Source organism: Macrotis lagotis, chromosome 1 (assembly GCF_037893015.1).
Source record: "Macrotis lagotis isolate mMagLag1 chromosome 1, bilby.v1.9.chrom.fasta, whole genome shotgun sequence".
NCBI classification, from domain to species: Eukaryota; Metazoa; Chordata; class Mammalia; order Peramelemorphia; family Peramelidae; genus Macrotis; species Macrotis lagotis.
The window spans coordinates 834,331,951-834,392,898 of record NC_133658.1 but is presented as its reverse complement, the minus strand read 5'-3'; the positions used below and the strand labels follow the sequence as shown (position 1 = coordinate 834,392,898).

Sequence of the window (60,948 nt, the reverse complement as noted above, 5' to 3'; positions counted from 1 at the left end):
CCTGCCCCCCAGGTGGCTTTTATTCCATCAGAAGAGACAACACAAAAAAGAGGAATGATGTTCAGGAAGAGGAGTTATGGTTTGGGGAGTGGAACAGCAGGGCAGTCCATTGACATACTTTCCCCAGAGTCAATGGTCAGTGTTGATTGCATTTCATTGCTCAGAGCAAGAAGTGGAAAGGTGAAGAGAAGAATGTTTGAGGGTGGCTCTGTGGGGAGTTGATGCACCCACTGAATCAGAGTGGAAAATGAACAACAGAAGGAATCTGAAAGAGATGGGGAAGGACCTGCCTGCAGTCATACAGGAAGGTAATGGCACATCCAGGGTCAGAAGTCAAATATTTCAGCTCTCATAGATTTTCTGTTCATTACAACTCTAAGAATGTCCTTTCAAAGTCTAGAAAGTTCTGGTGGAACTGGAAAATTAGGACTTTTCTCCCCATGATTCTTAGCAAGAACAAGTGGATCAGATACTTGCCAATGCTAGACAAGGAAGATCTAGAGTAGGATACCAGACAGATCTTTCCTTCCATCCAGATGACCAGACTCCCTGACTCCCCAGTAAATTGAGCTCTTCTCATAGAAACCTCACTTGGCTCTCTGGTCCACTCTCCTTCTCACTCAGCTGTATAGCTAATAAAGGATCAGATAAACACCAGTCCAGGACTCTGGGTTCCTTCTGCTCTTGCAAGTAACCTATGGGCAGTGGCAGAACAGAGGCTAATGCAATGCTTCCCTTAAGATCATTGAAGCTAGTGCCTAACTGTCCCCATCCCTAACCCCCTAAGCTACAAACATTTCCCTCCTTTTCTGCCAGTGCAGAGTATTCAAGACAGAGAATGTCTAATCCACAAAAGTATCACAGAAAGGAAAGTGATTTGCTCAGAAGTCAGTCTACAGCAGAGCAGCAGCTGATCCAGAAGTGAGCCCCCACAACTACACAAATACTTATTCCTTGGCCTACACTGTCCTCTGATTTTCTTCTATTCTTTCTAGAGCCACCATTTTCAGTGACTGCTCCTTCTCAGCCCATTCAGGCTAAGCAGGGGGAAGACATCATACTTTCCTGTGAACTCTCCCCCCAAGATGGATTGGAGGGGAATGGGATGGGAGGGTAGAAGGAAATTGTGTAACTTAAAAATATACATGTGCATATGGATGAAAATAAATTTAAAAAACAAAAAAGTTCTTACATAAATATAGTGGTATTTATGGAAACTTTTTTTTCTTTTTAATCAGTGATCTCACTTAGAAATGGGCTTAATAGCAGTTTTGTTAAAGGCTATAGACATGATTGAGAGTCTTTCATCATTGCAAATTGCTTTACAAAATTGTTATACAAATTCATAGCATTAATTTATTATTAAACTATTTTCTCATAACACTTGTAACAAGAAATATTTCCATGGTTTTTCATCTTTGCCAATTATCCAGGAATAAGGTAAAATGAACTCATTATTATTATTTTGGGACATTCATTCATATAGTTATTAGTAGTTTGCAGATATTTCAAAAACTGTTTATTTCTTATGATATAATTATCTTTGGGAGATGGCTCTGATTCTTTTTCATTTGTTAGCTTTCAATATATCGTGAATATTGATTGAACCTATATTTGAGAAATTTGCTAGATTGTTTTTTTCACCATTTGATCCCTTCCCTTATACTAGACCATTAATTTAATTTAATTTTTTATACTTTTTTTTGCAAGGAAAATGGGGTTAAGTGGCTTGCCCAAGGCCACACAGCTAGGTAATTATTAAGTGTCTGAGACTGGATTTGAACCCAGGTACTCCTGACTCCAGGGCTGGTGCTTTATCCACTGTGCCACCTAGACACCCCCATTAATTTTATTTTGCAAAAATCTTTCTATTTTATATAATCAAAATAAACTACTTTATCCTTTGTGATTATTTCTATGCTTTGTTTGATTAAAATATATTTACTATTCATAACTATAAAAAGTCCATATGTACAAAATATTTATTTAAGTCCTTTTTGCAATGGAAAAGAATTAGAAATTGAGGGCATTTCCATCAATTGGGAAATGGCTGAATAAACTGTGGTATATGAATGTGATGAAGTACTATTGTTCTGTAGGAAATCAAGGGGGGTGGGACTTCAGAAAAGCCTAGAAAGGCTAACATAAATCGATGCTGAGTGAGTTGAGCAGAACCAGAAAAGCATTGTACACAATAACAAGAACAATATATGATAATCAACTATGATGGACTTGCTCTTCTCAACAATACAATAATCAAGGACAATTCTAAAGATCTTGGGATGAAAAATGCCATCCACATCCAGAGGGAAAAAACTTTGAGATCTGAATGCAGACCTAAGGATACTATTTTCAGTTTTTTAAAATTTGTCTCATGTATTTTTCCTCTTTTATAGTTTCTTTCTCAAGAAGATTAATATAAATATATGTTTCACATAATCATTATATATGTGCGGGGGTCCAGCCTCTGCAGGGTCTTTGGAACCTGATAGAAGGGATAGAGTCAGCGAAATGAGTTTAGTCAACACAGGGGTTAAAGGCAGGAGCAGGTTGACTGACTGTCAGCTGCTTGGATTTATTTTTATAGTCTCAGAATCATGTATGCATCAAGCAAGCAAGCTAAGATCATTTCCTTGGTTAAAAAAGTGTACAATTTTCATCATCAATCATATAATTCATGTGGTTACAAGTTTAATCATGTGATTACAAGTTTAATTAACAATCATATAGTTAATTTACTTTTTATCCATACTCAGACCATGATGACCTCAACCTGTTACCTTGTTTATTACTACATTGTATAATTGTTAATTCATTTAAAGTTATTAATTAAGCAATTCTTTTAATGGAAAGTTTTTTATATTTTATCTGTAAGTAGTGTTTTTCAATACACTTCCTTAACAATCTAGGTCTTTATTCTTGTCCACCCATCCGTTAACTCTTACAATAACCAATTATTCTTTCAGGCCTTGTTGGTAGAAACCACGGTTTCTGTGACTATTTTATTCTTTCCCACGAAAATAAGGCTGTTAGAGTTCACATATCAGTCACGTATACTAACTATTTTCTCACCATCTTTTTCATATATTCCTATGTATGGTAAAGGGGGGGGGCAAAACTATCAATTTCCCTGGAATTCTATCTGACCCATCTTGTATCTGTTTTCCCTGTATATATCCTGACATCTCCTTGGAATTCCCAGTGTTGGGTTTTCCAGAGATTTCATAATGTTGAAGCCTTTTGTATGCCTCAGGGAGAGGCAGTCCTGTTAAATTTGGACAGTTTACAACCTGTTTTATTCAAGGAATTTCTTTGAAATCCTTCCTTTGTACTCATTCCACTATTAGGGTGAGTAAGTATTGCAATCAATAATAGACCTATAAATATTGGTATGCATAGAATCCCTATATATATTGAAGAAGGAAATATTGTTCCATCAGGCAGTGTGACCTCCTTGAGTCTTCTTGCCACAACTGCGTCATATAAACTTATATAAAATTATTCTCTTTCCAGAGGAGAAGAAAGGGCAGGCAGGTAGGGATTGAATTGTATAACTCAAAACCTTAACCCCCCAAAAAGGTTGTTTAAAATTATCTTTACATATGATTAGAAAAACAAACAAACAAATAAACAAATGAATGAATGAATAAGTAAATAAATAAATGAGTGAATACATTTATTTAAAAAAATAAAATTCCCCATGATAAGGAGTTGGTATAGGTCATTGCCATCCTTGGTACTTACTGAGTAATGAGCAAAACCAGGGTCAATTAGAATCTGCTCCTACCAAGGTTTCTAGGTGTTTGTCTGGGCATGGCCCAAATTGGTCTAGGACCTCCTTTTGTCTTGATGCAGTCTCTTCCTTGGTCAGAGTATTCTATATGTGATGGACTCTTGGGCAGACCCCATCCCCAGTTTCCATAGGTCTGTCTCCCTCTGCTGATCTTGGTTGGAAAAAAATGATTCTCTATTACTGTTTCTGGGATTTACCCATTAGGATTTTATCTGGAGCATTTTGCAGGTCACTTTGGAGGAGTCTGATTGGTGGTGGGAGATGAGAAGAGGATATATTTCTGATATACTGCCATCTTAGTTCCACTTCTCTGGTACTCACTATTCTTTCTTAAGTAATATTTTATTTTACTCCAATTATAGTACCTACTATTCATAATGTAGCACCCTAATAAATATACATTTCTAAAAGCTATTCAAGCCTTCAATTTTTCAACTGATAAAATCTGGGAAAGTAAGTGGTGGTGGTTGAACCAGTGGCATTAGAGAATCACACCCAACTCCTGGGGAATTCCTCCAGAGCTCTGAGGGGAAATGGGTTCTTGTTCTGGCAATTGAGATTCATTTGTGAGGTAACAATCTTACAACTTATATGAACTGCTTTATGATTCTTTTGCAATATCCATTGCACATACCATTACTTATGATAATTGTAATTAATATATCATTTGATTTTATTGTTTTTTCTTTAGTCATTTTCAGTTGTATCTGACTGTGACCCCTTTTGCAGTTTCATAGGGAAAGATGCTGGAGTACTTTGTCATTTCTTTATTCAGTTCGTATTATAGATGAAGAAATTGGGGCAATCAGGGTGATGTGAATTTCCCTAGGTCCCACAGCTAGTAAGTGTTTGAGGCTGGATTTGAACTCAGGTCTTGTTGACTCTGGGCCTGACATCCTATCCACTGCACCACCTAGCTGACTATATTGCTTGATACTATAATTATGAGGAGAGGACCTCAATATGAAATCATTTCCCCTAAGGAGTCCTAAGTCTTATAAAGTATATAGGTGTTTACTTACATATGCAAAGATTGGCAGATTTTTTTTATATTGGATTATACTCCTAACAGACTGTTGCACCAGCCCTTGAGCTCTTCCTCTCCAGCTAGCCCAATTAGCCAATCCCTTCTTCTTTACCTGTTTTCAGTACAGCATCATAATAAAACTCATTTTTCTTCACTGAACCTGATCTTTACTTCTTAGCCATGAGTCAAACAGATCAGTATGCTCTATTAGCTTTCAATTTGACTGTGCTGGCTTCTTAACTTCCTTTGAAACTCTTCTTATTCATATTTTATTCTTGGCTTTGGTCATTCTGTTTCATTTTTAGGTAATTATATGCTAAGAAAGGAGGTAAATAAGGTAACTGATTTCACTTTCTTTATCTATTTTTCTCTGAGCGGATTCATCTTTGTCTTATTTGTCCTCTTTCTCCCGCTCCTTTTTTTCTCCATCTCTTCTACTTCTGCTGTGGTTTTACACTTATCCAATCTTTTTACTCCACTAGAACTGTTTCCCTTATAAGTGAATAAATATGTGTATACACATCTCTCTATATGTTTGACAAATGAACCCCTTCTAGCTTCTGCTCAGTTGACTGAATTTTTTCCCTAAATTTTGTGGCTCTCTGGGGAAAAAAAAAAAAAGTTTGAGGCTCACCATCCTCAGACTCCTTGGACTTCCCAGGTATGGAGCTAGAGAATAAGAAAGAAATTAATTCAAGAAGCATTGGACAAAGTCTCAAGGAGCAGTAATTTGAGGTAAGGAGATAATGATTCCCTGAAAACTTCAAATAGTAACTATTTTGCTGTCTAGAAATGGGAGCTGTTGTCATTTGGAAAAGGGAGAGAGGAGATGTGTGTGTGTGTGTGTGTGTGTGTGTGTGTGTGTGTGTGTGTGTTCTTTTCCCAATACCTTGCAAAACCAGGGACTTTAAAAGGGCTTCTTTATCAAGATGCTGGGGAAAATTCTATGAACCTCCCATTTCTAGGAGGGGAAAGTAGGTAAAGAAGTTAAAGAGAGCAGCTATCAGTCACTTAGAAATTCTGCTTTCTTTCTCATTGAGTGAGGAATTTCTGCCGATGCTGGTGCTGAGACTAAGGTGGAAAATGGTCTCAGACAAGTAAACAATCTATTTTTTTCTGACCAAATTCATCCTGGCATATTTCCATCTTCCACCTTTTTTGATACTATTCACATATTCCTCCTATTTAGGTCTCCAAACTTTTTTTTTAAATCATAGTCTTCAGAAGTAAAGAAAAAAATGAACATGTATTCCATTGTTGCATTTATTTACAGTTTTACAAATTATATGCAAATATTACTGTTATATCCAAACACTGTTAAAAGCTGCAATAATTGCATAATTGTTGTCTCACACAAAGTGAGATAATAAGTTGAAAAAATGTGCTATTAGAGTTGTGAAATCATCCGAACATTCTGGAGAACAATTGGGAACTATGTCCAAAGAAGTATAAATCTGTACACACTCTTTGATCCAGCAAGACTTGATCTGTGAGATCTGTGTGAAAAAAAAGGAGAGGAGATGGGACAGGAAAAAGATGAACCACAGTTTCTATGCCTTTAATGTGTGGTTGCTGTCCAGACTTTAGACAACAGACCTGATTCATAGGACTAATGGAATGATTTCCAGACTCCTGCTCTTCACTGTTAATATCCTTTGCATGTTCTTAGCATCTCCTTGGTTGCGTTCGTGTCAGCTATGATGAGGACCAAAATGTGGAATTCCTGGCCAGCTTCCTACAATGATCTCACTCTACCTTTCTACCTGATATACCTCATCCTTATAACTTACTGTACTCTTAGCTCAGGTAAGTTTACTTTTTCCTCACATTACCTAAACATGATGTTGAACTTCAATTAAACTATTAATTTAAGAAATACTTATTTAAGCCCTAACACTATCAGTGGCACTAAGTTTAGATAAGGTGTGGTCTCTGATCTAAGGATTACTGTTCCCTGCCATGGCACCTCCATTAATATCTATCATACTTCAATCATAGGATTGTAGCATGAGAAAGATCTCATCCAGTTCAGTACCCTTATGTTACTGGTCCCAGAAGGAAGGAGACATGTTTGAAGAGAAGGCTTTCTTATAATAGGGATTCAAATTTGTTTGAAATATAGGAGACTCAGTCATTATTCAGTTCAATCCTTGAAGAAAGGAGGAAAATTTTGACATTCTTATACAAAATATAAGGAATCAATGATGTATGTCTGTCATTTTCGAAATAGACTATGATTTCAGGACGGCAAGGCCATGACAAACATATGAATTGCATTTGAGGGAGGGTCTGCTGTGCTAAGTCACCAGTCTTACTTTCTCCTCTAGAGTCATCTGGATTCAGTGACCAGATATGAATCAGGACTGGAGAGGGTCCTGGATGTGAGGCAATCAGGATTAAATAACTTGCCCAAGGTCATACAGCTAGTGAATATAAAATATCTGAGGCTGGATTTGAACTCCTATCCTCCTGACTCCAAGGCCAGTGCTCTATCCACTGTGTCATCCAGCTGAAGAGAGTATGAGAGCAATATGGAAGGCCTTTCAACTATCTGAGGATCCATGTAAAGTTTGGTACTTTAATCTTTAATGAATATTCTTTTTGTGGGGGAGGGCCACAGGGTTGGCCCTCTTTTATTTTTTTTTAATATGTGTGTTTCTGTGTGTATGTATATCTTTAGGTGTATATGTATGTATGTATGTATCCATATGTATACTCTCCACAGGATCTGTGTGGAGGATTCTTTTTTTTTATTTTAGGTTTGTTTTTTGTTATTTTTTTTTTGCTAGGCAATGGGGTTAAAGTGGCTTGCCCAAGTTCTCACAGCTAGGTAATTATTAAGTGTCTGAGGCTGGATTTGAACTCAGGTACTCCTGACTCCAGAGTTGGTGCTCTATCCACTGTGCCACCTAGCTGCCCCTGTGTGGAGGATTCTAAGACTCATCCACTAATGTGGATGCTTCCTGAGTTACTTAACTCTGTTTCTTGCTCCCTAACTTGACCTATTTGCATGTCAATCAAAGAAGGTTTGGAACATTAGTGGGACTTTGAAGCCCAGTATTCTCCACACAGGACTTGTAGAGAAAATTGGACATACCCCAAAATGGGTTTGGGAATATAAACTAACAATTAAGGAGCTGATAAGAATTCCAATGAATATTGCAACTTCAAGTGACCTCCTTCTTTGAGAACAGAGATCCTGAGTCACCATACCTAACTTAACCTAAATAATTTATTGTTTTTAATGTCTAGGTCCAATGCTTATTGGGTATGTAGGGCTCAAGATAACTATTATGAAAAGAAGAGATGAAATTTCTTGCAACTTCTGTGAAATGATTGTGTAAGAGTCTTCTCTTCTTCCTACTCCCCCAAATTTCAACAACTCTCCAAGACTTCTTTGGAGGTTAGGATACCAAAATTTAATCCTACTACCCAGATCCTCTTTGAATGGCATTGATAAAACCCTAAAAACAGAATTAATAGAAGCAGGGTCTACATAAGGGAAATCCACAAGAAACAAAAGTCTGTATTATTTATGGTCAGCAGAGATCTCCGATGGTGTCCCAATTGAACAGAGAAGAGAACCATAATGTCACAAAGCATTAGAGTTGGAATGGCCTATACACATCATCTGATTCAAGTCCCAGCCCCCATTTTAAAAGTAAGACAACTGAGGTTTGGGAAATTTAGGATTTACTTAACATGACACAGGAAAATCAGGATATAAATCTCATTGTTCTAACATTGGTTGAAAACTTCCTGGATTCTGCTTCATATGGCTTACACTTTTGCTCTATCTGAGGGGAACAATCATGTCTGAAATGCTTTGATGTTTGGGCAGATTTCCTTTAGCTGCTCCACAAAACACTTTCCAGACTCTCCCTCTCTTCCCCAACAAAGGGATCAACATGTTCTGGTATTAAAGGCAATCACTGGGCCTGAAGGAAAGTCACTGCTGAGGAAGGAGAATCAAAATTGATAGGTTCCAGCTAGAAAGATCTGCAAGGGTCCCAAGAGGCCCAGGACCAAAAGAGTCAGTGAGATGAGTGTCTGATGCAATCTGTATCCCAGCACTGACCACTCCCCACTCCTGACTCTCTTTGATGGGCAGATACCTGAAGGTGCTGGTGTCCAGACTAGGACCTGCCATCTTGACCTGTGTGTGAGGGAAGTGATGAGAAAAAATGTCCTCCACAGATGAAAGATTCCCGTAACTTTTGATTCAGACCCATTCAAGAAATTAGGAAAGGTTAGAAAGTGTCTTCAAGAGCACAGGTGTGTTCTCACTCCTAACAATAAAGCAAAAAAATTTCAACTTTTTTCCTGGAGCCTTGACCAATAAGCTGTAGAAGATTTTCTACAGTGACACATATATCCAAAGGGAATACAAAGATAGAAACATAGTTTCACAACAGGAGAAGACTAGAGATCACTGAATTCAATCATGTTATTTTACTGAATAGAGGTCCAGAGAAGTCCAGTGATTTGTCCAAGATCATTCAGCTTGTCAATAGAAGAGTTAATATTTGAACTCACATCCTTTCCTTCCAGATCCAGTCACCCAAGATACCATCACTATAGTAATGCTTGGGAAGCTCCCACATTTCCATTGTCATATCCTTGCCCCCACCCCGAGCTTCACTGCTCTGTCACATGAAGGTCTCCCACATCTCTCTGGTTCTAAACACTCAGCCACATAGTCACAGAATGAGCACAAGTTCCACACCAGCCCAGAAGCCAGGTCTTCCTCTGCTTTAGTAAGAGGCAACTCCATGGTGGGGCAGAAGCTGGTCCTTCCATGGGGGCCACTGACAGGATCAATTGTCTTCCTGCTCCCAGTCATCTGCCCTGCCTCCCTGGATATCCTGGTAGTAAAGAAGGAAAATATCTTGTCTCTATCTTATGGATCTATCACATTGTGGAAAGTGATCTACCCTCCAGGAGGATTCAAAGTAGAACACTCCCTCAGGACCATATTCAGAGCTTCATGGTCCTGGGATATCCTGACCCTGCTCTGGAGTCCATAGTGACTCCACCTCCAGTGTTCTCTGATTCTTTTCCATTTGTCCCTGGTTTTCCACAGGAACATTCACAGTACAGGGCCCTCTGGTCCAGCCCACTCTGGCCTGGGTGGGGCAGGACATCCTGCTCTCTTGTCTCCTCTCACCTAAGATGGATGCTCGAAGAATGATTGTGAAGTGGGTCAGAGGTCCAGAGGTTGTGCACCTATACCACAATGGGAAGGAGGTGGAGGATGTCCAGGCTCCAGCATTCCAAGGAAGAACAAAGATGTTAAGGCAGGACATGGCAGAGGGGAAGGTGACCGTGAGCATTCACCGGGTCCAGTTCTCTGATGTTGGTCAGTTCACCTGCTATGTCCAGTCAGGTACCTTTTACAGTGAAGCCAGCTTCGAACTTCAGGTAGAAGGTAGGTCCTACCTGGGTCATGGGTTCTCTCTAGAACTCAAGGAAATGTTCAGATTCTAAGCATCACCACAAATCTTTAGAAAATGTAAAGTATTTTCCTTACAGTGTTTTATTGGAGCCTCACAAATTCCTTGTGGCTCAGTATATCTATCACTATCTATCACTGTGATAAGAATACAAGTGACTACCCAAATATGCAGAATGTGAGCAGAAGGAGACAAGTCCTTAGCCTCTCCACAGATTCCTGAATGATGGGACAGGAGGGACAATTACAATCTCAGGTCTCTGAGATACAGGTTAGGGAGAAGATTCCCTCAGTCTGTCAGGCCTGAATGATCTCCCCATTGGGAGAGCTCCATTGGTTTAGAGCTCAAAGGAGCCTGGACTTCCTTCCAAGAGAGGTTCCAGTTTTCTACCCATACTCAATCCCTGCCATTTCCCACATGGGTTCTTCTATATTAAGTCATCTGGGCAGGAACAAATCAAATGCCCCATTGTCCCCCCCCCCCCACACACACACACCAATTTCCAATTTTTGTATCATTATTCAATAGGCAAGGTCCATTTTACCAGGTCTTCTCTCCAGTAAAGAACAATCCTCTGGAGTCCCTGGGGAGCCATGAGCCACCTCCATTCATCTCCTCCCCAGTCCTCTACAGGAGAGAATCTCAGAATTATCAATGATACAGGATCATATACAATCCCACAGGTCTGGAGGAATCCCAAGTTTCCCAAAACCCAAAGTTTTTCAGATTCAGTCAAATAAGGAACATTGAACAATGATGATAAAATAATAGAGCCTGCTTAGTATCAACATTTCAGGGTCTTTCTAAACCATCTTTCTCTTAATTAAAAACAAAAAAGAGCAAAGACTCTGTCCCTCTATGCATATCAGTTCAACCACAAGTGCTTTCTGTGTGACCAGGCCAGAGCTGTTGGGAAAATAAGAGAAGACCACATGCTCTTCATTGTTTTATTGTCTGTGGGGGGTGGTTGAGGAAAGCCTAGATGATAGCCATATTCAATTATATATTAAATAAGATAAAATGAACTGATAAACAATTATTTGGATCTTAATTCAATGAAAAGATTTGGAGATTAGAAAACCTGGGGTTGTAATTCTGTTTCAGAATTATATTAAGTAGCTCTATGATCTGGGGCAACTTTGTCAGTAAGTTTCCTCAACTGTAAAATGAGGGTAAAAGTATTTTTGTTTTATTTATTTATTTATTTATTTATTCATTCATTCATTCAGTTGGTTGGTTGGTTGGTTAGTTGGTTTTTGCAACGGGGTTAAATAACTTGCCCAAGGTCACACAGCTAACTAATTTTTAAGTGTCTGAGGCCAAATTTGAACTCAGGTCCTCCTGACTCCAGAGCCAGTGCTCTATTCACTATATCACCTAGTTGCCCCTGCAAAAATATTTTTTATCTCTCCTCCCCAAGACTGTTGTGAGATTCATACAAGTTCATATTTGTAAAGTATATTGCAAGCCTGTGGTTATTCAGTTGTATCACTCGTGTCTGACTTTCTGTGAACATATTTGGACTTTGCCTGGCAAAGATAACAGAGACTGTCATTTTTTTCTCCAACTCATTTTATAGATGATAAAATTGAGGCAACTAGGGTTAATTGATTAGCCAAGAATCACAAAGCTAGTGGGTATCTGAGTGCAGATTTGAACTCAGGTCTTCCCAACTCCAAGTCCAGGGCTCTATCCACTGTACCAGCTAGTTGTTCTTAAAACAACTATAGAAATGTGAGCTTTTATTGTTATTACTATTATTTATTAATTACTTACTGTTTTCATGGCCCTGTGCTTAGTGCTGAGGGAGATACAATGTTTATATCAAACCAGGACCCTGTCTTCAAGGAGCTTTGCCTATAATAAGGGGATAAGACACACAGATAGGTATAATAATCAAAAATAAATGCTAGGTGAATTTGCCAGGGGCAAAATTAAATGCTGTTTAATTAAATTTAGCTAACATTAAACATCTCCTTTATATGACACTATATCCTGGGTAATATTTGAGAGTCAGAACTGTTACAAAGGAGATGACCAGGATAAGCTCGCTTATGCGGAAGTGATATCTGATATGGCCTTCAGAGGGGGGTGGCCCAGTTCAATAGAAAGAGAAAAGAGAAAGGCATCCCACTTACAGGAATCATCATCATCATCATCATTGCTAGCATTTCTAGATGCTTTAATGTTGGCAAAGTGCTTCAAAAAGTATCAATTAAGCAATTACATTGTTTTAGTACCCACTATTTACTAAGCCTGAGAATAAAAAAAAGGTAGCCTCCAGTTCCTGCTCTCAAGGAGTTTACAGTCTAATGGGGGAATCAACATGCAACCAAACATCTATAAAGGACAGTACACAAAGGATATATAGTAAATAAATAAAAGGGGGAAGACACTGTGGGAATAAGAGGGGTTAGTGAAAGTTTCCTGGTTTGACTGTGGTAGCAAAGGGAGACTGGTGAATCATCAGCACGGAGATAGTTAAATCCATGGAGCTTGATGAGATGACCAAGGGAAGTCATGTAGAGGGAGAAGAGAAGAGGCCTGAGAACAGAGCTACGAGAGAATCCTATAATCAGAGGCAGGGTCTGGATGAGGGCCCAGCCAAGGAGACAGAAGGAGCAGTCAGTCAGGGCAGAGGAACTCCAGGAGGACAATGGGGATCCTCAAGCCTAAAAGGGAAGAGAGAACATCAAGGAGGGGAAAGGTATCAATAGTGTTAAAGGCTGTGAGAGAACAAGCAGAAGGAAGATGAGAAAAGGCACTGGAATGGTCAGTTGAATGACCATCAGTGACTTTGGAGAGAGCAGAGTCAGGGGAATGAGGAAGTTAGCGCCAGACTGTAAGGGGTTAATCAGAAAGGGAGAGAGGGGAGGGGGAAGCACATATTTTTGAACTGAATTTGAATTCAAATACCAGGAGCCATTGATGGTTCTTGAGCAGGGAGTGACATAGTCAGGCCTACTTTTCACAAAAAAACACTTTGTCAACTAAGAGGAAGAAGGATAGGGAGGGGGAGAGGTTTAAGATAAAGACAGTGAGAGGCTTGGCAGTTATTACAGGGAAGAGAGGATGAGGGTGAGGCTGGGGGGGAGGCTCAGAGGTAGGACATGAGGAATATTGTGGAGGCTTAAACTTCCACCTTTGACAACTGCCTATGTATATGGGATGATTGATAGACAGGGAGGAGGTGGGGACACACCACATCTGTGACCTCAATGGATGAGAAGGCTGTTGGATTTTCAATAGCAGGAATGATGTTTGGAGGAAGGTGGGTTTGGAGGGTTTTTTAGATGCAATAAATGAGATTTATAATGTCTAAAATATCCATGTGACTATGAGGACCACATGATGGGGAGATTCTGAACCTAGGCAGAATGATTGGGAGAATAATGTCAGCTACTGTTTCTAATATACCTTTAGGTTTAATAAGATGACAATGATTACTACTACTAACTACCCTACCACTACTACAACTACTACTACTACTACTACTACTACTACCATTACTATTATTACTACTACTACTACCTACTAGTAATTCCTACTACCACCACCACCAAAACTACCACTAGTATTCAGTACTGCTACTACCTCTACTACACTCCTCCTCCTCCTCCTCCTCCTCCTCCTCCTCCTATACCAGTGGGCAAAAAGGTAGCTCTGGAGAACAGCAGATTGATCTCTGAGTCCTGAGTCAGGAGATACTTGAATTCTCATACAGCCTCTGATTCCTACCACCTTTATCATGTGGTCATAACATTTAACCTTTGTTGGACTTAGTTTTCCCAACTGTAAAAAGTAGACAATAATAGCTCCTACTTCCCAGGGTGGTTGTCAGGCTCAAATGAAATAATATTGATAAAGCTCAGACCACTGAGCCTGGAATATAGGAGGTACATAAAAAATTATTATTTTCTTCCTATCATTAATGTGATGTAGGTATGATAGGATTATTATATTCATTTTACAGGCAATTTGATGCTCAAACAGATTTGGTTTTGTAGGTGTCATGGGTACAAAAAGAAGTAAATTCCATTAATCCAGACTCCTCTACCTGCCTAGGCCTTAATTCAGATCCTCTCCCATCATTATCACATTCATCCTCTAGCTCAAAGGGATATAAGCTGACATGCCTATCAAAGGATAGTATCTAGAGCCTCAGGTGCAGTAGAGACTTGCCAGGATACAGATTTTATGGTCAGCTAAAAACAAAAAAAGAAGAACCAAAATTCTCCTTCTCACAACTTTAAAATATCCCAAGCAGGCTTTAGGGGTGGCTTCAGTCAGCAACAGGGGTGTCTTTAGAGGTCTCAACCCACCAAAGATAATGTAGTGGAATAATTGGTCACAAGAGATCACAGGGGATCCTTTGCCGATACTTGTTGCAAGACAGTTGCATTGTCCAGGCTCAATTCTGAGTCCCAGTACCACTTTTAGGAAGAGCATAGCTCAGAGGGAATGGGAACCAAGATCAGAGTTTGAGGATAGAAAAGAGTGATTTTTGTTATTCATAAAAAAGATTACAGGACAAAAGACTAGTGACCAAACCTCTCCTTAGAACATATCATCTTGGAAGCAAGGAAAGCTTACAGATTCCCCTAGAACTATTTCTAAATACAGTACTATGAAAAAACCCCAGACTTTAGACAGTGCCCCTTCACCCTGGGAGCAGATTCAGTTTAACATAAAGTTACTGAAGAAAATAACACCCTAAAAGCAGAATCTGCCAATGGTAAAAGGAGCACAAATATTCACTGCAGATGATAGTTTAGTAATTAAGAAATTATCCACGGGAGTGCTCCTAGGCTTCTTAGAAGGAGTATCCTCATTTTATGAAGAAATTGTAGCCTAAAGAATAAATGAATAAGCAAGTAGTAAGGAAGCACCTAATCAACTATCTGCAGAATTAGAAATAAAATAAAAGCATCTATTTAAGTACATTATGCATTCCAAGCTTTGGATACACAAATAAAAAAGTGAGATAGTCCCTACCCTAAGGAGCCTTACATTCCAAAAGGGCAGACAATATAAAAATTGGAGTGATGACGAGGGAAAGGCGCTGTGGTTTGGGAAATTTGGGGAATGGAACAGTAGGGAAGTGCATTGACACACTTTCCCCAATCAATGGTCAGGGTTGCTTTCATTATAGTGCTCACAACAAAACATGGAAAGATGAGGAGATGAATGTTCGGGGACAGGATATGAGGAGATGATGCACTCACTGCATCAAGTAGAAAAAGTCTGAATTGGGGGGGAAGGACTTGTCTACTACAATCACACAGGAGGGTGTGGTAGAGCCAGGTCAGAAGTCAAGTCTCCCAGGTCCCATAGATTCTCTGTTCAGTCCAGTTCTGAGAGTGTCCTATCAAAGTCTAGATACTTCTTAGAGGGAATGGCAGATTAGGTCATATTTTGTCATTAAAACCTTAGCAAGAATGAGTGGATCAGATCACCTCTATAGAGACATCCCCAGGTTCTCTGGTCCATGTTCCTTCTATTGCAGCTGCTCAGCCAATAGAATATAAGGGTCAAATAAACAGCAAACCAGAAACCTGGACTCTCTCTGTACTGGAAGTTACCTATGGACAGTGGCAGAGCAGGGGCTAATGCAATGCTTCCCTTAAGAACATTGATGGCTATCCCTAACCCTCCAGTATCCAGCTTCCCTTCCTTTTTGACCATACATATTAGTCAGGAGAGGGAATGTCTGTTCTATAAGGGGGAACACAGTAAGAAAAGTGATTTCTTCAGAAGACAGCAGAATAGCTGCTGATCTGGAAGTCAGGGCTTCATCTCCTGTAGTTCCACAACCACACAAATAAATACTCTTAATTCTTGGCCTACATTGTCTTCTGATTGTTCTGTTCCAGAACCACCATTCTCAGTGACTGCTCCTGCTCAGTCTGTTCAGGCCAAGCAAGGGGAAAATGTCATACTCTCCTCTGTACTCTCTCCGAAGATGGATGCTCAGAACATGACTGTGAAGTGGTTCAGAAACCAGACTCTCGTGTACAATCATCCCAGTGGGGAGAAGCTGGGAGAATCCCAGGGAGATGAATTCCAGGGGAGAATGGAGCTGCTGAAACATGACTTGCCTGAGGGGAAGGTGACCTTGAGGATCCAGCAGGTCCAGGTCTCTGACTCCGGTTCATATACCTGTGGTGTCCACTCACTTGACTATTCTGATGAAACTCACATTGAACTGCAGGTAACAGGTAGGTTCTATGTAATTTATGGTTTTCTTCTGAAATTAAGACTGTTAGAACTAGAAAAGGTTTTAAAGAGAATTGAGTTAAACCCCCTCATTTAACAAATGAAGGAAATGGGGCACAGAACTAGGAGGGACTTTGCACAAGATCATTCACTTTGGAAAAGTCTGGGCTGGGAATCAGACTCCGCTCTTCTCACTCTAGATCTGGGCATTTTCTTCTCCTTGACATATCCCTTGGGTCCTGTATGTGTGAAACAACAGTCTTTGAGAAAGGTAAAATTCACTTTGGGACATGAACCTTGACTCATGGCTTCAATTCTCTTCCCTCCCTTTTTATCCTTCAGCCCTGGTGTCTCCCACTGAAAAATTATGGAGGTCTCCCCTCTGACCTGGAGCTGAAAATGAGGATGGTTTTATTGTCTCTTTCAAAGACTTCTGGTCTCATTTGGCCCTCAAAAGTCAAACACTGAGTGGGATACAAGATATGAAGCCTTTTTTTTTTGTTGTTACTTTAATTATTTATTTATTTAGTTTTTTGTACAAATGGTGTTTTTTGTCTTTTTAGATTTTTGCAAGGCAATGGGGTTAAGTGGCTTGCTCAAGGCCACACGGCTAGGTAATTATTAAGTGTCTCAGGCTGGATTTGAACTCAGGTACTCCTGACTCCAAGACCAGTGCTCCATCCACTGTGCCACCTAGCCACCCCACAAATGATTTTTTTTATACATTACTAAAATATTCTTGTTTAAGAGTAAACATAATACCTCCTCCTCCAAAAAATATACACCCTCATGAGAAATAAAGGAAAGAGGGAAAAAAAATGTGCTTCAGTGTTCCAACACCACCAGCTCTGCCTTATGATAAGTCCATCACAAAAGCTACTTCCATATTTTTCCACTGTTGCTGTTGCTGATCTCAACTCCCTCCATTCATAACTCCTCACAACCATATACTATATTTTCTCTCTCCTTTCATTCTGTCCCTCTTCTAAAATGTGCTGTAGGGTAGCTGAGTGGTGCAGTGGACTGATCATTGGCCCTGGGGTCAAGAGGCCCAAGCCCACATACCACCACTGAGACCCAGCAAACACCCAGCCTCATGGTCTGGAACAAGCCACCCAATCCCAGCCCCTTGCAAGAAGTAAAAAAGAAAATGTGTTATATCTGACCACTTTTCCCCATGATCCACCTTCTCCTCCATCACTCATATCCCCACCCCTTTCCCCTGTCTTCCTTCTCTCCTTTTTACTCCAGATGTCTATACCCCATTGAGTATATATGCTGTTTCCTCTCCTAACCACCTCTGATGAGTGCAAGGGTTCCCTCATTCCCCTTCACCATCCCCCCTTCCATATCATTGCAATAGCTCATTGAAATAAAAAAATATATTTTATATAAAATAAATTAGACTATTATACCTCTCCTTTATGTTACTCCCAGTACATTTCCCTTTTAGCCATTGACTCCATTTTTACATTATATTATATCTTCAAATTCAGCTCTTTCATATGCTTCATCTATAAAAACTCCTTCTACCTGCTCTATTAAATGAGAATTTTATATAAATATTATCAGTATCATTTTTCTATGCAGGAATACATGCAGTTCATCATCATTAAGTCACTCATATTTTATTCTTTTCCTCCACTCTCTATGCTTCACCTGAGTCCTGTATTTGAAGATCAAACTTTCTGTTCAGCTCTGGTTGTTTCAACAGGAACAATTGAAATTCCCCTGGTTCATTGAAAGTCCATCTTTCCCCCTGGAAGAGGATGTTCAGTTTTGCTGGGTAGTTGATTCTTGGTTGCATTCCAAGTTCTTTTGCCTTCTAGAATATAATACTCCAAACCCTATGAGCCCTTGATATAGTTGCTGCTAAGTCCTGTGTGATCCTGACTGCAGCTCCATGATATTTTAATTGTGTCCTTCTAGCTGCTTGTAATATTTTCCCTTTGACTTGGGAGTTCTGGAACTTGGCTATAATATTCCTGGTGGTTGTTTTTTCTTGGATCTCTTTCTGGAGGAGATTGGTGGATGCTCTGAATTTCTATTTTGCCCTCTGCTTCTAGGATATCTGGGCAATTTTCCTTTAAGAATTCTTTAAAAATGGGGTCAAGGCTCTTTTTCTGATCATGACTTTCAGGTATCCCAATAATTTTTAAATTAACTTTTCTGAATCTGCTTTCCAGATCAGCTGTTTTTTTCAATGAGATGTTTCACATTTTCTTCTAATTTTTCATTCTTTTGGTGTTGAAGATTGGTGTTTTGGTATGAAGATTTGGTGTTATGATTTCTCATAAAGTCATCGGCTTCCTTTAGCTCCATTCTACATCTGAAGGATTTGTTTTCCTCAGAGAACTTTCTTATCTCTTTCCATCTGGCTAATTCTGCTTTCTTAAAGCATTCTTCTCCTCAATAACATTTTGAACTGTTTTATCCATTTGACCTGGTATTTTCTTCAGCATGTTTTGAATCTCCTTGACTAAACTGCTGACTTCTTTTTCATGTTTTCCCTGCATCTTATTTCTTTGACCATTTTTTCTTCTATCTCCCTTACTTGATTTTCAAAATCTTTTTTTGAGCTCTGTCATAGCCTAAGCCCAATTTCCATTTTTCTTGGAGTCTTTAGATGCAGGAACTTGTACTTCCTCATCTTCAGATTGAGTATTTTGATCCTTCTCGGGATCTTAGATAATGTATTCCTCAATGGTGTTCCTCTTTTTTTATTTTTCATTTTATTTATTTTTTAATTTAATATTTATTTTCATTTTGTACTAATAATGTTTTTTATACATTAATAAAATACTCTTGTTTAAGAGTAAATGAAATACCCCCTCCCCCCTAAATATAGACTCAATTGAGCGATAAAGTAAAGGGGAAAGAAAAAACATTAAAATTAAAAAAAATAGTAATAATTGTAGGTATGGCCAGGTGGTGCAATGGAAGGAGCACCAGCCCTGGAGCCATGAGCACCTGAGCCAAAATCCAGCCCCATGCACCCAACAATCACCCAGCCGTGTGACATGCAAGCCACCCAAAACCCACTGCCCTGCAACCCCCCCCCCAAAAGACCCAAAATAAAGTAAAATAGTAATAATAGTAGGGGTGGCTGGGTGGCGGACAGAGCATTAGCCCTTGAGCCAGGAGCACCAGGGTCCAAATCCAGCCTCAGACAACCAACGATCACCCTGCTATGCAGCCCCAGGCAGGCCACCCAGCCCCATTTGCCCTGCACCCCCCTACAAAATAATAATAATAAAAAATGTGCTTGAGTCTTTGTTCCAACACCAACAACTCTGTCATTGGTAGATCACATTCTTTATGATAAGTCCATCACAAAAGTTACTTCCATATTTTTCCACTGTTCCCATTGCTGATTGCAACTCCCTGCTTTCGTATTTCTCTACTACCATGTACTATATTTTCTCTCTCCTTTCACTCTAACTTTGCTGTAGGGTAGCTGAGTGGCACAGCAGATAGATCCCCAGTTCTGGGGCCAAGAGGCCTCGAGCCCCCATACCACCCCTTAGGCCCAGCATCCACCTGGCCCTATGGTCTCAGACAGGCCTTCCAATCCCAGCCCCTTGCAAGAAGTAAAAAAGAAAATGTGTTATATCTGACCACTCTCCCCCCAAGGTCCATCCTCTCCTCTATCACTCACATCACCCCCCTTCCCCCTGTCCCCCCCTCCTTCTTACTCCAGATGCCTATATCCCATTGAGTATATGTGCTGTTTCCTCTCCTAACCACCTCTGATGAGAGTGAAGATTCCCTCATTCCCCCTTGTCTTCCCCCCTTCCATATCATTGCAATAGCTCATTGTAATAAAGAAAAATCTTATTATATGAAATATCTTGGCCTATTCCCCTTCTCCTTTTTCTTTCTCCCATTACATTTCCCTTTTTTCTATTGACTCCATTTTTACACCATATTTTATCTTCAAATTCAGCTTTCTCCTGTGCTTCAACTATAAAAGCTCCTTCTACCAGCTCTATTAACTGAGAAGGTTCATATGAGTATTATCAGTGTCATTTTTCTATGCAGGAATACATGCAGTTCATCATCATTAAATCCTTCATATTTCCCCCCTCTCCTCCAATCTCCATGCTTCACCTGAGTCCTGTATCTGAAGATCAAACCTTCTGTTCAGCTCTGGCCATTCCAACAGGAACATTTGAAATTCCCCTGGTTCATTGAAAGTCCATTTTTTCCCCCGAAGAGGACATTCAGCCTTCCTAAGGTAGTTGATTCTTGCCTGCATTCTAAGTTCTTTTGCCTTCCCATATACTATATTCCAAGTCCTATGAGCTTCCAATGTAGTTGCTGCTAAGTCTTGTGTGATCCTGACTGCAGCTCCACGATATTTGAAATGTGTCCTTCTAGCTGCTTGTAATATTTTCTCTTTGACTTGGGAGTTCTGGAACTTGGCTATAATATTCCTAGGGGTTGGTATTTTTGGGATCCCTTTCTCTGGGGGATCGGTGGATTCTCTCTATTTCTGTTTTGCCCTCTGCTTCTAGAATATCAGGGCAATTTTCCTGTAGTAATTCTTTGAAAATGATGTCAAGGCTCTTTTCCTGATCATGACTTTCAGGTATTCCAATAATTTTTAAATTATCTTTCCTAAGTCTGTTTTCCCATATCAGTTGTTTTTTCAATGAGATGTTTCACATTTTCATCTAATTTTTCATTTTTTTTTTTTGGTTTTGAGGTATTGAGTCCTGGTTTCTCATAAATTCATCAATCTCCCTGAGTTCTATTCTTTGTCTGAAGGATTTGTTCTCCTTGGCTTTCTTATCTCTTTTTCCATCTGGCCAGTTTTGCTTTTTAAAGCATTATTCTCCTCACTAACTTTTTGAATTGTTTTATCCATTTGACCTAAGTTGGTTTTTAGTATGCTATTTTCTTTAGCAGTTTTTTGGATTTCCTTGACTAGGTTGCTGACTTCATTTTCATGTTTTTCCTGCATCTCTCTCATTTCTTTTCCCAGTTTTTCTTCTAACTTCCTCATTTGATTTTCAAAGTCTTTTTTGAGCTCTGTCATAGCCTGAGCCAAATTTCTGTTTTTCTTGGAGTCTTTAGATGAAGGAGCTTGTGCTTCCTCATCTTCAGACTGAGTGTTTTAATCCTTGGGCTCACAGGCAAAATATTTCTCAGTGGTGTTCTTGTTTTTCTCTACTTACTCATTTTCCCAACCTGAGCCTGGTTTTGGGGTGCTTCCTGAGCTTTTTGGACACTCCCACAAGGATCTCAGTGTATGAGGCTCTGTCTTCCTGGTCTGTGGATGACCATAAACATCCCCCCTGTGCCATGGAGCTGAGGTGGAGGGGGGCCCCCTGCTGTTCTATGGGGGGGGCCTAGACTGTGATCAGGATCTGAATGTGGTCAGAGCCCCAGAGTCCTGTTCCAGGGGCAGAGCTAGGCAGTCTCTCTCTTCACTCCCCTCCCTAGGTTCAATGGGCTCATGTCCTAGGGCTCCTGTTTACAGGCTCCACCTGCTTATGTTTCCTGGAACTGGGTTGTGCTGGCCTTGCTGCTCTCTGTGTGCCCTGAGGGCTGGGTTTCACATACTTGCTCTGGCAGAGGTCCCACGCTGTTCCCCCAATTTGTGCCCAGTGCTCCCCCGGGACATAGCTCAGGAAACTCCCTGACTGCTGTGAGCCGGGGCTCCCAGTGCCGTGGGGCTGCCTCCAGGAGGCTGAAGTTCTTTCATTCTGGTGGGCCACCCCTCTGGTGGGCTGCCCCTCCAACCCCGGGGAGCAGAGCCTTTCTTTTCTTTTCCAGGTTACCTTGAGTAGGAGCACTGCCTCATTGGGTCCCTCTGTGGGTTCTGTCTCTCAAAAATTTAGTTAGAGTCCTTAGCTTATGAGTTTTATGAGACAGCGCCTAAGACATGATCCATTCTTGTCACCATCTTGGCTCCACCCCCTTTTTTTCTCTGTTTACTTATTTCTCCAGCCTGTGCCTGGTTTTGGGATGCTTCCTGAGCTTTTGAGTATGATTGTGACACCACCCCACAAGGATCTCAGTGTGTGAAATTCTGACTTCTTTCCTGGTCTGTGAATGATCACAAGTGCATCCCTCTGCCACGGGCCTGAGGTAGGGGCTCTCCTATTCTATGGGGGCCTAGACTGCGATCAGGAAATGAATGTGCTCAAGAGCCCCAGAGTCCAGAGGACAGACCTCTGAAGTCTCTCTCTACTCTCCTACCTTCAGTGGGCTGAGCAGTTAAGGCTCAGTTGCCTGGGGGCTCCTATTTTTGGACTCCACTCCTGCCTACTGGCTCCACGCCTGCTTCTATTTCCTGGATCTGAGCTGCCCATGCTGAGCTAACTGTGTTGACTGCTGCACCTGCCCTGAGGGCCTGGGTTTCACATGTTCTCTCTGGCAGAAGTCCACTCCACTGATTCTCCAATTTGTGCCCAGTGCTCCCCGGGATGTAGATCAGGAAACTGCCTGATTGCCTTGAACTGCAGCTCCCAGGCACCCTGGGGCTGCTTCCAGGAGGTTGAAGCTTCTTCACTCTGGCAGGCCACCCCCCTCTAACCCTGTGGAGCTGGAGTCTTTTCACTATTTTCCAGGTAGCCTTGGTCTGGAGAATTGCCTCACTGGATCTTTCTGTGGGTTCTGTCTCTCTCAAAAATTTAGTTAAAGTCATAGTTTTAAGATTTTTGAAATATTATGGAGAGAACACCTAAGAGAGGCTCTTTTCCTGTCACCATCTTAGGTCCACCCCCCCACCCCCCCAAGGCTTCTTGACTGTCATCTACAAGGCTTCCATCCACATTGTCCTAGACCCAATCTGGGGAAGTAGTGATGGAACAAAAATGCAGAAAATGCCACAAAATCATTCACTGCTACTTTACCAGGCACCATGGTGCCTTGCTGATACAGAAAGGAATATCTATAAGGCCAAGGACTCCAACAGCATCTGAACATCACCAGAAGTTCTGTTTCCTATCAAATCAGGACCTGGGGTGAAATGGTTCTGAAAAAGGCATTGAGAAGGACATTTTTACATAATATTCCCTTCACTATAAAAATATATTATGCAAGTCATGCCATCATTCATTTGATGTCATGGTTTTCCTAGATTATGAAGGACAATAATTAATGAAAATATACGTGATATTTCAAATAAGGAAATGATCCCAGGAGATTCCTTCCTTAAACTAATATGGATCTAATTCTCTAGAGAACTGGTAGATCATTAGGGACATCCCACCTGGGGCATTTCTTGGTTCACATTGTGAATTTATCACTTGGTTGCTATTTGAACTCAGATCACTGGGTTTTAGTCTCTGCTTCTTTAAACAGAGGAGGGAGCCTGGGCAGCCTCAAAAGACTCTTCCAAAGATTCTTAATGCCAAAAGTCTCTGGGTAGGAAGGTTAAACAGGACTCCCTACCTCTTTTAGCTGTTGTTCCAAATTCAGCCCCTGAGTTCAAAAGGAAGAAATCAAGCTCCTTCTCCAGGACAGATTCATCTGGTGGAAGTCAATATTTGGGTCTCTTACTAGGCCTGTCTGTCTGTCAACCCATTCAGGCCAAACAGGGGGGGAACATCACACTCTCCTCTGTACTCTTGCCAAAAATGGATGATCAGAACATGACTGTGAAATGATTCAAAAACCAGACACTCATGTACAATCACCCCAGTGGGGATAAGTTGGAGGATTCCCAGGGCACTGAGTTCAGGGGAGGATGTAGCTGCTAAAACATGACCTGATTGAGGGGAAGATGACCTACTATGTCATCTGGATGAGTTTCTTCCCCTCTTCCTCTCTTGTTCTCTGATCTTTGATCTAATGATGGTTTTGAGCTAGATTCCATCTAAGGTCCAATCATCCTCTGAAAGTCTCTGAATCTATAAGATCATAGCTGTGAGGTCATGGGAAGAGACCTGAATTGGTTATCAGAAGATCCAGGCTTCAGTCCTGACTCTGTGACTTACAAGCTGAAGGATGGAGGCTTCTCTCTTTTATTTTCCTTTCTATAAATGGAAGCACCTGGGCTAGGTTCTCTCTGAGCTCTCTTCCAGTTCTTAAATTTCATTTTCTAAGTCCTAGAGAAGCTTAGTTTTAGGGGATGTTTAGAGGCTGCTGGGGGAGATGAAGACAACATTATCTGTGCACAAACCAATGTCCTTGTCCAGGATTTTCTGAAACCTGATGCCCTCTGTACTCCCCCTCCCCAACCTGGGCCACAGGGATCAGGGATCAGTTTCCCCATTTGTGATTTCCACATTAATGGAGTTTGGGGGCCCTATTTTCAGAGACTCTCCACACATCCCAGAAGATATCTACTGGAACGATTATTACTGTATTCCTGGTAGTCTTGATATGTTCCCCCTTGGTGATTCATCTCTGCATTCAAAAATACAACCAGAGGTAAGAGAAGGACCCTGCCCTTAGGCCTTTAGTCCTGCCTTTATTCCCCAGACCCTCTTATTATTGCTGTGAGAGGTATCTGAGCATCCCTAGCTTGCTGGGCTAGGACCTCTCCCTTAGATCTGAAAGTTTGGTCTGGCCTGGGCTGAGGGACCTGGGCTCTGCTGGGATGACAGAGAAACTCCTGAGTGGTCCCTGTGCTAAGTGGGTTGTGTCCAAGATGATTATCCACTGGGAGTCGGGAGGATGGACTTGGGAGAAACCTCTTGGCCATGTTCTCACTTTGGCCTAATCCTCCATACACCCCCCATGCAAGAACTGGTTTCTGGGTTATTTTCTAGGTATAGGGATGAGGGTTACTAGAGCTGCCCTTTGCTAGGCAGCCTATTTTCAGAACTATTTCCTTTAACACGTGCATGTGAACATGTTCCCAGGAACCAACCCCAATCAGTTCCCTGGTCTTTTATCTCTTACTCCCTTGACCTTTACCTAGCCACCCTGGGCTCGTACCTTGTTCCTACCCCAGACCTACCCTCCTATAGGCTGACTCCAGGAATTAAATCATTTCAGCTTGAATGAATAATTTTCATCAATGATTTCTAGCTGTGGGTTGGACTTTTCCCTCATCTAAGTCTCCCTTGTCTGCTTTTTGAGGCAGCCTGGTCCCAGGTGCCAGCTCTTCTCCCCAGCCTGCTGGCAGCCCTGCTCCCTGTCACTGCCTCCCTGCCTCTGGGTCTTCAGTCCTAAATGAGGTAGCTCCCTCTCCATGCTCCTGCTCTGATAAACTGAGGCCCTGAGACTAAGGTGGGAATAGTTGTGGCTTCCAAAGGGATAAACTGAAGGCAGCAGGAACCTACTTGGAAAGCAGGCAAGGATCCGGTGCTCCCTGATTTATCATTTGTTGCCAGAGGCTTTGCCCCTTCAGTGACAGGCATTCTATCCCACCCTCTGCTGGGAAGATTATTTGTCTAGTTGAATGGGGTCTTTTCATTTCAATTTAAGGGCAGCTAGACAGTACAGTGGATTGGAGCCCTGGACCTGGAATCAGGAGGACTCATCTTCTTGAGTTCAAATCTGGTATCAAACACTTGCTGGGAAGTCACTTAACCCTATTTGTCACAGATACTCAAAATGAGCTGGAGAAGGAAATGGCAAAGAGCTCCATTATCTTGCCAAGAAAATCTCAAATGGGATTCAAATAGTTGTACATTAATGAAATGGCTAAACAACTCAATACATATTTATTGTAGAAAACAACTGATTTCTTTTGTAACCTCTATTTCCTTAATATTATGAGGTTATATAATCATTTTTTATCTTCTCTTGAAATTTAGTTCTTATGATTCCTTTTCTATTTTTATTTTTACACATGCTGGCTAGTTGACCCTGAGCTAGTCACCTATCTCTCAGAGTTCTTTAAGACTAGAAGTAACAGAGAAGGCACAGAGCAGCATTGCTATTGGAGTCCCCCTCTCCAGAATTGCCTAGACCAGTGAAGTAACAAGTTCATTCCCTTATATTTTAGATAATAAGTTATACATACTTTTAATATGTTCCATTATTGAAAAAATAATTTACTTAAATAGTTCTTGTTTTTCATTTACAATGAAAAACATCTTTATCAAATTATTAATATTTTTTGGCAAGGCAACGGAGTTAAGTAACTTGCCCAAAGTCACATAGCTAGGTAATTATTAAGTGTCTGAGGTCATATTGGAACTCAGGTCCTCCTGACTCTAGGGCCAGTGCTCTATCCATTGCACCACCTCACTGCCCCTCAAATTATTATTAATCCTTATAAAACAATTGATATTATATCATCAACAGCACATAAATTGCCTTGTTTCCAACTCAAGAAGGAAAAGGAGAGAAGAAAGGACCTGCAGGAACTTGCTAACTTCTCCTGAGAAGTTCCAACCTCCTTGAAGGTCACCAGCTAGAGAATCTTCTATAATGTATGGCAGTTCTCTTTGTAGTGGTAAAGAACTATAAATTGAGGGAATGCCCATCAACTGAAGAAAGACTGAACAAGTTGTGTTTTATAGAGATGCGATATACTTATTTCTCTATTAAGAAAAGTGAGCAGGAACTTTTTTTTAAAAAAACCTGGAAAGACTTACATGACATGATGCTGAATGAAGTGAGCAGAACCAGGAGAACATTGCACAGAATGACAGCAATACTGTATGATGACAACGTGTTGTTTTTGTTTAACCTTTGTACTCTAAAAGAATGATGACATCATGAAGATGATGACAGGACAAGCAAGTGAAATGGATTTAAGCGAAGAAGGATTGTGCAAAGTATTAACCATATTTTCCTTAGGCTAAGATCAAACAACAAAGTTAGTTTACAAATGAAGTTTAATTCTCTAGGATCTTACCAAAATCTATGGGTAGATAGCATACTTACAAATGCCAACAAAAACAGAAATTTGGGGGGACAATTTATGCAGAATAAACACAGAATCATAAAACTTTTGGCAGCTAACCAATAAGGTTATACATTTTATGTCATTTGATGATTATGAACTCATCCATAAAATCTGTTCCTGTGTCAAACTGACAAGATCTGATTTTCTCCAAGATTACTATTTCCTCTTTACCAAAGTGTCAAAAAGGTAAGAATTTATCTCTTATCTAGATGACCAGATCACTTTTTCTGTCTTCTCAGGAATGGCTCTCCATTTAATACACAACTTGAAAAGATCCTTTGAGATGCATATTTCTTTTTAGTTTTTTTTGCAAGGCATTGGGGTTAAGTGGCTTGCCCAAGGCCACAGCTAGGTAATTATTAAGGTCGGATTTGAACTCAGGCACTCCTGACTCCAGGGCCTGTGCTCTATCCACTGCACCACCTAGCCACCCCTGAGATGAACATTTGAAACAATCTGCACTGACAAAGCCTTTTCCCTTAAATCTATCAAAAAGAACAAACCCTGTGGGGGGGGGGGGGGGCTGCAGAGATACAGATCCTGAAACCTACAGTCCTCAATTAGAGCTGATAAAACAATTTTTAAATCAGATCTGTAGAGATCAAGAAATGTTTGTGATTTCACAAGAGCAGTCATTCCACTCCTAAACTTGTAGCTACTACAGCACCTCCTATTATGAGGAACAGGAAAGGAAAATCACAATGAGAACGAACTCAGGCAACATCAGATTGAGGGACGAGGCTCCATGACTACAAAATCACGAACTGGCAAAGGTATGGGAGTATCCCCAGGAATATAGTATAAATCAGGCATTGCTCAGACAATTGTACACAAGCCTGACAACAGAGGAAGGAGAGTCTGATAGAGGATCCACACCTAAAGAACATTCCTAGATGGCAAGGAAACAAGAGATAATGCCTGGTGTCCTTATGTAATTGGGGCCTGGTCTATGCTGTGGAGATAGAGAGTAGAGTAGGTCATTCCAGGAATCATTATTTAGAAGTGAACATTCCCATGGAAGGATTCAAATGGGGGGGGTTATTCTCTATGCAATTGGAAACAGGCTCAAACTCTTTCACTGTCCAAAAGAACCCTCTCTTGAAATCCCAATAAACAGCACAATTCTCCATCTTGTAAGGCCCCCTAATTCTGACCATTCCCAGAAACATGGCTTTTATATTGATAAGAAAGAAATTATCAAAGCAGGGAATAGGACCAAGTCCAGTAGGTCTACCAATACAATAAAAGTGCCTTGAGTGGCATTTTGTTCAAAAAGTGAAACATAAGCCATATTTGTGTAAAATGCCTTTATCATTTTTTTTTTGTTTCCTGACAAAAGGTCTTTCTGGAGAGACCCAGATAGTATAATTGCAGAGGGCTGGGTCAAGGGTCACTATAGGGTCTCCAGAATTGTGGTTTGCAAAATAACAGAAAGCAACAGGGGAGGGGGGGCACTGCCGAGGCCCATTTGACTCCTGAAAAAACTGCACATACAGTAGCATTTGAGTCTATAGAGATATTACTGTTCCTAAATTTTTCTCAGAAATGTGGGGCACTTAGGGGTATTTTGTAGTTATTGCCTTCGATATACTCATCCATTCTTGTTGCTGACAATGGTAAGTTAGGTAATGGCATCCTCAGTAAACCATAGGTTTTCAGATAGATGGAGTAGGGCTATTAGTTCAATAGATCCTCAATCAAAAGCAGAGATAGGATAATGTGGAGGGAGGGAGGATTATGCTTACTTTTACAACAAGATTATTGTAGTAATATGAAAATAAATAAAATAAAAATTGTTTAAAAGAATTCAGAAAAGAAAAAGAAGAAGATAGGGTTCTTCAAGGTAATCCAGGTCCCCTCCTCATTTGAAGAAAAACAAACTAAAGCCCAGAACCCAAAATTCAATTAGGCACCGAGTGAAAAACCACAGTTTGAAACCAGATTTTCTGATTTTCCAAATGTGGGACTCTTTTTGTTCTTCTTTATCATCCTACTGTCCTCAACCCCCTTCCTTTGCTAGATGGTCAAACCAAGGTACTGAGAGGAAAATGAACCAATGTGATAATTTGATGAAGGGCTGACCCCAGGGCTGCTAGAATCCAGGGTGCTCAGCTAAGAGTCAGAGAGATGGATATGTGAGAACCAAATGCAGAATGAACTTCAGAAGAGAGAGGCATTCTATGGAATCAGGAGAACTGGGGTCTTGTCCAGTTTCTGTAATTATCTTTTATAACTTCTTGGATGAGTCTCTTCCTTGCCCTTCTCACTGTCCTTCTGTCTAATGATGGAGTTGGGCCAGATGTGATCTAAGATCGCATCATCCTCTGAAAGTCTCTGAAATCATAAGGAAGTAGCTTTTTGAAGTCATGGGAAGAGGCCTGAGTTGGGAATGAGACCCCAGGCTTCAGTCCTTGCTCTGTGATGATGTTGATGTTTGTCCTTTGTTTTTTGAAGAAGACCAGGGAGGTGATGCCATGACAAGCTCATGAACTGGATCTAAGTGGGGGGGTGGGGAATGCTGTGCAAGGTTACCAGTCTCACTTTCTCCTCCAGGGCCATCTAGGTAGACAGATATGAATAAAGACAATTGGAGATGGTACTGAATATGAGGCAATCAGAGTAAAGTGACTTGCCTAAGTAAGTATTTGAGGCCTGATTTGGACTTAGGTTCTTCTGATTTCAGGGACAGCATCTAACATTGTACCATCTAGCTGCCCTGTGATTTACAAGTTGAAGAATAGAGGGGCCCCTCTCTTCTATTTTCCTTTTCAGAAAACAAGGCAGTTGGGCTATATTCTCTCTAAGCTCTCTTCCAACTCTTTCATTCTATTCTCTGAAGTCCTGGGGAAGCTTGATTTGGTGGGGTGGAGGGGAGGGTGTTTAGAGGCTTGTGGAGGGGAAGGAAGCCTCCCCTTCTGCATCATCTGTACATGTCACTGTCCTTGCCCAGTATTTTCTGAATCCGGATACTGTCTATCCTCTCTCCCCTAACCAAAAGGTGGGACGGAGCAGGGCTGAAATGAAATTTTCCCCCTTCTCAGATTTTTCAGAGTTGAGGAATTTGGGGACCTATTTTCAGAGAATCTCCCACACCTCCGAAGATACTTAAAAGAGTGATTATGCTATTCCTTGCTTCTTTTTCACTGGCTTCTTCTTGGTCTTTCATCACTACCCCCCTAAAAATTTAACAGAGAACCATAGGTAAGTGAAGGGTCCTTCTATTACTTCCCAGGTTCTCTGATTATTGCTGTGAAAGGCATCTGAGGATCTCATAATTTGCTGGGCTTGTACATCTCTCTTTGCTCTGAACACACAGTCTGATCCTGGTCTGAGGGACCTGGGCTTTGCTGGGATGGTAGAGAAACTCTTGAGTAGTGCCTGAGCTGGGTGGATTGTGTCCAAGAGGATTATCCATTGGGAGTCAGGAGGATGGACTGTTGGGGAGAAACCTTAGTCTTGTTCTTATCTCAGCTTAATACCCCCTACCCCATCCAGCAACTAGTTTCTGGGTTGCTTTCTAATTCTGTGTGGAGAGATGGGGATTGTTGGGACTAGCATTTGCTAGGCAGCCTGTCTCCAAAGCTGTTTTCTTCAGTCTTTGAAAGAAGATTTACTCCCAGAGGCCAGCAACTCTTCCCAGACTCCTGGCAGCCCTGCTCCCTATCACTGCCTCCCCGCCTCCAACTCCTCTATTCTGAATGAGCCAGATACTCCTACCTCTGGTAAACTGAAACCTGGAGACTGAGAGGGGGGCAGCTAAGGCTTCCCCCATGAATCATATCCTGAAGTGGGAAACTACTTGGAACCCAGACAGGTGTCTGATTTATCACCTATTGTCAGAGGTTATTTCCATTCAGTTGTTAGACTTCTACTCCACCCTCAGCCCACGAAGGTTTTGTTTGTGAAGTTGAATTAGATCTTTTCATTTCAATTTGAGGACAGTAATGTGGTGCCGTGACTAGAGTGCCAGGCCTTTAGTTAGGAAGAATCATTTCATGACTTCAGATCTGACTTAGGCACTTAGTAGCTATGTTGCCCATGTTCCTTCCCATGTTTGCTCCAGTTCTTCAGAATGACCTGGAGAAGGAACTGGCAAAACATTCTAGTATTTTCCCAAGAAAATCCCAGATATGGCAAAGAAAAGTCAGATATCATCAAAAATAACTCAGCAATAATTCTATTCAAAATTATTTCAGAAAGCAATTTACCACTCTTTTAAGATATTTTCCCTTAATACTTTATTAGTTTATATGACCTAGTTTTATCATTTCTTTAATTTGGTTCTCATTTTGGTTCTTTCTATTTTGGTTCTTTTCTATCTTCATTTTCACACATGTTGACTGTGTGCTCTCTAAGACTAGAGGTAGCAGAGACCAGATACAGACTAACATTGCTATTGGAAACTCCTCTTCAATATTCCCTTGATCAATGAAATCCTAAGTCTATTCCCTTATCCTTTAGAAAAGCTGTTATATTTACTTTTATAAAGTTCTACTATTTTAAAAAATTCTCTTAATTTTTTATTTACAAGTGTATCATATTTTCTTTATAAAATCATTGTTAACCTTTATAAAACAATTAATTTTGTTTTATTGGAAGCAATTATTTCTAGCATCCATAATGAGAACTCAGAAAAGCAAAAGTGATAGCAGGGAACCACCTATTTCCGAGCTCCAACTGCCCTGGCTGACCATCAACTAGAGAATTTTCTAAACTTTGTTGATACAGGAAAGCTATGTGATAGCAAAATAACTGGAGAGCATTGCCTATGAAAATTCCCTTATTTTATGTCCCCTTTCTCTCCCCAGGACTTCTGGCAAAGGGCAATGGGTGGCAGCTTGTGGATGCTTAGGCAAGTCAAAGAGAACAGAGAGAGAGTCTAGAATCTCTAGCCACTTCTACCTTTCCAGTTCTTTCCTGGAGAACATCATTGACTAATCATGCTGCAGAAGTGAGCATTTTCCTCCTCTGGTAGCACCCTGGAGAGTGGAAATTTCCTGAATTCTAGATTTGGTTAAGAGTTACCCAGATGCAGTTATTTAATTACTCTATTTCCTGTTAATCTGGGCGATTTATATTTTAATATAAATTTCCCAAATTTGGAATATTATCACTAGGATAATACACTATGATCAAATGGTATTTATACCAAGATTACAGGAATGGTTCACTATTAGGAGAACAATCAGTATAATTGACCATATCATTAATAAAACTAAGTGAAATCATAGGATTATTTTAATAGATATTGAAAAAACCTTTGATAATATCAATTCCTATCAAAAACACAGCATTGAAATAGGTGGAATTTTCCTTAAAATGATAAGCAGTAGCTATCAAAACCATCAGCAAGCATTATATGTAATGGGAATAAGCATTCCCAATAAGATTGGGGATGAAATTAAGAGTTTCTATTATCATCTCAATTATTCAATATTTTATTTAAAATGTTAACTTTAGCAAGAAGAGAAAGTAAAAGAATTATAATAGGCAATGAGGAAAGAAAACTATCACTCTTTGCTGATGATATGATGGTATACTTAGAGAATCCTAGAATACAAACTAAAAAACTACTTGAAACAATGAGAAACTAACAAAGTAGCAGGATATAAAATAAACCCACATAAATCATCAACATTTCTATCTATTATCAACAAAGCATAGCAGCAAGAGATAGAAAAAGAAATTCCATTTAAAGTAACTATAGACAACATAAAATACTTGAGAATCTACCTACCAAGACAAATCCAGAAAATATATGAACATGACTACAAAACCCTTTTCACATGAAGTCAAATCTAAACAATTGGAAAAATGTCAATTTCTTATAGGTAGATTGACCCAATATAATAAAAATTACATACCTAAATTAAATTACTTATTCAGTGCCATACCAATCAAACTACCCCCCAAAATTAAGAGAACTAGGAAAAATAGTAACAAAATTAATCTGGAGGAACAAAAGTTCAGGAATATCAAGGGAATTAATTAAAAATAATGCAAAGGAAGCTGACTTAGTTATATAGATCTAAAACTATATTTTAAGGTGGCAGCCATCAAAATTGTCTAGTAATGAATCAGAAATAGAATAGTGGATCAGTGGAATAGATTAGGTACAAAAGAAAGAGTAGTAAATGTCTATAGTAATCTACTCTTTGATAAATCTAAAGACTCTAGCTTCTGAAATAAGATTCACTATTTTACTGAGAAATCTGGAAAATGATAAGAAAGAAATTAGGTATAGACCAAACCCTATACCAAGATAAAGTAAAAAATGGAGATAGAATCATAAAGAGTGATGCCATAAGCCTATTTGGAGAACAAGAAATAGTTTATCATTCAGTTCAATGGAGAGGCGAAGAGTTTATGACCAAAGAAGAGATAGAGAACATTATAAGTGATTAATTTTGATGACATTTAAATTAAAATTTTTTGCATAAATAAAACCAACACAACTAAGATTTGAAGAAATGTAGAAAGTATTTTCACAGCTAGCATTTATGATGAGGGATTCATTTGTTAAAGAACTGAGTCAAACTTATAAGAATACAAGTCATTCTTCAATTCATAAATAGTCAAAGGATAAGTACAGGTAATTTTCAGTTGATGAAATTAAAACTATCTATAGTCATATGATAAATTCTCTAAATCATTACTGATTAGAGAAATGCAAATTAAAACAACTCTGAGGAATCACCTTACCCCTATAAGATTGACAAAAATGACAAAAAAGGAAAACAATGTTGGTGAGGATATGGGAATATTGGGACCCTAATACACCTTTGTTGAAGTTGTGAACTGATCCAACCATTCTGGAGAGCAATTTGGAACTGTGCCCAAAGAGCAGTATAACTGTGGATGCTCTTTGATCCAACAATACCACTACTGTCTGAATACCAAAGAGATCATAAAAAAGGGGGAAAGACCTATATGTACAAAAATCTTTATAGTTGTTCTTTTCGTAATGGCAAAGAATTAGAAATTGAGGGGAGGCCCATCAATTGGGAAATAACTGAACAAATTTTGGTAGATGAATATGATGGAGTACTATTATTCTGTAAGAAATCAATAACGGGCAGATTTCAGAAAAGCCTGGAAAGATTTGCATGAACTGATGCTGAGTGACATGAGTAGAACCAGGAGAACATTGTATACATTAACAGCAGCATTGTATGTTGATTAACTATGATGGATTCAACTCCTCTTAGCAATTTAATGATCACAGACAGTTCTAAAAGAAAAATGCCATTCACATTCAGAGAAAAAAATTATGGAGTCTGAATGTAGACCATACAGAATATGTTCACTATTTAAAACTTCTTTTTTGTGTTTTTTCTTTCTCCTGTTTCCCCCACACACACCTTTAGTTTTAATTATTCTTTCATAATATGACTAATAAGGAAATATATTAAAAATCTATCACACATATATACAATCTATACCATCATATTGTTCTCTGCAATAAAGATTGGAGGGATGGGAAAGTATTAGAAGAAGGTGAAACTCAAAAGCTTATAAAAAAATCAATGTTGAAAACTCTCTTTGCATATAATTAAAAAAATTAAATAAAAGGACCTAAAAATGAGTTACCCAGATGGAGATTTATACAGGAGCTCTCTACTCCCAAGAGAGGATGGCCAGCTCTGAATTGAAGACCTGCAAAGGGACATTCCAGATGGGTGAGGAGATCTGAACATATCTACAAAGTCACTCAGTGCATATTTAAGGTTCATCTGAAATACCTGATCAGAGGTCCCAGATTCCATTCTCCCTCCCCAATAGGCCTGAAAGATACAGAATGGAATTATTATTATGGCCATTGTAAAGATGAAGAAACCAAAGGAAATTCAGTAATTTAATCTTCTGACCTAGCAAGGGCAATCTTATGTATCTACTCTACCACACCACATCTAATAACAATTAAGAATGCAAAGGAGGAATTCTTAAAGTCACTTTCTACACCTCAAAAATGGACAAAACATCATCTAGAACCCAAGGGATTATGACATACAGGGACACCAGGGAAGTCACAGCACAGACAAACATGACCAGGAATGGAATAGAAAAATTTATGTAAGATGCAAAGTTCTGGGTTTGGAGTTCACAAGAATAAGAGAGTTGCCTAAGGAAAACCAGGATGGTCAGAGAGGCTGAGGTTGAAGACTTTGGATGTCTTGGATAATGGTAGTCACTAGAGCAACACCAAAATTATTACTAGACAGCTCAGGCCTCTGTCCTCTTATGGTCATAAAAGTCACCAAAGTATTATAGTTACCTATGTCTTATGTGCCAATGCTTTTGACATATAACTGCTATTCTCACCTATGTCACCTATTTATCAGTGTCAACTGTGGCAGTAAATTCCACAAGTCACCTATATAACTGCAAATGCCATCTATATTTTTAAATGTAAATATCATTGTCATCTATCTGGACTTTTTACTTATCTACAAATGTCAGTGTCAGTGTCACCCATATCATCTATAAGCCTAGGTACATACATTACCTATCATCAAAAGTCACTTATGTCATTTCAACTATTGATACCTCTGTCACCTATCTGCCTATACCACCTCTGTTACCCATGTGCCAAAATATCCTGTAATCCCAATTTCTAAATGCCAGCTATTTCACCTCTCTGTAAAGCCTTCCTATATTCATTACCTACCAAAGACACTTGGCTGCTAATGGCATCCTTGACAAATGTCTACAATGTCTCTGATTGGGAAGATGATGTTGTCCTCTACAGTAATTGGGAAGGAAGAATTGAGAGGAGGGAGAGTTTTGGGAAAAAAATGAGTTTTGATTTGAATTTATTGAGTTTCAGATGTCTACTGAATATCCAATTTAAGATGACTGAAAGGCTGTTGGAGATGGGCAGCTGGGGGAGCCTAGGCAAATGAGAGCTTATGATACCACAAAATGAAATAATATTTTAGTAGGAGAAGAGGAGAAGGCCTAGAACAGAACTCTGAAAGGCACCTAAGGGATGACTTGAAGAAGGATCTAGCAAAGGGGTTGGAAAAGGAGTAGTCAGAAAAGGATGACTAGGAGGAAGTACTGACTCAGAAATCTAGAGAGAAGAAATTATCAAGATGGAGAGAAGGGTCAACAGGTACAGAGGTTAAGGAGAGTGAGGAATGAAAACAATCCACTGGATTTGACCACTAGAAATCATTAGTGACCTTGGAGAGAGCAGTTTCAGTAAGGTCAGAATTCAGACCATAAGGGTTGAGGACCAGAATGAGAGAGGAGAACATGAAGTACCTATTGCAGATGGCCTTTTAGAAAAGTTTAGCTACAAAGAGCAGAAGAGATATAGGACAATCATTTGCAAGCATAGGATTAAGTGAGAATTTTTTTCAGGGTAGTAGAAAGATGCCATGTTTGTAGGCAAAAGGAAATAAGGTAGGAGAAAATGAGGATATGTGAAAGAATGAGCAGGACAGAGGGGGCAATGTGTTGTAGGAGACCTGATGGAAGAGATTTAAAGATTTATGTGAATGAGTAGAGAATTTGACATTAAATAGTGTTAGAGCCCCTCAGGGCTACTGGGAAACATCTAACTCCCCTTTTACAAGGAAGGGCACTGAGAGCAGAGTAGCCAGAGCCACTTAGCTGATCAAGAGTAAAGCTAAGGTATTACCCAGATCCTCTAATTCCAAACCTATTTCTTTTTTCCCAATGATTCATGTCTCCTTACAGACTTAGAGGTGGTGAGAAGATACAAGGAATATTAGTGGTAAGTTTGTCCAACCCCTTCATCATACAGATGAGGAAACTAAGGCCCAGAGAGCCAGAATGGGGTAAAATCAGAGCTAGTACCTAGGTTCCCCTTAGATACTTCTCTCTTCTATAGTCCCAGTTTTGGCATAACTCCTCTATTCTCAATGAATGGCAGCACCCGCTTTCCATCTGAACAATCAACCCCCAACCAAATTTGAAGGTGAACCTGGGCAAGTACTTGGCTTTTTTCTAGTTTCAGCTTCACACTATGGAAATTGAGGGTTTGGTCTTAGATAATTCTTTCTAATTCTGATATAAGGGGTTCAATTACAAACTATGTTAAATTGGTAGCATTTCACCTCTTCCTCCCCTTTTATATTCTCCCCTGAAAAGTGATCAAATGAGACAATATTTTAGTTTTTGTATCTTAAAATATTTTATTTATTTGTTTTTCCAACAACATGCAATGGTGGCTTTTTAACAATTATCCCTCTTTCTCTTCCCTCCCTCCTCTCCTGATAGAAAGCAATTCAGTTTAGGCTCTACATTTATAACCATGCCAAATATAAATCCATAAGGAGATAATATTTGTAAAACGCTTTGAATTAAAGTGATAGATTAATGGTAAACCATTATTATTAGAAGTGATTTATACTTTTAGGCCCTTGAACTCAGAGTCCTTCATTGAGGTGTATCCTAGAGTCATACTCTCCCTCCTTCCATCCAAGTAGGACCTTTCCTTTGAGTTTTTACCCACAGTATGATGATCTAAAAGGTCTATGGATGTTTCATTCTGCTTTGCAATCACAGTACCAAATGTAATGTAAGACAGTACTGTTGAGCATGGGGGTGGGGAGAAGAGGACTCCTTGATCAATCCTCTATTACATTAGGAATGTTTGGTACCTGGGAAAAGCACCACAAAGCCAATCAGGTGATTAAGAGACAGAAAGGGTATCCTCATTTGGAGGTGTGGCAAAGATACCATTCTGTTAGAGATCTTGAGGTGGCCCAAAGTTGTTGGTTACAAAACTGTCCACAAGTAGATCACTTAATAATAGCCTCCTTTTAAAACTAATTCTTTTGGTTTTTGTTGGAAAAAATAAAATTTTTATTCTAAAATTCAACTCTCATGAGCAATATACATATATATATATATATATATATACATATATATATATGTATATATATATATATACATATATATATATATGTATATATATATATATATATATATATATATATATATAGAGAGAGAGAGAGAGAGAGAGAGAGAGAGAATTAAGAATGAAATTGCTGCAGGTCTCTATTATGTATATTTGGTTAGATTTTTTGTTTAAGTATATAACGAGTTTAAGCTATGGAAATTTTTAAGTCAGTCCTGTTTGTTTGTGGTTCTTTATGACCTTTCTGTTCTCTTCTTTGCATATTAAAAAAAACCTCAATGGTCTTCTTTTCATTCTTTCTTCTTCCTTCTTCTTCTTCTTCTTCTTTCTTTTTTTTGTTGTCCTATCCTTAACTCTTCCTTCATTGAAACTCTCCCTTCTCCTGATAGAAAAACTAAACTCTTCTAAGAAATATTCATATTCAAGTAAAACAAATTCCCATTAGATTATGTCCCAAAATTTCTCATTCTGCTTTCTGAATCTATCACCTCTACATGAGAAAGTGGATAGAAGATTTCATTATTAATACTCTGGAATTAGTTGATCATTGCACTGATCAGAGTTCTCAAGTCTTTCAAATGTAACTAATCATTTTTCTAGGTGCTGAGATCAGCTATTTCTTCATATTTGACGACCAAGAACTCTGATAACTGGGAGGTGGGATTGAAGTAGTAGCCCTCTCCTTAAACAGATACTTTGAGGGAAAAATCTGAAATGGAATTAAAAGCTGATCTCCCAAAACTCTTAAGTTTTCCCACAATAGAATGGAAGCTCCTTGAGAGCAAAGTCTGCTTCATTTTTGTCTTTTCATTCCCAATGCTTTGCACTTAGTGTTTGGTAATTGATTCAAAGTGTCACAAGAGCTGGAAGGGATCCTTGTATTTATTCTCACAGATTTTAGCACAGAACCTGAAATATAGCATTTGTTTACCAAATGCTCTGTCTGTCCATTCATCCATCCACCCATCCACCCTTTCACCCACCCACCCACTCACCCATTTAGGCACTCATTCATCAGTCCATCCATCTATCCTTCATACAGTCATCAATCCATCTATCTCTCCACCCAACCACCTGTCCATTCTTCCATCCATTCACCCATCTATCCTTCCATTTGTCTATCCATCTAGTTCAATTCCTGCAGAGGTGGGAGTGGGGCACAAGAGAGGACAATGCTTTGCTCAGACTCATAGGGGTAAGCAGGTTCATTCTGCTCATTCTTACACTGAGACTGAGCCAAGGCAGAGTCAAATAGAACCTAAATCTCATAGACTCGCAGATAGCTCTGGAAGGGATCTCTGAGACATCTTGTCCAACTCCTTCACTTTCCAGAGAGAGAGACAAATCTAGCATCAGAGTCAAAGGAAGGATCTGGACCCAGATCTTCAGTCTCCCAGTCTCCCAGCAATAGCTCTTTCAGTTCAAATTCAACCTCCGCATTCCATACTTACCTCCATCCTAGGGTTCTCCAGTTTTGTCAGTAAAGCAACTTAGGACAAATAGTTGAGCAAGTTCACTCTCAGTCTGAACTCATTATCCATACCCATTCCTAAATCTCTTCTCTATAGGTAAATTTGAGTAGATTAAGATGGCTAATCTCATTAGGAATGAAATGGTCCTTGGGATGGGAAGGATTTCCACTATGAATAGAGAGACTGAGGAGATGGCTCCTTATCCTATCCTCAGTGCCTGCTCTCACAACTCCCAATTTCTCTCTTCACAGAGACAATGTTGAGGGGTACTCAGGCATAGTTGAAGATATCTGGACTTGGGGACATATTTTTTTTCCAAGGGCAGTGGTTAGTATTGATTTAATTACAATGCTCAGAGTAAGATTTAGAAAGGAAAGAAGAGTGTGTGGAAGCAGGGAAAAGAGGTAGTTGAGGTACCCACAACAGGGTAGAAAGTGGCTAAATGAAAAAGAGATTGCATGGTACCAGGGAAGGTCAAGATCAGTGGCATGGCCCTGGAGATTCTATTTGGAGAGTAAGGAGCATTGGGGGCAGAGTAGAAAAATGATCAAGAGGAGACTAAAAGAAAGGGGGGAAAGACTTGCTTGCAGGCACATAGGGGGTTGCTGGTAGAGCCAAGTCCAGAAGCCAAGTGTCCTAACTCTTATAGATTCTCTGTTCATTCCAGTCCTAGGACTGTCCAGGTAAAGTCTGTATACTTATGGAAGGGGTTACTTTATTAGACCAAGTTTGTCCTTCCACCTTAGCAACAATGAGTTGGTCAGATATTTTTTTCAAAGCATCTCAACAGAGATCTAGAATAGAGTACCAGACTGACTTCTCCAACTATCCAGATGACAAATTCTAATACTCCCCAATGAATGGAACAATCTTTATACACAGTAATCTCACCTGCCTCTCTGCCCAAACCCTGCTTCTAAAATACTTAGATACACAGACATAGTATAAGGATCAGGTTAACAACAGCCCAAACTCTTGGGCTCCTTCTGTTCTTGGAAGCTGCCTATAGACAGCAAGGGACAGGGCAGGTAGAGGAGGTAGTGAATAGTGAGTTAAACCTGGAATCAGGAAGAACTAAATTCAAATTATCTCAGATACATTCTGTCTGACCCTGGGCAAGTCACTTAACCCTGTTTATCTCAGTTTCTTCATCATCTATCAAATGAACTAGAAAAAGAAATGGCAAAATACTTTGCCATTTGCCAATCCAGGGTCATTGCCAAGAAACACCAAATGTGGACATGAAGAGTCATATATATGACTGAAAGGATTGCCCAATTCCAACAAGGATGGAGCAGACTTATGCCTCCATTAAGACCCCTAAAAATGTTATTGCTTTTCCTTCCTTTTCTGACTATACAAAGTATAGTGACTTGTTTCTTCCCCTGAAAACCAGGAACTATATATCAACAGTCTGAACCTTGGCTTTCCTAGGGAAAGCTTGAGGGTGGTTTCAATGCTTTGTAAAGAAAAATTAGCCTGTTTTCGATGGAACCTTGAGGCTTTGGATTGTTTCTAGCCCAGATCAGTTGGTGTGAAAGATTTATTCAGAAATGTAGGTGATAGAATTCAATTCCTAGAGAAAATCAACTACATGAGGACTCTCATTTCCTCCCTTCTCATTCCCTTCTGAATCCTCTGCAATCTTTTTAATCTCATCATTTCCCTTTAAAGTTGTATATGACTAATTGCCAAATCTGATGACTTTTTCTCACTCTTTATCCTTGGTGATTTCAGAGCTACATCTGACACTGTGATCACTCTCTTCTTGCTCTCTAGGTATTGATGACATCCCTCTCTCCTGGTTCTCCTGTCTGGATGCTCCTTCTCAGGTTCTTTTCCTGGATCTTCATTGAAGTCTCACTCACTAACTGTGGATTCCTCCAAGGTTTTCTCTTTAATACTCCTCTCTTCTCCTATGTTACCTCATTCAATGCCTTGATTCTCATGAATTCTTTCATCATTTTTATGCAGATGATTTCCAGTCCTGGTCTCTCTCCTGAGCTCCAGTCCTGAATTTACCAAAGTGCCCTTTATACATATATCATAAGCATCTTAAACTCAATTCATTGTTGAGACTCATTGTCTTGACAGACCACTCCCCAAATCTCCTAACTTTCCTGTTACAGATGAGAAAACTATTCTCCACCCACCAGCTTTGTACCTAAGGTATCTGTCTTAGTTTCCCACTGTTGCTCAATAAATTTGTCCTGTTAATAAAGATTGAGAGTTGTTGAAAGTGAAGGAATTCACTACTGGCCTGGAGTTGAAATAACTCAGGATTTACTTCATAAGCTTGTAAATTTTATATATTATGCTAGTAAATGGTGTGAGGAAAGGACAAATAACACAGTTTTAGGTGAGACTACCTGAGAGTAAGGGAGAAAGGAAAGAAGGCCAGAGTTCTTCAGTGGCCCAGGCTGGGAGCACAAGGTTCTAGCTTAGAGAGAGAAAGAGTGTCCATCTTGACGGGGGGGGGGGGATAGAAGGAGGAAAAAAAGACTTATTTTCCAAGTCCCCATACTTAAAATGCATTTCCACAATGAGCTGGACAAGGGTGACACTTGGCAAGTGGCACCTGGTTTCAGGTACTCACCAATATGCATGATACAGGGGGTGGTCCTCCTAGGAGGGGGCCAAGACAGTATTCATTGTGCATGGGCAACATAAGGACACACCAGTCCTTTCTGGTCCAAAGGCATGACCTTTAAGTCCAACACATAATTTCTTGTGGAAGATTATTGAACTGCCTGTATCATCAAATTTGGCCAAGGTCAGAGTGAAAATCAAGAGGAAGGGTTTTTACAAGATTTTAACAGTGCAGGAGATTGCAAAATTTCCTATTACAATTACAATTGCAATATTTCCTTTGTCCATAATTCCCTGCATCACCACTAACCCTCACTCTACAGATCCAATCTAATGTCACATCTTCTTATTTCATCCTTATAATACTCTTCAAATATGTCATGTTCTCTCTATTCACACAGAAGCCTCCTTGTTGAAAGTCTTTATCATCTCTCCCTGGAATATTCCAGTAGCTTTCTGTTAAACATAACTATCTTAGGCTAAAAAAAAATAACAAAAAGTTAGTTTTATCCATGAAATTTTATTCTCTAGGATCTTACCAAACCTTTGGGTGGATGTTGTCATTAAAGATACCTGCCAAGAGTTTAATTAGAAAACAATATTAATAGAAATCTCATAAAGGATGGCAAAATTTTGGTGATCAATCAATCAAGTTACACATTAGTACATAAAGATGTCATTGATTCCTTTATGATTCTCTAACCTATTCATAAGGTCTGTTCTATGACAGAAATGACAAAGATTCAATCAGCAAAGGGACTACTTTTTCCTTTCTCAGCTTTTTGGTCCCACCTTTTGACCTTTCAATAGTTTACTACAAAAAATCTATAAACTACTACCACAAGTTCATACAGTGGAGAAACAGAGAGTGAGTTGAAGGAGATAGTAGTTGCTAAGGAGATAGTAGTTTCTCAAGAAAGTAATAAAGTTAAGCAAAAGATATGGTTGGCAAGGAATAGCAAAAAGGAAAAGACAAAAAGGAAAAGCAAAGAATGTTAGATCAATATAGATTCAGTCATGTGGAGCTGGAATTACAATGTTCTAGCAAGCATGGGCCAGATCATGTGGATTCAAATTAGAGAAGAGAAGAGAGGAGACAAAGGTAAACTAGTTAGAATTCAGAGATAAAGAGCTTCCACCTAGGTGGTAGCTCTTTATCAAATGCATTTCCTTAGTGGGTGGGACAAGGGTGGTACCTGAGGAGTGTTTAGCACCTATTTCCAGGTACCTCCAATGCACTTGCATCAGGATCAATCCCCAAAGAGTAGCTAAGACAATACTCACTGAACATGAGTAGCAGTTCATTAGGACTATGTCTTCTTTTGCCCCAAAGGGCATGACCAAAAAGTAATGGAAAACACTCCCCACAGAACAGCTCTGTGTCTAGAGTTTCCCTGCTACATACTCAGCTACCAAAGTGTTCTTTGATGGTTCAAGAAACTTCAGTGACTCCCTGGTACTTCTAGGATAAATTATAAATGATTCTGTCTTTTAACACTCTCCCAGACTTGACTCCACTTTCCCATTCCATGATTATCGCATCACTTTCTTTCATATATATACCATGGTCCAGTCAAACTTGCCTCACTCTTCCTTACCCAGGGCCCTTCTCTCTGTCTCTGTGTCTTTGCACTAATTCTACCTCCTGCCTGGAATTCTAGATGTCATTTTTTTTTGTTTTTGCAAGGCAAATGGAGTTGAGTGGCTTGCCCAAGACCACAGCTAGGTAATTATTAAGTGTCTGAGGCTGGATTTGAACTCACACACACTCCTGACTCCAGAGCTGGTGCCCTATCCACTGTACCACCTAGCTGCCCCTAGACTTCATTTCATTCTCAGTTCCATTCTTCCTTCTGGAGGAGGCCAGGCATGGTTCTCCCCAGCCTGCACCTGCTGCTGGTTCCCCTCAAAATGTCTTCATTGGCCCTCTCTATATCCAACATATAGTTATTTGCAAGTTGTTTCTCCCATTCCAACGTGAGCTCCCTGAAGGCAGTACCCATATTTTGAATTTTATTTTACCTCCATTGCTTAAAATGATGCCTGCCACATGATAATAATAAGAATCACTAACATTCCCAGTGTACCTATTTGAACCAAATGCTGGGAGAAGTACTTTACAATTATTATCTCACTTGATTGTTACAATAACCCTAGAAGTGATGTTAACATAAAAATAATAATAATATCAGTAATAGTAATACTTGCTATTATTCACTTATATAGTCTTGAGATTTTACAGCATCTTTTGGATTTCTAAAAGTAGAGCCTAATTATAGGCCTATCTCCCTGATGAATATAGATGCAAAAATCTTAAATAAAATCTTAGCAAAACAATTAAACCAGTTATCACTAGGATAATACATTATGATCAAGGAGGATTTATCCCAGGAATACAGGGTTGGTTCAATATTAGGAAAACCATCAGTATAATTAATTATAACAATAACATACCTATCAGAAATCATATGATCATATCAATAGATGCTGAAAAAGCATTTCACAAAATATAACACCCATTCCTAATAAAAACACTAGAGAGTGTAGGAATAAATGGTTTGTTCTTTAGAATGAGAAGCAATATCTATCTGAAACATTAACAAGCATTATATGCAATGGGGATAGGTTTGAAGCATTCCCAATAAAATCAGGGGTGAAACAAGGATGCCCATTATCACCACTACTATACAATACTGTATTTGAAATGTTAGCCTCAGTAATAAAAGAAGAAAAAGAAATTGAAGGAATTAGAATAGGGAAGGAGAAGACAAAACTCTCACTCTTTGAAGATGACATTATGATATACCTAGAGAATCCCAAAAAAGTCATCTAAAAAACTAGTAGAAATATTTAGCTACTTTAGCAAAGTAAAATAAACTCTCATAAATCCTCAACATTTCTATATATGATTAGCAAGATAAAGCAGAAAGAGATAGAATGAGAAATCCCATTCAAAGTAACCTCAGACAAAATAAAATACCTGGGAGTCTGCCTGCCAATGCAGACTCAAAACTTCTTTGAAAACAATTACAAAACTCTTCTCACACAAATAAAATCAGATTTAAATACCTGGGCAAACAGCAACTGTTCATGGATAGGTCGAGCTAATATAATAAAAATGACAATTCTACCGAAACTAAATAACTTGTTTAGCTCCCTACCAATAAAAGTTCCAAAAAACTACTTTAATGAGTTAAAAAAGTTGAAGGTAATTTTATATGGAGAAATAAAAAGTCAAGAATTTCCAGGGATTCAATGAAAAAAAGTGTAAAAGAAGGTGGCTTAGCCTTACCAGATCTAAAATTATATTATAAAGCATCAGTCCTCAAAACTATCTGGTATTGGCTAAGAAACAGAGTCATGGATCAGTGGAATAGACTAGGTGCAACAGCAGGAAATGGTTATAGTAATCTGCTCTTTGATAAACCCAAAGAGTCCAGCTATTGGGATAAAAATTCTCTCTTTGATAAAAACTGTTGGGAAAATTAGAAGTTAGCATGGAAGAAACTTAGATTAGACCAACACCTCACACCCTATACCAAGATAAGATCCAAATGGATACAGGATTTAGACATAAAAAAATGTATTATAAGCAAACTAGAAGATCAAGAAGTAGTTTACCTGTCAGATCTATGGAAAGGGAAACAGTTTATGACCAAGGAAAAGATAGAGAACATCATTCAAAACAAACTAAATAATTTTGATTACATTAAATTAAAAAGCTTTTGCACAGACAAAACCAATGTATCCAAGATCAAAAGAAATATAGTGAATTGGGAAATAATTTTTACAACTAGTATTTCTGACAAAGGACAGATTTTTTTTAAGTTTTTTTTTGTAAGGAAAATGGGGTTAAGTGGCTTGCCCAAGGCCACACAGCTAGGTGACTATTAAGTGTCTGAGGCTGGATTTGAATTCAAGCATTCCTGACTCCAGGGCTAGTGCTCTATCCACTGCTCCACTTAGCTGCCCCCAACACATTTCAAAAATATACAGAGAACTGAGCCAAATTTTCAAAAAACAAGCCATTCCCCAATTGACAAATGGTTAAAGGATATGCAAAAGCAATTTTCAGCTGAGGAAATCAAAGTGATCCATAGTCATATGAAAAATTGCTCCAAATCATTACTTATTAGAGAAATGCAAATTAAAGTATCTCTGAGATACCACCTCACACCTCTCAGACTGGCCAATATGTCCAGAAAGGACAATGACCAATGGTGGAAGAGATGTGGGAAATCTGGGACACTAATACATTGTTGGTGTAGCTGTGAATTCATCTAGCCTTTCTGGAGAGCAATTTGGGATTATGCCCAAAGGGCAACACAAATGTGTGTACCCTTTGACCCAGCAATACCACTGCTGGGTCTATTCCCTGAAGAGGTTATGAAAAAGGGTAAAAACATCACTTGTACAAAAAAATATTTATAGTAACCCTGTTTGTGGTGGCAAAATTTGGAAATTAAGTGAATGTCCTTCAACTTGGGAATGACTTAACAAACTGTGGTATATGTATGTCATGGAACACTATTGTTCTATTAGAAATCAGGAGAGATGGAAATTCAAGGAAGCCTGGAATGATTTGCATGAACTGATGCTAAGTGAGATGAGCAGAACCAGAAAAGCATTGAACACCCTAACAGCAATGTGGGGTGATGATCAACCTTGATGGACTTGCTCATCCCTGCAGGACAACAACCAGGGACAATTTTGGGCCATCTGCAATGGAGAATATCATCTGTAGCCAGCGAAAGAATTATGGACTTTGAATAAAGTCCAAAGACTATTACCATCAAATTAGAAAACAAAGTTATATTATTAAGTAATTTAACTATCTCATACTTTATTTTTCTTCCTTAAGGATATGATGTCTCTTGTCATCACATTCAACTGAGGTAAATGTATAACATGGAACCAATTTAAAGACTAACGGAATGCCTTCTGTGGGGGTGGGGGGGTGGGAAGGAAACAAGAATGAGGGAAAAATTGTAAAACTCAAAATAAATAAAATCTTTCTTAAAAAAAAAGAAAGAAACTCACTATCTAGCTGCTTCTCCAAAGGATCTAAGTTAACTTTTATATTAGTTTGTGGATATAAACCGTTTGTGCAACTTTAATTAGAAAGTCTAAACTTTGCTCCCTGAGTCAGAGATTGATGAGTTCCTCATAACATGAATCTACATAGATCTTTAAACCCCTTTTACTTGAAGCCCATTTTCTAGTTTCTAGAGTTGTTGTAAGGATCAATAAGATAATAATTGTAATGCATGTAAACATAGTGCCAGGTAAATTATCGGGACATTTTTTTCTATTTTTCCAATTACATAATATGGAAATTTTTCAATATTCATCCACTTGCGAATTATTCATTTTTCTACCATCTTCCCTTTCTACTTCCTCCCCCGCAAAGGTGAACAGTCCTAAGTTGTACATATATAGTCCAATATGTTAACATATTAGTCATTTTGTGTATGAGAAATTCGGAATAAAGGAAAAGAATGAAAGTCATGAGATTGGAAGGAAAAATTTAAGTTCGTTTTTTTTAAAGAAGTGACCTCAGGTGGCACAGTAGATAGAGCATTGACCCTGGAATCAGAAGGTCCTGAATTCAAATCTGATCTCAGACACATAATAATTACCTAGCTGTGTGACCTTAGGCAAGTCACTTAACCTCACTGCCTTACAAAAAATAAAAATAAAAGAAGTGAACTCAATATCCATTCAGATTCTTTGGGTTTTTTGATTTGTTTGCTTTTTGTTTTCCTCTGGATGAGGAAGGTTTTTTTCAAGAGGTCTCCTAGGGTTGACCTTGATCTCTGAACTGCTGAGAGGATCTACAACCATCATAACTGATCAACTCACAATGTTATTGTTAATGTGTAAAATCTCCTCTTGGTTCTGTTCCCTTCTCTCAGAATCAGTTCATGTAATTCTTTCCATGTGTCTCTAAGGTCTGATCATTTATGGTTTCTTATAGAGCAATAGTACTCTATAATATTCATATTTTACAACTTGTTCAGCCATTCCCCAATTGATGGGCATCTCCTCAATTTCTAATTCTTTGCAACTACAATAAGAGTTTCTAAAAATATTTTTGAACATGTGGGACTTTTCCAATTGTTTCTTAAATTTCTTTTGCATATGAAACTAGTAATGGTATTGCTGACTCAAAGGGTACAATCAGTTTTATTTCTCTTGGGGCATAGTTCCATATTGCTCTCCAGAATGGTTGGATCTGTTCACAACTCTACCTACAATGCAGTAATGTCCCAATCTTCCCACAGCTTCTCCAAAATTCATCATTTTTTCTATTAATCATCCTAATCAATCTGATAGGTGTGAGGTGGTACCTCAAAGTTGTTTTAATTTGCATTTCTGAATAATAAGAACTTAACAAAGTCTTATTTTCTTGTTTCCTCCCTTACTCTCTTCCTTTCTTCTTAATTCTGCCTCCAAGAATTGTTGTGAGGATGAAGCTTAGGAAACTATTGAGGAACTCCCTCAAATTAGGATTTTTGGCCTTAATTAAAAGCAAAAAACAAAATTTGGTTAAAAACACACTTATTGATATTACTGAACCCTCAGTTAGTCTGCAAGAGGAAAACCAGCCATACCTCCAGTTTGACTTAAATACTATTATCCATTGGGAGGTATGATTCAAAAAGTCACCTCATACATACTAACAAAATTTGTTTCCAATTACAATATTTCCCTGTGTCCATGATCCCCTGCATCACATATTTACAAACTGTGCCCATTCTTTATAGGATGATGGGTCAGAGTTAACTCCAATTTTGAAGCTACCCATTGATATCAATCAACCAAATCACTAACTTAACAGCTCTAAGAAATCAAACTAAGAGACTCAAGTTTAGGATTCAAGAGAACTACTCACCCAGGCAGGATCTATGAGTCAAATCCACACTGGAACACAAAGGGTTTTCTACTGCTACCAAGTAGTTGGGGTTAAAGATGGAGGCAGTGAAGCAGACCACTTCAAACCTTGGTAGAGTCTCTTCATTTATGTCAATCTGAACTAGTGAAAAGGCAGCCAAAATAGTGAAAATTATGAATTTTATTTGAGGCAAGGAGTTGAAACTGAGATTTACTCAGCACCAAGTGTTGAGGAACCCAAAGAGGGGATAAATATGGGGTTCTTATAAAATTTTTGGGAAGAGAAAGAGCAAATAATTACTGAAAGTTCATAGAGAAGTCTTGGAAAATATGGAGGAGAGAGTTTAGGACAATTACAAGGTAGCCCAAGACTGGGAATGATAATATCTGGTCAGCCTAAAGCAATTCATGAACCTGAGAATATGGACTAGGGCTGCTTACTCAGTTGTGATCAATAAAAGAATGGGAGAGCTAGATGGGTCATTAGAAGTTGTCATTGCTTTTATTTGTTTCCCAGCCTTTTGCATAGTGCCTAGAACATTATACTTCCTTACCAAAGCCTCCACCTATCAATCTATTGATGTCATCTAAGAAAAAATATAAATTTTGCCTGTTTTTTTCTCTCTAATAACAAATATAAATCTTCCCATTGTATCAAACTGGAAGGAAAAGATTCCCATGCTTTGAGGAGGTCTTTAGCATAATTGATAAGGTCCTGAGTTGGGAAGGCATTACTCCTCCTAATCTAATGGAATTCCTGATAATTCAACCCAAGTCAATGTGACATGAAGCATATACTGATTTAAGGGTCCCTCCCTTTTTTGGATAAACTGAAGTGGTTTTATCATATCCTGCCTTCTGATTGTATAATTATACTAGGGTTATGTTTCTAAGTAGTCCCCATGAATGCAGAAAGTAGGCTTAGAGAATCTACTCTTTTGTTAGCCTAATTCTGTTTGTTCTTTTTTTAGACTAACTCTGAAGGCTAACACAAGTTAGTCAAATTCTATTTTATTAGGACAAACTAACAAATGTTAGTTTAATTCTTTATTAAGGTCAGATTTATGAAGGTCAACATTATTTATAAATACATCTGGAGTTTAGGGTGTGTTCAGAGAAGGCTACTCTGGTGTGAGGGCTGCCAAAGTCTTTTCAGGGCTACTTTCCATCTTTGATGCCCATCTGATTTATCCAGCTATCACTTCTGGTTCCAAGAAGCTGAAACAAGCATCCCAGTCTGAGTGAAACAAGGTTGACAAAATCAGAGCTGGATTAAAGTTTTGCTGGAATGGCTGCAGTGAAGGGAGGCACTGTGAAGCCAGCATAGATTTTATAATCAAAACTAGTTAACAAGAATGTATGCCTCCCTGAAGGAATGAAAAACAGACTCATACAATGCAATTGCTACTTGCAGGAAAGAGACATATCATCATCAATGTATGTGTTGTCACATCACAAATCCTGAAGAGGTTAAAAAAATTTTTTTATGAAGACCAGGAGACCCTCACCAATGTACTGAAAGAGAACAAGCTTTTAACACTGGGTAACTTCACTGTAAGAGTATGCCTGGACTTCCAGATGTGGCAGAGTGTCCTTGTTAGGAAAGGAATCAAAAATAGCTATAACAATGGATATTTACTACTGAAGACTTGTGTATCTTATGACCTTCTCATGGGCAGTTTAATTATCTTATTAACAAGACCAGCATATTCCTAATAAAAGGATGGCCATCTGGAAATCTCTCTTAAACCAAAGATAATTATAGTGGTCAGGCTCAGAGTTTATATACCTTTTGAAGATTAGGTATTCGATGAGGGGCTGAGTGACATCATGTAACCTTTGGAAAGAGAGAGACTTATCTTTATATCCAGACCTCCCCCAGTCTTGAGTCATCTATTTGAAGAATTTATACCACACCCAAACTTGAGCAGAATTCAATGATTACTCCACCAGGATGGTGATTTGAATAAGAAAATTATTCCAATCACATTACAAGCAATGTCCTTCAAGAGACTGAACTTTATAAAATCAAGACTTTAGAAAAAGGAGAGAACCCTGGATCTCCTTAACTCATTGATTATTAATAATAATTACCTCAATTGTCTTCCATTTAACTAAACATAATGAAAAATTTGTGGATAAATCTTGGCAGCAAACATTGGCATTTAACAGACCGTGTCTTCGTAAGAAGAAGAGACAAAAGTAATGGAGTCAAGATGGCAGAATAAAGACAGGGATTCCTCCAAGTTCTCCACCAAACCAATTGAAATACCTTTAAATAATTACTCCAGCCAATTTTAGAGTCACAAAAAGACTGAGTGAAGCAATATTTCATCACCAAGACAACTAGGAAGATCCTAGGGAAAGATCTGTTATACTGGGATTAGAAATGGCCCATAGCACTGCCCAGGACCTCCCAGGCTGAATTGGCCCCAGCCATCCAGGAACAGATCTCAGGATGCCTGGATTCCAGGGGGCCCCAGAGGCCATGGCAGTGATGGCATTTCCAGACCTCTCAGTACAGGGATTGCCAAGGATAAGTTGGAAGATCAGAAGGAAAACTCTACTACACCAGAGTGAGAGTTGACTGTTGCTTCTCCATCAGTGGTGGAACAGGTTCCAGGGAAGAAAAGAATGTTTGTGACAATCCATAGACCAGAGCACAGGTCAGAAGAGCAGTAATAACCTCTCATAAGACATTGGAGGAATTGAGAACTTACAGGTCCCTGTGAGGAGGGGGTGACCCTGAAAATAGCTGAAAAAACCCTCAACCATTTGTGAGTCTTCCACCCTAGAAGTAGAGCCCCACCTTAACAAAAAATTAAAATCAAGACATAGACTGCAGAAATGAGCAAACAACAGAAGGAAAAAAATCGACCATAGACAATTACTTTGGAACTATGGAAGATAATATAGACTAAGAAGATAACAAAGTCAAAGTTTCTAAATCCAAAGCTTCCAAAAAAGTATGAGCTGGTCTTAGGCTATTGAAGAGCTCAAAAATGATTTTGAAAATCATGTAAAAAGATAGAGGAAAAATTGGAAAGAGAAATGAGAGAGATGTGGGAAAATCATGAAAACCAAGTCAGTACTGTGATGAAGGAGATAGCAAAAAATACTGAAGAAACTAACATCATAAAAACAAGCTTGAGTCAAATGGAAAAAAAGCAGTCCCAAATGTCAATGAGAAGAAGAATGCCTGAAATAAAAATGTAATTGGCCACATGGAAAAGGAGATACAAAAGCTCTATGAAGAAAATAATTCCTCAGAATATCAAATGACATAGAATGATTCCTCTTTTTTGAAAAATCAAGAAACAATTAAACAAATCAAAAAAATAAAAACTTGGGGCAGCTAGGTTGCACAGTCAATAGAGCACTGGCCCTGGAGTCAGGAGTACCTGAGTTCAAATCTGAACTCAGATACTTAATAATTGCCTAGTTGTGTGACCTTGGGCAAGTCACTTAACCCAATTGCCTTGCAAAATCCAAAAAAGAAAAAAGAAAAACTAATCCAACAATCACCCCCTGAAAGAGATCCCCCAAAATGAAAACTGCCAGGAATATTGTAGCCAAATTTCAGAACTTCCAAGTCAAGGAGAAAATATTACAAACTGTCAGATAGAAACAGTTATAGTTAGTATAACAAAAAATTTAGCAGCTTCAATATTAAGGGCTTGTAGGGATTGGAATATGATATTCTGGAAATCAAAAGAGCATGGATTACCACCAAGAATCAATTACCCAGAAATACTATATATACTCTTTCAGCTATATTCCTGTATGGGAAGATACTGATAATTCATATGAACCTTGTCATTTATTAGGGCAGTTAGAAGGAGCATGTATTGACAAGGCACAGGAGGGAGTTGAATTTGAAGGTAATTAAAAAGATGGAGTTAATGGGGGGGGGTAAAGGAATGTACTAGAAGAAAGAGATAGGAGATGTAGAATGGAGTTAGTTATTTCACATAAAAGATGCAAGGAAAAGCTTTTGCAGTACAGTGGAAGAAGGGGAAGGTGTAAGGAAGTGAGTGAACCTAACTCTCATCGGAAGTGACTCAGAGAAAGATTAACATACACATCCATTTGGGTATATAAATCTATCTTATACTAGAGGAAAATATGAAAGGAAGGGATGAGCAAAAGGGGATGGGAGGAGGGAGGGGTTGTAAGTGATAGAAGTGAGTGAAGATTGTGGGAGAGGAAAGGATGCACACACTTTTGAGGAGAGATGGGGGAAAGGAGAAAGAATAGAATAATTGGGGGTGGGGGAATAGGTTGGAGGGAAATTCAGCTCACAGTAGCAACTGTAGGAAAAATATTGAAGCATTTTCTCTGATGGACATGATAAAGAATGCTTTCTATCCCATAGTAAGAACTGATGATGTTTGAATATAGACTGAAGAATACTTTTTTTCCTCACTTTATTTTTCTTGAGATTTTTCTTTGTGGGAGGGCATATTTTTACTTTTACAACATGATTATTATAGTAATGTTTTTCTTTGCTGCACATTTTTAAGATACATCAAGTAATTTGCTTTCTCAATGGGGGAAGTTGTTTTGGAGAATAGAAAAGAATTTGAGATTCAAGGTTTTGGAAGTTGAAACTTGATTTTGCATGTAACTGGGGGGAAAAATTTTAAATAAAGATTTTTTTAAAAGGAATGTAGACAGGATGCAAGAATGATCAAGATGATATATTTAACAGAATTCGGACTGATTCTAGACTTAATTCTCTTCAAACTAAATGTTCACATGCTACAAAAGTAGTGGCTCAAGGCAAGACAACTACCAGAAGACTTAATATCAACAGAACAGAATACTTCTCCCAGGGAAAGAGTTCATTGCTAACTGGAAGGGAAAGCTGAGCCAACATAGAGTGGACAACAAGGGAGTAGAAAAAGGGGCAGTTCTCAGAGATTTGGTCTACAGTATGCATTTGCTCATCTGGGTCAGAACACTCTTGAACATTAAGACTGATTTACTAAAAATGATGGGGAAATTCAGAAGTTACTAATGAAAAATGAGAACTTCATAGAGTTTAATAGCAGAGTAATTTATCTGTCTCTCTAAAAGGCAGCATTTAATTCCATCAAAAATAAAGTATAATTGAAGCTTAGAGAGATGCAGGATTCTTGGTTGAGTAAAAAGGCAGATGGAATTCAGTTTTATGCTGTTAGTAAAAAAGCCAAAACACTTTTATGATTCCCTAAAGGCTATTTACACACCAACCACCTAGGGTGAATCTTGGTGGTGATAGAATCACATTGAATAGTGATAAGGATCCTGGAGAAATGGGTTGAACCATTCTTTAATGTTCTCAACAGATGGTCATCATCAAAGTCTGAAGTTACTGTCCATATATTTCAGGTTGAAGTCAATTCCTCTCTAGCCAAACTAAAGAAGGGGGTTTGAATGCCATTAGGCTCTGTGTCTTGGTAAAGTACATGGTGTTGATTCTATTCCAGATGAGATTTATAAGGCATGGATTTCACTGCCTAAATAATGAATGACTGAAATTTTCTGTGTTTTATGGTGAGAAGTTATCCCCCAGGAGTTCAAGGGTGATTACTTTGTTCATAACTATAAAAACATAGGGAATAGATTGTCCTGTGACTGTCACAGGGGAGACATTTCTCTCATCTACCTGAGAGCTTGAGTGGCTTCAAAAAGGGTTGAAAAATTATCAGTATTGTGTTTGCTACCCAATCAGCTGTAGGAAAAATACCATGAGCATAACAGAGATCTATGTATGTTTGTTATTCTGATCAAGGCTTTTGATACTGTGAGTCATGAGACTTTGTGAAAATTTATGTCAAAATTTGGTTGCCCAGAGAAGTGCATCAGTATTGTATGTTGGTTTTTTTGAGTCATTCTTGCCTGGATTCTGGATTCTGAATGAAGTTCTCACATGTTCCACTCAACAGGTGGAGTGAAACAAAGCTGTGTTCTTGCTCCCATGCTTTTTAGCATGTTGTTTGCAAATGTTATCAGATGTCTTCAAAAAAGATGAGCACAGCATCAAGGTCAGTTACCACAATGACAGTGAATTCTTTAACTTGAAAAGGCTGTAAGCCAAGACCAAAGTGGAGCCAAAGTTGGTGCATGAGTTTTTTTATTCACAGATAATTATCTGCACTCAATGAGGTTTTCAAGTTGAGATGCAATAAGATATAGATCAATTCTCAGCTGTTTGTACTAATTTTTGTCTTATAATAAACACCCAGAAAACATATATGCTTCACCAGCCATCCCTCCACCATTCATCCATGGAACCATAAATTATAGGAAATGGGATAATTTGGAATATTGTAAATGTATTCATTTATTTTGGCAGTTTACTTTCCAAAGTTGTAGACATAGATGATGAGCTTGATGTATGTATTGTCAGTTTGGGAGACTCTGAAGAAAAGTGTGGGAGACAAGAGGCATTAAATTACCTATCAAACAAAACGTCTACAGTCATTTTTCTGACTTCATTACTGTATGCCTGTATGGCAAACTGTACTCTATACTGTATAATGAAACCACCAGTGTCATGCCAAGAAATTGTTTTTATTTCTTTTTTTTAAATTTTATTTAAAATTTTTACCCCCACTACATGCAAAGGCAAGTGTCACCATTTAGTTCCAAAAGCTTGAGTTTCAAATTCTCTCCCTTCCTCCCACTCCCTCTATTGAAAACACAAGTTATTTGGTATAAGTTAAAAATGTGTAGCCATGAAACACATTACTACAATGCAGCAGTAGTAAACACAACCCCACCCTGTCACACCAACAAAGAAAAAGAAACCTAAACAAAAATAAAGTGAGAAAAAAAATGTGCTTCAGTGTGTATTCAGATACCATCAGTTCTTTCTTTGGGATGGATAGCATTCTTTTTTTTTTTTTTAGTTTTTTTGCAAGGCAATGGGGTTAAGTGGCTTGCCCAAGGGCACACAGCTAGGTAATTATTAAGTGTCTGAGGCCGGATTTGAACTCAGGTACTTCAGGGCTGGTGCTCTATCTACTATGCCATGTAGCCACTCTGGATAGCATTCTTTATCACAATTCTATCAGAGAAATTGCTTCAATATTTTTTCCTCACAGTTGTTATTGCTAGTTGTATTTCTCTCCCTCCTATTGTCCCCACTCTCTTTTCACCCAATCCCTCCTCAAAAGTATGTTGTATCTGATTATCCTCTCCCACAATGCTCCCTCTTCTATCACATCTCCCTCCCCTCCCCCTCTCCCCCTCACATCCCTTTTGTCTCCTGTTTTGATCTAGGGTAAGATAGATTTCTATACCCTATTGAGTGTGTATGTTATTTACTTTCTGGGCTACTCCCAATGTAAGGAAAGGTCCACTCATTCCCCCACTCCTTCCCCCCACCTCTACTCCATTGAAAAAGCTTTTCCTTGCCTCTTCTATATGAAATAACTTAACCCATTCTACCTCTCCTTTCCCTCTCTCCCAGTACATTCCTTTCTCCCACATTATCTCCATATTTTTAATTTTTTTATACCTTCAAATTCAACTCCCTCTTTTGTTTTGTCTATAGATGCTCCTTCTAACTTCCCTAATAAATTAGAAGATTCATATGAGTTAAAAGTATCATTGTCCCTTGCAGGAATATACACAGTTCAACATCATTAAGTCTCTCATAATATGGCCTTCCTGTCCATCCTCTCTCTGCTTCACCTGTACTTAAAAGATCAAACTTTCCATTCAGTTCAGGTCATTTCATCAGGAAAGTTTGAAGGTTCCCTATTTCATTGAATATCCATCTTTTCCCCTGAAAGAATATGTTTAGTTTTTCTGGGTATTTCATTCCAAGCTCTCTTGCTTTCCAGAGTATCATATTCTAAGCCCTACAAGCCCTTAATGTAAAAGCAGCTAAAACTTGTGTTATTCTGACTGTAACTCCATGATATGTGAATTATCTCTTTTTTTATCTACTTATATATTTTCTCCTTGTCTTGGGAGTACTGAAATTTGTCCATAATATTACTGGTGGTTTTCATTTTAGGATCTCTTTCAGGAGCTGAATGGTAGAGTGCTTCCATTTCTATTTTCCTCTCTGTTTCTAGGATATCAGGGCAATTTTTTCTGGAGAATTACTTGAAAAATGAAGTCCAAGTCTTTTTTTTTTTGGACATGACTTTTGGGTAGTTCCGTAATTTTTAAATTGTCTCTCCTGGATCTGTTTTCCAGTCTTTTCCAAGTTTTTCCAATGACATATTTCACATTTTCTTCTAGTTTTTCATTGTTTAAGTTTTGTTTCATTGTTTCTTGATTTCTCACAAAATTATCAGCTTCCCTTAGCTCCATTCTACATTTGAAGGAATTATTTTCTTTACAGAGTTTTTATATCTTCTTTTCCATTTGGCCAGTTCCACTTTTTAAGGCATTCTTCTCCTTGTTGACTGTGGACTGATTTTTTCCATTTCACACAAATTGATTTTTAAGATGTAAGTTATTTTCTTCTGTAATTTATGGTAATTCTTTCACCAAACTGCTGACTTGATTTTTCATGATTTTCCTGAATCACTCTCACTTCTCTTTCCAATTATTTCTCTACCTCCCTTACTCGATTTTCAAAATCTTTTTTTGAGCTCTTCCATAACCTGAGACCAATTCATATTTTTCTTGCAGTCTTTGGATACAGAAATTTTGACTTTATTGTCTTCTGAGTGTATATTTTGATCATCCTCAGGACCAAAGTAATTGTGGTCAAATTTTTTTTCCTTCTGTTGTTTGCTCAATTCCCAGTCAACAATTTGGTTTTTACCATTTTGTTAATGTGGGATTCTGCTTCCAGAGAGGAGGACCAAGCTTTTGAAGGTTTTTGCAGCTGTGCCAGTGATCTCAATTCTTGGTTTTTTTTTTTTAGATTTTTCAAGACAATGGGGTTAAGTGGCTTGCCCAAGGCCACACAGCTAGGTAATTATTAAGTGTCTGAGACTGGATTTGAACCCAGTTACTCCTGACTCCAAGGCCGGTGCTCTATTCATTGCGCCACCTAGCCACCCCAAGTGATCTCAATTCTTCCAAGGTCTTATGAGAGGCTTTAACTGCTCTCCTGGCCTGTTCTCTGGTCTATGGATGACCACAAGCACTCCCCTCTGCCCTGGAGCTGTAAGGAAAGCTCTTTTTCCTGAGACTGGAGCTCCAGACTGTGACCTGGATCTGAGTATGAACAAAGACATATAATCCTGCCCCAGGGATAGAAGAGAGACCTCTGCAATTTTCCTGAACTCCTTTACCATCCATGGGCTGAGCTCTCTGGAAGCAACTACCTAGTGGTTCCCTTCTAGGTGACTCACCAGGCCTGCTTCTGCTTCTGGACCAAGGCTGCACCAAGACCTGCACTAAACTGGGCTCCATGCTCACTCTTATGCCACAGAATTTTCTCACCGCCTTTCCCAATTGTCCTTGGCAAGCAATCCTTAGACTAAGAAGTCTGTAAAATTGCCACTGCTGCCATGGACCCAGGTATCCCATGGGTTGTTCCTGGTTGGCTTGCTCTGGTGCTGCCAGTGTGACCCAGGCTGCACTGCAGCCCTTTCTAAGTCCAGTGTAACAGATGTTTTCCATGGATCTCTGAAGTTGTCTTGGGCAGGAAATTGGTTTTATTCAGTCTTTTTGCGGGTTCTACCACTCTAGAATTTGGTTATAGACATGATTTAAAGGGATTTGGAGTGGCCTGGGAAGAGCTTCTGAGAATTCCTGCCTTTACTCCACCATCTTGGTTCTGTGTCCCTCAGGAAATTATTTTCATTTGAAATGTCTTAAGAAGATTCTGAAGATCATTTGGAAAGATAAGGTACTAGACACTGAGGTCATTTCTTGACCTAAATTGCCAAGCACTCAAACTCAACCACAGAAACCAAACTCCAATGGATTGGCCCCATTATTTGAATGGCAAATGTATGTTTGCCTAAATTTTTTTTAAAGGGATGCAAGGCAGGCACTCACATGAAGGTCAGAAGAAGCAATACAAGTATACTATTGCTTTTTTTCTGAATTTAATATCAATTACAAAACATAGAGGATACTAATAAAGAACCAGCCAGCACTGTTGATTTTAAAAAATACCTGAAAAGACATAAAATGATACAAAGTGCAATAAGCAGATCCAGGAGAATATTGTTCATAGTTACTATGCTGCATGATGATCAACAGTGACTGACTTTGCTATTCTCAGTGATGTAAAATAATTCTCAAGGACTAATGATGAAAAATACTATACTTCTCTATGAAAAGAACTAATGGGATCTGAATGCAAATTGAAGAATATTCTTTTAAAAAACTTTCTTACTTTTTTATTTTTTCTATTTATCTTTTCTTTTACCTGTGTTTTCCTTCACAAAATGACTAATATCCAAAAATGTTTTACAAAATTGCATATGTATAACCCATATAAAATTGCTTCCTTTTCAATGAAGAAGGTAAGGGGGGGGAGGAGAAAGAATTTGGAACTCAAAATTTATAAAAATGAATACTAAAAGTTTACCTGTAATTGGAAAAAATAACACATTTTTAAATAAATAAATAAACACAAGGGGCCCATGGAAACATAGTAAGCTAAGCATTCTTAGTTTCTTTGATTCCCTTTAGATCCCAGCTAAAATCTCTCATATAGGAAGCTTTTCCCAACCTCTCTTAATTTTAGAGCTTTCCTCTATTGTTTTTTAAAATAATTTTTCATGCGGTTGTTGCTTTTCAGTCATTTTTTTTCAGTCATGTCCAACTCTTCCTGATCCCATTTGGGCTTTTCTTGTCAAAGATAATGCAATGGTCTGCCATTTTATTTTCCAACTAAGTTTATACATGAAAAACTGAGACAAACACACTGCTAGTGTGTCTGAAAACAGACAAACTCAAGATGAGCCTTCCTGATTCTGGGTTTGCTGCTCTATCAACTGTGCCACCTGGTTGCATATATGTATATACATACATCTATAAACATAGATATTATATACATGAACATTCACATTTAAGAAACCCCATTATTTATACATATATGTAAATATGTTCATGCAAAATCATTTGTATGTTGTCTCCTATTGCACTAAGAAAGCTAGAAATGCCTTTTATCTTTCTTTGTGTTCCCAGTGCTTAGTATAGGACATGGCACAAAGTAGATGCTTAAACAATGTTTATTGACAGATTATCTGGTAACAAGCTGGAGAGATGAGACCCAGGTCCTAGACCTAAGTCTACTGACTCCCTCTATGAATGTGAAGGTCAGCAGGTACATTCCCTTTTCTGGCCTCAGGTTCTTCCTCTGTAAATGAAGATAATGAAGGTGTTTCATTTTACTGAACTAGTTGATATCTAAGGTCCCTTCCAGTTTTGACATTCCTTGTCTTTTGTTCAAAATTCTCTTCCAATGCTGACATTTTAAGGGCCATTCCAGCTCTAACATTCTACATTTTTAAGTCCTTCCAGGCTCTGTCATTTTATGTACTAATGTCCACTCCAGCTTTAATGTTCCACTGTCTGTGTTTTGATGTCTCTCCAGGTTTTGACATTCTGCTCTATGTTCCCTTCCAGCTTGGACATTTTAATGTACCAAGGACCGAGCAAGCTCTGCCAATTTTTTCTTGTTAGTTTCCTCTAGTCACTCACATCCTATTAGCTAAGGGCCCTTCCAACTATGACGCTCTTATCTAGGATCCTATTCTTCAGTTGTTTTCATAATTACTTACTTTTGGATTGCAGCAGCTTTGTACAGATTTAGGTGAGGGTTCTAATTGAAACAGCATACATTTACATTAAAATTGTCCACAATAAGGATGGTCACATC

General features: G+C 38.8%; 1 protein-coding gene across 4 annotated transcripts; it reads left to right on the top strand.

The window, feature by feature from the left end:
* Nucleotides 1–1,870: 1,870 nt before the first annotated feature.
* Nucleotides 1,871–29,033, top strand: LOC141508551 (butyrophilin-like protein 8). 4 transcript variants are annotated; one of them, XM_074217283.1, is made up of 7 exons: nt 1,871–5,555; nt 6,490–6,626; nt 7,148–7,393; nt 9,904–10,248; nt 16,147–16,491; nt 24,762–24,874; nt 26,702–29,033. In XM_074217283.1, exons 4-7 carry the CDS (start codon nt 9,993–9,995, stop codon nt 26,798–26,800), a joined length of 813 nt encoding a protein of 270 aa, XP_074073384.1. In that variant the 5' UTR covers nt 1,871–5,555; nt 6,490–6,626; nt 7,148–7,393; nt 9,904–9,992; the 3' UTR covers nt 26,801–29,033. The 4 variants fall into 4 exon arrangements, 3 of the variants coding, with proteins under 3 accessions (XP_074073384.1, XP_074073383.1, XP_074073382.1); XR_012474458.1 differs by lacking the exons at nt 7,148–7,393; nt 26,702–29,033 and adding an exon at nt 22,445–22,585 and having other exon boundaries at nt 24,762–24,835; XM_074217282.1 differs by lacking the exon at nt 7,148–7,393 and having other exon boundaries at nt 24,760–24,874; nt 26,702–26,789.
* The last annotated feature ends 31,915 nt before the right edge of the window (nt 29,034–60,948 follow it).

What these genes read in the sequence shown, in the direction of transcription:
- LOC141508551 (XM_074217281.1), top strand. Translation starts at nt 6,518, where the DNA reads ATGATGAGGACCAAAATGTGGAATTCCTGGCCAGCTTCCTACAATGAT. An exon ending in CTTCGAACTTCAGGTAGAAG is followed by an intron (nt 10,249 to 16,146) that starts GTAGGTCCTACC and finishes GTTCTGTTCCAG; the next exon opens with AACCACCATTCTCAGTGACT. An exon ending in ATTCAAAAATACAACCAGAG is followed by an intron (nt 24,875 to 26,701) that starts GTAAGAGAAGGA and finishes TATCATCAACAG; the next exon opens with CACATAAATTGCCTTGTTTC.